The 70,402-nt window shown below is 46.0% G+C and overlaps 5 protein-coding genes and 1 pseudogene across 7 annotated transcripts; 2 read left to right on the forward strand and 4 right to left on the reverse strand.

The window, feature by feature from the left end:
- Positions 1 to 19,901: 19,901 nt before the first annotated feature.
- On the reverse strand, positions 19,902 to 22,500 carry LOC100280263 (uncharacterized). 2 transcript variants are annotated; one of them, NM_001153191.1, is given in 8 exon segments: positions 19,902 to 20,226; positions 20,366 to 20,452; positions 20,547 to 20,665; positions 20,744 to 20,982; positions 21,079 to 21,135; positions 21,268 to 21,354; positions 21,430 to 21,971; positions 22,075 to 22,323. In NM_001153191.1, coding segments are annotated over 8 exon segments (1,473 nt in total). In that variant the 5' UTR covers positions 22,297 to 22,323; the 3' UTR covers positions 19,902 to 20,106.
- Positions 22,501 to 24,646: 2,146 nt separating this feature from the next.
- Positions 24,647 to 26,369, forward strand: LOC100285907 (uncharacterized). Its single transcript, NM_001158796.1, is given in 2 exon segments — positions 24,647 to 25,095; positions 25,418 to 26,369. Coding segments are annotated over 2 exon segments (741 nt in total). The 5' UTR covers positions 24,647 to 25,048; the 3' UTR covers positions 26,112 to 26,369.
- A 4,068-nt stretch (positions 26,370 to 30,437) lies between these two features.
- Positions 30,438 to 34,200, forward strand: LOC100282894 (uncharacterized). The gene is made up of 3 exons (NM_001371886.1): positions 30,438 to 31,113; positions 31,828 to 32,015; positions 33,404 to 34,200. The coding sequence occupies exons 1-3, from the start codon at positions 30,534 to 30,536 to the stop codon at positions 33,842 to 33,844; spliced, it is 1,209 nt and encodes a 402-aa protein (NP_001358815.1). The 5' UTR covers positions 30,438 to 30,533; the 3' UTR covers positions 33,845 to 34,200.
- A 449-nt stretch (positions 34,201 to 34,649) lies between these two features.
- Positions 34,650 to 39,509, reverse strand: LOC103636615 (probable xyloglucan glycosyltransferase 1). The gene is made up of 5 exons (XM_008658972.4): positions 38,377 to 39,509; positions 37,219 to 37,527; positions 36,839 to 37,129; positions 36,629 to 36,742; positions 34,650 to 35,723 (listed from the first exon to the last, which is right to left on the reverse strand). The coding sequence occupies exons 1-5, from the start codon at positions 39,103 to 39,105 to the stop codon at positions 35,100 to 35,102; spliced, it is 2,067 nt and encodes a 688-aa protein (XP_008657194.1). The 5' UTR covers positions 39,106 to 39,509; the 3' UTR covers positions 34,650 to 35,099.
- A 3,466-nt stretch (positions 39,510 to 42,975) lies between these two features.
- On the reverse strand, positions 42,976 to 48,604 carry LOC108964934 (serine/threonine-protein phosphatase regulatory subunit pseudogene; annotated as a pseudogene). The gene is made up of 8 exons (NR_144511.1): positions 47,690 to 48,604; positions 47,517 to 47,617; positions 46,004 to 46,102; positions 45,797 to 45,913; positions 45,543 to 45,697; positions 45,014 to 45,091; positions 43,694 to 43,781; positions 42,976 to 43,300 (listed from the first exon to the last, which is right to left on the reverse strand). The product of NR_144511.1 is annotated as a serine/threonine-protein phosphatase regulatory subunit pseudogene (transcript).
- A 160-nt stretch (positions 48,605 to 48,764) lies between these two features.
- Positions 48,765 to 54,501, reverse strand: LOC100217003 (uncharacterized). Its single transcript, NM_001346842.1, has 10 exons — positions 54,052 to 54,501; positions 53,735 to 53,921; positions 53,294 to 53,421; positions 53,081 to 53,193; positions 52,878 to 53,001; positions 52,259 to 52,408; positions 52,001 to 52,156; positions 50,496 to 50,575; positions 50,363 to 50,412; positions 48,765 to 49,219 (listed from the first exon to the last, which is right to left on the reverse strand). Exons 1-10 carry the CDS (start codon positions 54,442 to 54,444, stop codon positions 49,053 to 49,055), a joined length of 1,548 nt encoding a protein of 515 aa, NP_001333771.1. The 5' UTR covers positions 54,445 to 54,501; the 3' UTR covers positions 48,765 to 49,052.
- Between the last annotated feature and the right edge of the window lie 15,901 nt (positions 54,502 to 70,402).

Consider the following 70,402-nt stretch of genomic DNA (forward strand, 5'->3'; position numbering starts at 1 on the left):
TGTGAAGAATATCCCCTATTGGAAAACCAGTGACTACTATGACTTTGTGGTCGTCAAAGTAGTGGCGCAGCTTGCGGGCAGTTAGAAGTACTGCATATAATAGCTTCTGAACTTGAAGATACTTTTTCTTTGATGGACCTAGAACCTCACTGATGAAGTAGACAGGATGTTGCACCGGATAGGCATGCCCTTCTTCCACTCGCTCGACTACCAACGCAGTGCTTACCACGTGAGTCGTGCAAGAGATGTACAACAGCAAATCTTCAGCCGGTTGAGTTGATGTAGCTCGCCGAGGTGGTTTCAGTACTGGTGGTGTTGTCAAGAATTTTTTCAATGCATCTAGAGCTTCTTGTGCTTCTGAAGTCCATTGAAACTTATCCACCTTCTTGAGTAGTTTGTAAAACGGCAAGCCTTTCTCCCCCAGCCTGGATATAAATCTGCTTAGAGCTGCCATACATCCGGTGAGTCGCTGAACCTTCTTCAGTGACCGAGGAGCTTCCATCTTCATGATAGCTTCAATCTTATCTGGATTAGCCTCAATTCCCCGGTGGCTGACGATAAATCCGAGCAACTTTCCTGCTGGTACCCCGAAAACGCATTTCTCAAGATTGAGCTTCCATCTATATCTTCTTAGGCTGTTGAAAACCAGCTGTAAATCTTCGATGAAGTTTTCCGAATTCTCAGTTTTGATCACCACGTCATCAACGTAAGCCTCCACACGCTTGCCCCAGTGATCGGCTAAGCATGTTTGAATGGCTCTCTGATAAGTCGCTCCAGCGTTTTTGAGGCCAAACGGCATGGAGGTATAACAGAAAGCACCAAACGGGGTGATGAACGCCGTTTTTTTCCTCGTCTTCTTTTGCCAGACTAATCTGATGATACCCGGAGTAGCAATCTAAGAAAGACAGCACAGAACATCCAGCGGTGGAATCCACCACCTGATCTATCCTCGGGAGCCCGAAGGGATCCTTCGGACAGTGTTTGTTGAGATCAGTATAGTCGACGCACATGCGCCAATCCACTTTATTCTTTTTGAGTACAAGAACAGGGTTGGCTAACCACTCGGGGTGTAATACTTCTCTAATAAATCCAGCCGCGACCAAGCGAGCTAACTCGGCACGAATGACCTCTCTCTTGTCTGGCGTGAAACGACGCAGCTTTTGCCGGATCGGCCTCGCCTGAGGATAGACTTTCAATTTGTGCTCGGCCAACTCCCTCGGGACTCCCGACATATCCGCAGGTTGCCATGCGAATACGTCTCGGTTATCTTGCAGGAACTGGACGAGCGCGCTTTCCTATTTGTCATTCAAACTGGAGCTGATGATGGCCGTCTTGCGCTCATCAGTAAACCCCAGGTTGATTCGCTTGGTTTCTTCAGTCGGCCGCATAGAGGTCGCGGCCTGAGCTTCGTTCGCCGGTACCGTGGGGTCCTCCTCAGGCTTAGAGTTCGCCGATGTAGAAGGAACCGTCGACGGCTTGGTGGTGAGGGCTGCTTGAATGGCCACTCGGAAACACTCTGCGGCGCCTTGGAAGTCGGCGCGCACAGTTATGATTCCTCGTGGTCCCGGCATCTTCAGTATCATGTATGTATAGTGCGGAATGGCCATGAATTTGGCCAGTCCCGGCCTCCCGATGATGGCGTTGTACCCGCAGTCGAAGTTCGCCACCTCGAACCTCAGGAACTCGGTTCTGTAGTTCTCCGGAGTTCCGAAGGTGACCGGCATGTAGATGTGGCCCAGCGGGTATTCCCCTTCTGTCGGCACGATGCCGAAGAAAGGAGTGTCCGACTCGTGGAGCTCTTTGAGGTGAACTCCCAAGCCTTGGAGCGTACGGGGGAAAGTGACGTTGATGCTGCTCCCCCCGTCCACTAGCACCTTCTTTACCCGGCTCTCTCGGATCACCGGATCGACGAGGAGCGGGTATTTGCCTGGATGGTCGAAGTTGAACCACTGATCCTCCCGAGTGAAAGTGATCGGGTGCTCCGACCACCGGTATGGGGCGGGAAGACCGGTGGTCGCCACCAGTATCTGGCGGTCATTGAGCTTTTGTTGTCTTTTGTTCTCCTGCGACCCATGTCCGCCGAAGATGACGTTGACCTCCCTGTCAACGCGCGGGAAAGCTCCTCCTCCCCCCTCCTCCGGCTGATGGGGCTGTCGTGGTTCACCTGGTCCTCCCCTCGGCGGAGGAGGCGGTAGGGGTTGGAAGGGTCGACCATGTCCGACGGAGTGCTTGAAGTCCCGGCAGTTACGTAGAGTATGGCGCATGTCCTTGTGGTACGGGCACTGGGCGTCGAGGATGTCGTCCAGTGTACGCTCGCCTCCACGAGGTCCTCCTCGGGCGCGAGAGGCGGGTGGTCCGGCGGCGTGTACTTCTTCGCGAGGCCTCTTCTCCCAGCGTTTGTCGGGTGGCTGGTTCGCGTCGCGTCGTGGTGCTGTCGGTGCGGGTTTTGCTCCTCCGATGAGGTCCTGGGCCCGCTCGTCGGCGGTGATGTAGAGGTCGGCTTCCCGGAACAGCTCCTCGGAAGTAGTCGGCGCCTTTTGTAGTATGGCTCGGACGAAAGCCGAGTCGTTAGATCCTCTGTAGAAGTCCTCGATCACGGCCGCCTCCGTGACCTCAGGGATGTGGTTTCTCATGGTCTGGAACCTTTTAAGGTATGACCGGAGAGTCTCATCCCCCCGGCGCTTGATGGATTTGAGGTCCCATGGTTGCGCTGGCTTGTCGGAGAGAGACTGGAAGTTGGCGGTGAAGCGTCGACTGAAGTCTCCCCAGTCGTCGATGCAGTGTCGAGGTAGATGTCGTAGCCACTGCAGCGCATCTTGCCCAAGGACGATGGGCAGATACGCGGTCATAACGTCTTCAGATGCTCCGGCAGCCCGAGCAGCGGTGGTGTAAACGGCTAACCAACCCCCTGGATCCTGCTTAGGTTCATATTTGTCGACATTGGATACCTTGAAGTTGGGAGGCCATTGGATGGCCCTAAGGCGCGGAGTAAGGGCGGATACTCCGCACGTGTCCTCCTGTCGTCGGGGATGTCGTCCGTCCCGGGGAGGGGAGTGGCGGTGGTGGTTCCTCGACCGTCCCCGGGTGGTTCCACCAGTTGAAGCTGTTGCCGACTCAGTTCGGGTGGCCTGGCTTTGAGTCGGGAAGCCATGATCTCGGTCATACTCCTCCCGACGGCGAATTTCGTTCTCATGCCGCCGTTCGCGCGAAGCATTGATAGAGCTTCGCGCGTCTCGACGACTGTTGATGGCGTGTCGCAAATCGTTCGGCGGGTGGGCGAGCGGTAGAAGATGGTTTGCTGCCTGAGTGAACAGGCGTCGGTATCCCTCGGCGTCGGGAGTCCGTGGAAGTCCGTCAGCTATCCGAGCTAGAACGCCTCCGACCTCACTCGGCGTGTTCATAGCTCGGGCGAAGTCGGGGTTCAGGTTGCGCCCGAAGAGCGGATTCCCCGGCGTTGCCTTGCATCTTGCTCGGCTTGCTCCTGAGTCCGTCGGCGATCACGTCGTCGGGAGTTCCTTCGTTCCCTGAAGACGCGTTCTTCCGGAGTTTCCCCTATCTCTGAGACCTCGTCTCGCGAGACAGGCTGCTCCGGATCCCGTTCTCCAACCGCGTGATGTCGTCGAACGTTCCTGCGTCGGTTCCTCCGTCGGCGGGATTCTCGTTGAGGTGGTTCTTCTCCGGGCGCGGTCGGTTCGTCATCAGAGACGGCGGGCGACTCTGCTCTCCCGATGAAGAGGACGTCGGGGTAGAACGGTACTGCTGTCGCGGCGATTTTCTTTCCGTTCTCCTTTGAGGCCGGAGGAACGGGAAGAACGACTTGCCTCTCCCTGGTCTCCTTCTTCCTCGCGATCCGTGTCCATTCCTTCGTCGGGGAAGTGGGCAGCGGAGTCTTCCGGGTCAGCGAGCTTCCAGCTCCAGCCTTCCCGGAGACAGTCTTTTTCCGAAGAGTCGGAGGTAGCGTCTTTCCGGCATTTTCGGAGTTTGTTGGAGGAGACTTCTTTTCCGGCAGATCCGCGAGGCGATGTAGAATCCCCTCTTCATCCGCTACAGATGAGATTGTCCCGAAGCAGAATACAGATCCGGGACGCATGGTGATCTTGCTGTGGAAGGTGACGGCCATTGAGCTAGCTTGGATCGTCGACACACCCCCTACCTGGCGCGCCAGCTGTCGGTGTTTTGGGTCCGACCGCACACCCGGGGTTGCCCCTCAAGGTGTTTTTAGGAGTAGGACGGTGTCAACGACTGTAGCAAAATGGTTCGTGCCGGTCGCACGAGGGACAATGGACAAGATTTGCAGGTTCAGGTCGCTTAGAAGTGCGTAACACCCTACGTCCTGGTGAGTATATGAGCGTAATTACAAGAGGGTTCTCTGGATAGAGGGCGCAGAGAGTTTATGTGGGTGGCTAAGTAGAACAGGGTCCATCCTTCTGAAGGGGTGCCCCCTAGGCCTTATATACTCGGCCGTGGAGCAGTACACGTGATATGATAACAACAAGTAGCTAAAAGATAGTGAACCTCTTGAGTTTATCCCTACGTAACCCTTGCCGACTTATCCTCGCATGGCTCTGTTGCATGGGGGCTTCAGCGCGGGAAAATCGGGTCTCTGTTGCGATTCATTCGTTCGACGTTGTGGGCCATCTGGGTTTGCACTAATCAGTCTCACGTCTTCTCTTCTTTGTTGGTTGTCTTTCCCTAGGCCCACGAAAGAATGACCTTACGAATTATTGGACCCTTGGGCCTTTCGTGAGGCCTTTTACTTCTTTAGTGGACCCAGGGGATATCTATCCCCCACAGTGACTCCTCTCTAGCCACTTGGCAATTATTGCGCTAACACTTAACAAGTTTTTGTGGCTATAAGTTTAAGTTTTCACAGGATCACCTATTCACCCCCCCTCTAGGTGCTCTCAATTGGTATCAGAGCCGTTCTCTTCAAGAAAGGGACTAACCGCCCGAAGAGATGGATCCTAAGGGGAAGGGAATCGTGATCAACGACAAGGAGAAGGAGTCCTTCGTCAACGAGCCCAAAGATGACAAGCCTACCGACTCCGGCTCGGGCCGTAGACGGAAGGAAGGAAGGAAAGAAGAAGACAAGGCGCATCAAGGAGATCGTCTACTACGACGACAGCAACGAATCTTCCTCTTCCCAAAAGGACAACGACGACAACGACTATGACAAACAAAAGACGGTTAACTCAAACTTTTCTTTTGATTATTCGCGCATTCCGCATAGCTCAAATGCTCATTTGCTCCCCATTCCATTTGGCAAGCCTCCTCACTTTGATGGAGAGGACTACGGATTTTGGAGTCACAAAATGCGTACTCACCTATTTTCTCTCCATCCAAGCATTTGGGAGATTGTGGAAAGTGGAATGAAATTTGATAGCTCGGATAGCCCTTCATTTATTAATGAACAGATCCATAAAAATGCACAAGCTACTACTGTGTTGCTAGCCTCTTTGTGCAGGGACGAGTATCACAAGGTGAGCGGCTTGGACAATGCCAAGCAGATTTGGGACACCCTCAAGATCTCTCATGAGGGGAATGATGTCACCTTACTCACCAAGATTGAGTTGGTGGAGGGCGAGCTCGGACGATTCGCGATGATAAGGGGTGAGGAGCCGACGCAAACATACAACCGGTTCAAGATCCTTATCAACAAAATAAGGAGCTACGGAAGCACGCGATGGACGGATCATGACGTCGTCCGCCTAATGCTAAGGTCATTTACCGTTCTTGATCCTCATCTCGTGAACAATATTCGTGAGAATCCCAGGTACACGAAGATGACGCCCGAGGAGGTACTCGGAAAATTCGTTAGCGGGCGAATGATGATCAAGGAGGCAAGATACGTGGACGACGCCTTGAATGGTCCGATCAACGAGCCGCAACCCCTTGCTCTCAAGGCAACGAGGAGCAAGGAGGCGCTACCGAGCAAGGTGGCGTAAGTTGAGGCGGCCGGGCTCAATAATGAGGAGATGGCCCTCATCATTAAGCGCTTCAAGACGGCGCTTAAAGGTCGCAAGGGACAGCCAAGCAAGACCAAGACAAAGGAGAAGCGCTCGTGCTTCAAATGTGGTAAGATTGGTCATTTCATTGCTAACTGTCCCGATAATGAAAGTGACCAGGAAAAGGGGAACAAAAGGGAGAAGAAGAAGCATTACAAGAAGGCCAAGGGCGAGGCACATATAGGAAAGGAGTGGGATTCGGATTGCTCCTCCTCCGACTCCGACAATGAAGGACTCGCCGCCACCGCCTTCAACAAGTCATCTCTCTTCCCCAACGAGCGTCACACATGCCTTATGGCAAGGGAGAAGAAGGTGAGTACTCGAGACTCCACTTATGCTTCCTCTAGTGATAATGAGTCTAGTGATGATGATGACATAGACTATTCATGCTTATTCAAAGGCTTAGATAGATCTAAGATAGATAAAATCAATGAATTGATTGATGCCTTGAATGAAAAGGATAGGCTTTTAGAAAAGCAAGAGGATTTGTTGTATGATGAACATGATAAGTTTGTAGAGGCACAAAAATCCTATGCTTTAGAAGTTAAAAGAAATGAAGTGCTTTCTAGTGAATTGTCTTCTTGTCATAAAACCATTTCTACTTTAGAAGGTGTCAACAATGATTTAAATGCTAAACTAAAAGTAGCAAATAAATCTAATTCTTGTGTAGAACATGTTGTAATTTGTACTAGGTGTAAAGATTTTGACATTGATGCTTGTAGTGAACACCTAGTCTCAATTTCTAATTTGAATGATGAAGTGGCTAGTCTTAATGCCCAACTTAAGACTAGCAAAAGCGAATTTGATAAATTAAAATTTGCAAGGGATGCCTATACGATTGGTAGACATCCCTCAATTAAGGATGGACTTGGCTACAAAAGGGAAGCCAAGAACTTGACAAGCCATAAGGCTTCCATCTCCGCCAAGGAGAAAGGGAAGGCCCCTATGGCTACGAGTGCTAAAAAGAACCATGCCTTTTTGTATCATGATAGGAGACAAACTAGAAATGCTTATAGGAGTTATAATGCTTATGATGATTTTGACTCTCATGCCATGTTTGCTTCTAGTTCTTCCTATATGCATGGTAGAAATATGTCTAGGAGAAATGCTACTCATCATGTGCCTAGAAAGAACTTTATTCATGCTCCTAGGAAAGTAGTAAATGGACCTTCTACAATTTATTGTGCTTTAAATGCTTCCTTTGCTATTTGTAGAAAGGATAAGAAAATAGTTGCTAGGAAGTTAGGGGCAAAATGCAAGGGAGACAAAACTTGCATTTGGGTCCCTAAGGATATTTGCACTAACCTTGTAGGACCCAACATGAGTTGGGTACCTAAAACCCAAGCCTAAATTTGCCTTGCAGGTTTATGCATCCGGGGGTTCAAGCTGGATTATTGATAGCGGATGCACAAACCATATGACGGGGGAGAAGAAGATGTTCACCTCCTACGTCAAGAATAAGGATTCCCAAGATTCAATTATATTCGGTGATGGGAATCAAGGCAAGGTAAAAGGGTTAGGCAAAATTGCAATTTCCAATGAGCACTCTATCTCTAATGTGTTTTTAGTAGAGTCTCTTGGATATAATTTGCTATCTGTTAGTCAATTATGCAACATGGGGTATAACTGTCTATTTACAAATGTAGATGTGTCTGTCTTTAGAAGAAGTGATGGTTCACTAGCTTTTAAAGGTGTATTAGACGGCAAGCTTTACCTAGTTGATTTTGCAAAAGAAGAGGCCGATCTAGATGCATGCTTAATGGCTAAGACTTGCATGGGCTGGCTGTGGCATCGCCGCTTAGCACATGTGGGGATGAAGAACCTCCACAAGCTTCTAAAGGGAGAACATGTGATAGGTCTAACCAACGTTCAATTCGAAAAAGATAGACCTTGTGCAGCTTGTCAAGTAGGTAAACAGGTGGGAGGAGCACATCACAGCAAGAATGTGATGACCACATCAAGGCCCCTGGAGCTGCTGCATATGGACCTCTTCGGACCCGTCGCCTATCTAAGTATAGGAGGAAGTAAGTATGGTCTAGTTATTGTTGATGACTTTTCCCGCTTCACTTGGGTGTTCTTTTTGCAGGATAAGTCTGAAACCCAAGGGACCCTCAAGCGCTTCCTCAGGAGAGCTCAAAATGAGTTTGAGCTCAAAGTGAAAAAGATAAGGAGCGACAACGGGTCCGAGTTCAAGAACCTTCAAGTGGAGGAGTTCCTTGAAGAGGAAGGGATCAAGCACGAGTTCTCCGCTCCCTACACACCACAGCAAAATGGTGTGGTAGAGAGGAAGAACAGGACGCTCATCGATATGGCGAGGACGATGCTAGGAGAGTTCAAGACCCCCGAGTGCTTTTGGACAGAAGCCGTGAACACGGCTTGCCACGCCATCAACAGGGTCTACCTTCATCGCCTCCTCAAGAAGACGTCGTATGAGCTACTAATCGGTAACAAACCCAATGTATCTTACTTTCGTGTTTTTGGGAGCAAGTGCTACATTCTAGTAAAGAAGGGTAGAAATTCTAAGTTTGCTCCCAAAGCTGTAGAAGGGTTTTTGTTAGGTTATGACTCAAATACAAAGGCGTATAGAGTCTTCAACAAATCATCGGGTTTGGTTGAAGTCTCTAGCGACGTTGTATTTGATGAGACTAATGGCTCTCCAAGAGAGCAAGTTTTTGATTGTGATGATGTAGATGAAGAAGATGTTCCGACGGCCGCTATACGAACCATGGCGATTGGAGAAGTGCGGCCACAGGAACAAGATGAACGAGATCAACCTTCTTCCTCAACAATGGTGCAACCCCCAACTCAAGACGATGAACAAGAGGCATGTGATCAAGGGGGAGCACAAGATGATCATGTGATGGAGGAAGAAGCGCAACCGGCACCTCCAACCCAAGTTCGAGCGGTGATTCAAAGGGATCATCCCGTCGACCAAATTCTGGGTGATATTAGCAAGGGAGTGACTACTCGGTCTCGATTAGTTAATTTTTGTGAACATTACTCTGTTGTCTCTTCTATTGAGCCTTTCAGGGCAGAAGAGGCCTTGCTAGATCCGGATTGGGTGTTGGCCATGCAGGAGGAACTTAACAACTTCAAGCGTAATGAAGTTTGGACGCTGGTGCCTCGTCCCAAGCAAAATGTTGTGGGAACCAAGTGGGTGTTTCGCAACAAACAAGACGAGCACAGAGTGGTGACAAGGAACAAGGCTCGACTTGTGGCAAAAGGTTATGCCCAAGTCGCAGGTTTGGACTTTGAGGAGACTTTTGCTCCTGTGGCTAGGCTAGAGTCCATTCGTATCTTGCTAGCATATGCCGCTCACCATTCTTTCAGGTTGTTCCAAATGGATGTGAAGAGCGCTTTCCTCAACGGGCCAATAAAGGAGGAGGTATACGTGGAGCAACCCCCTGGCTTCGAGGATGAACGGTACCCCGACCACGTGTGTAAGCTCTCTAAGGCGCTCTATGGACTTAAGCAAGCCCCAAGAGCATGGTATGAATGCCTTAGAGACTTTTTACTTGCTAATGCTTTCAAGGTTGGGAAAGCCGATCCAACTCTTTTCACTAAGACATGTGATGGTGATTTGTTTGTGTGCCAAATTTATGTCGATGACATAATATTTGGTTCTACTAACCAAAAGTCTTGTGAAGAGTTTAGCAGGGTAATGACGCAGAAATTCGAGATGTCGATGATGGGCGAGTTGAACTACTTCCTTGGGTTCCAAGTGAAGCAACTTAAGGACGGCACCTTCATCTCCCAAACGAAGTACACGCAAGATCTGCTAAAGCGGTTTGGGATGAAGGACGCCAAGCCCGCAAAGACTCCGATGGGAACTGACGGACACACCGACCTCAACAAAGGAGGTAAGTCCGTTGATCAAAAAGCATACCGGTCAATGATAGGGTCTTTACTTTATTTATGTGCTAGTAGACCGGATATTATGCTTAGTGTATGCATGTGTGCTAGATTTCAATCCGATCCTAAGGAGTGTCACTTAGTGGCGGTGAAGCGAATTCTTAGATATTTGGTTGCTACGCCTTGCTTCGGGCTCTGGTATCCAAAGGGGTCTACCTTTGACTTAGTTGGATACTCAGACTCCGACTATGCTGGATGTAAGGTCGATAGGAAGAGTACATCGGGGACGTGCCAATTCTTAGGAAGGTCCCTGGTGTCATGGAACTCTAAGAAACAAACCTCCGTTGCCCTATCCACCGCTGAGGCCGAGTATGTTGCCGCAGGACAGTGTTGCGCGCAACTACTTTGGATGAGGCAAACCCTCAGGGACTTTGGCTACAATCTGAGCAAAGTCCCACTCCTATGTGATAATGAGAGTGCTATCTGCATGGCGGAGAATCCTGTTGAGCACAGCCGCACAAAGCACATAGACATCCGGCATCACTTTCTGAGAGACCACCAGCAAAAGGGGGATATCGAAGTGTTTCATGTTAGCACCGAGAACCAGCTAGTCGATATCTTTACCAAGCCTCTAGATGAGAAGACCTTTTGCAGGCTGCGTAGTGAGCTAAATGTCTTAGATTCGTGGAACCTGGATTGAACTGTAGCATACATGTGTTTATGCCTTTGATCATGTTCCTTTCTGCATTTTGTTGCTTATTATGGTGCTCAAGTTGTACAAACACTCCCTGGACCTCACAAGTCCGTTGCAAAGTGATGCACATGTTTAGGGGGAGATGTGTTACAACTTGACCCTTTGAGACTAACCATGTGCTTGAGTTGATGATTTAGTCTCGAAGGAGGATTGAAAGGGAAAAGGTGGACTTGGACCATGAAAGACTTCCACTGCACTCCGATGAGAGGGTAACTTATTCCAAGTTCATCTTTAAACTCTTATTGCCTATTTGCTCTTAATTGAAGATTTTGGTGAGGCAATGGGGTTAAAGGGCCAAGATTGATCCCGTTTTGGTGCTTGATGCCAAAGGGGGAGAAAATAAAGGCCAAAGCAATAAATGGATCAGCTACCACTTGAGAAACTTTGAAAAAAACAGTAGAATAGAGCTTTTGGTTTGTCAAAACTCTTGCATTGTCTCTTTTGTCAAAAGTTGGCCTCTTGTGGGGAGAAGTGTTGTTGATTATGGGAAAAAGGGGGAGTTTTTGGAATCTTGAATCAATTTTCCTTGGAAAACCTCTCTTTATGTCTCTACAAGTGGATTTGACTTAGAGATAGGATTTTGAGTTTGATTTGCAAAAACAAACCAAGTGGTGGCAAAGGATGATCCATATATGCCAAATTGAATCAAAATTAATTTGAGTTTTTATTTGAAGTGATATTGCACTTGTTCTAGTTGCTTTATGTTGTGTTGGCATAAGTCACCAAAAAGGGGGAGATTGAAAGGGAAATGTGCCCTTGGGCCATTTCTAAGTATTTTGGTGATTGAGTGTCAACACAAGTGCTTAAATGTGAATCAATGCCCATGGATGAACAAAGTGCAAATCTAGAGCAAAGGTATGTTTCTAAGTCTTAGTACATTGGTTTTGTGTACTAATATACTTGTCTAAGTATCAGAAACAGGAAGAAGAAGAAAAGAGGAGAGTTGGTTGTGTACAGCCAAAAGGTTGTTTCGGTCTGGGGCACCGGACTGTCCGGTGGTGCACCGGACAGTGTCCGGTGGTGCACCGGACAGTGTCCGGTGCGCCAGGCTGCCTCGGGCGAACTGGCCGCTCTCGGGAGTTGACTGGCGACGTACGGCTAAAATTCACCGGACTGTCCGGTGTGCACCGGACTGTCCGGTGTGCACCGGACTGTCCGGTGAGCCAACGGTCGGCCGGGCCAACGGTCGGCCGCGCGATCTGCGCGGGACACGTGGCCAAGCCAACGGTCGGAAGGGGGCACCGGACTGTCCGGTGTGCACCGGACATGTCCGGTGCGCCAACGGCTCCCAGATCTCCAACGGTCGACTGCGCTGTTTAAGGAAGGAAATCGGGCACCGGACAGTGTCCGGTGTGCACCGGACTGTCCGGTGCGCCCGACGACAGAAGGCAAGGATGGCCTTCTGGATTTGTTCTCAACGGCTCCTAGCTGCCTTGGGGCTATAAAAGGGACCCCTAGGCGCATGGAGGAGAACACCAAGCATTCCTACAACATTCCTAAGCACCAAGACATCGATTCCGCGCATTTGATTCATTGTGATAGCATCTAGAGCTCTTGTTGAGTTGTGAACTCATTGAGTTGTGTTGCGAGCTCTTGTTGCGATTTGTGTGCGTGTTGTTGCTCTGATTTTGAGTCTTGTGTGCGTTGTTAGTCCCTTCCTTACTCCGTATTTCTTTGTGAATCTTAAGTGTAAGGGCGAGAGGCTCCAAGTTGTGGAGATTCCTCGCAAACGGGATATTGAAAGGCAAAGCAAAACACCGTGGTATTCAAGTTGGTCTTTGGACCACTTGAGAGGGGTTGATTGCAACCCTCGTCCATTGGGACGCCACAACGTGGAGTAGGCAAGCGTTGGTCTTGGCCGAACCACGGGATAAACCACTGTGTCATCTCTGTGTTTGATCTCTTGTGGTATTGTGTTTTGTTGTGACTCCTCTCTAGCCACTTGGCAATTATTGCGCTAACACTTAACAAGTTTTTGTGGCTATAAGTTTAAGTTTTCACAGGATCACCTATTCACCCCCCCCTCTAGGTGCTCTCACATACGGCCTTATTTAGTCTGAGCGAACCCGTCGCCGTGTGAGTGAAACCCTAACCCTAACGCTCTCTCACTCCCTCGTCCTCTCCTCTCCGTGCGGCGGCTCCCAGATCCGGCTCTCGGTCTCTGGCGGTGGCGTTCGTCTCCGTGCTCGGCAGCGGCGTTCCTCTCCCGCTCTCCGTGCTTGGCTGCCTCCGTTGCTCCTCCGATGCTCTTGGTCCCGTGCGCGTCCGGTGCTCTCGGTACGGTGCGCGGGCGCGCGGCTGCCTCGATCCGGTGCTCGGTGCTCCCACCTCCCTGCTCCGGTCCTCCATAGCTCCGGTGCTCGGTGCTCCCACCTCCCTGCTCCCTCCCACCGGCGCGGCGCACTCCGGTACTCCCTCCTCCATAGCTCCGGTGCTCGGTGCTCCCACCTCCCTCCTCCCTCCCACCGGTGCGGCGCACTCCGGTACTCCCTCCTCCATAGCTCCAGTGCTCGGTGCTCCCACCTCCCTGTTCCCTCCCACTGGCGCGGCGCATCCGGTGCTCACTCCTCGAGAGCTCCGGTGCTCCCAAGTCCAACCTCCCTGGTCCCTCCTACCGGCGCGGCGCATCCCGTGCTTCGACAGCTCCGGTGCTCCCACCTCCCTGCTACCTCCGACAACATCTGGTGCTCCCACCTCCCTGCTACCTTCGACAGCATCTGGTGCTCCCTTCTCCAGAGCTCAGGTACTATCAGTGAATACCTCAATGTATATTCAATGATCTAGATCTTCATTTAGTGAATATTTAGTGAATCTGTTTACTCAATATATGACTGCATATTAGAGTTGTGTTTGACTGCATATTTATTGAATCTGTTTACTCAATCTGTGACTGCATATGAGTTGTTTATATGGTCTGTTTGACCGCATATTTATTGAATCTGTTTGACTGCATATTTATTGAATCTATGACTGCATATGAGCTGTTTATATGGTCTCTTTATATGAACTCTTTACACTTTGACTGCGTATTAGGAATCTGTATATGAATATCTGTTTATATGGTCTCTTTATATGAACTCTTTACACTTTGACTGCATATTAGGAATCCGTATATGAATGATCTGTTTATAGTGTGTTTACACTTTGACTGCATATTAGGAATCTGTATATGAATATCTGTTTATATGGTCTCTTTATATGAACTCTTTACACTTTGACTGCATATTAGGAATCTGTATATGAATGATCTGTTTATAGTGTGTTTACACTTTGACTGCATATGATCTGTATTAATCTGCATATGATCTGTTTCCTTGTATTAATCTGCATATGATCTGCATATTAATCTGCATATGATCTGCATATTAATCTGCATATTAATCTGCATATGATCTCTTTCCTTGTATTAATCTGTTTATAACTTAATCTGCATATGATCTGAATAACCGGTGCAAATCTGTTTACATGATCTGTTCTGTCGCCAATCTGTTTACACTTTGACTGTTTATATGATCTGTTCTGTCGCCAATCTGTTTACACTTTGACTGTTTATATGATCTGTTTACACTCTGATCTGTTTATATGTCTGTGGTTTTCACATGTGTGCAAGGTCGTGAGGAACCGGTGCGTGCCACCTTGGCGACGGAACTGGTGCTCCGGCCTCTGATCTGTGATGGAGCAAGATGTTGGTGGTCAGAACAGTCATTCGCAGTTCATCAATAATGATCTGAGGATTGTGCCCGCTGATGAGGATGGGCCATCTCAGTCCATTAACAATGGTAGCAGTGCCGCACCTATTAACTTAGAGGAGGGTGCTGCTACCAACACTGGAGATGCAAATACTTCTGAAAATGTTGATGGTAAGAACCATAAAAGAATTTGCACATCTAAAGTGTGGCAGGATTTTGAACCAATATACAATACTGTAGACGGCAAGAGGATCAGGTATGGTGCTAAGTGTCACTGGTGCAGATGTACATTGACTGCTGTGTCTACTAGTGGTACTGGTCATTTGCTTAGGCATCAACGTGATTGCAAAGTTAAGCTTTCTAAGCAGGGCAAGCAGTCAGTCCTTAAGTTTAACCCTGATGGTTCTGTGCGTAACTGGGATTACTGTCCTGATCGTGCTAGAACTCAGATGTGTAGGTTGATTGCTAGGCTTGATCTTCCACTTAATTTTGCTGAGTCACCTGCTTTTGAGGAGTATATTAGACTATCTCATAATCCTGTCTTTAAGAAAGTATCTCATCAAACTATGAGAAGCTACTTTGCATGAAAGATTGGGAACTAGGAGAAGCTAGAGGCCAACACTGTACACAGGACGAAGACCTTGAACAAGCATTTGAAGGACTTTATCTTGATGACCCTTAGGGCCCTACACTTTGTAATCTCCTACTATTCTTCCTATTCCTACTTTATTATAGTGATCTGGACATCTGGTGATGTAAACTGTACTCTTAGACATGAACTTATTAAATCAGAGCTGGGCTGTACTCTTTTTTCCTTTCTAGGGTTTTCTCACGAGGAGTGAGTTTTTACCTAGAAAGGTTTTTAATGAGGCAGCCATTGCACAAACAGCTCTAATCCTTTATATTACTTATCTTTATATTTTTGTTTTGTGCATGTGTGCAAGTGTGATTGTGTGAATATGTATATAGTCTGTGATTTATGATTTTATGTCATTATGTGGATGGAAATGTAAACTGTGAAATGTGTTTGAATGTTTGAATGTGAACTGTGTTGGCGTGCTCGGGCTGGGCCGGGCTCCTTCGTGGGTCGGGCTTTCCGGGCCGGCCCGGCACGGATGGGCCTGTGTAGTGCCGTGCTCGGACAGAACAGTCAGCCCGTCGGGCGGCCCGGCCCGGCCCGGTTAATAGGACGGGCTCAAACGGGCCGGGCTCAAACGGGCTCGGGCTGGGCCGGGCCGTGCCGCCCGTTTGGACATCTATAGGCAGGACGCTGGAGCCGGGAGGAGGTGAAGCCTTTTAAATATTAAAATATTCTATAGAATGTTACCAGCTTCTGACATAATTCATTTCTTCTTATTATTAAAGCAGAAAGGATTTTCGCTCCCACGTGCGTCCACGTCAGCAAAAAATTCTTGGTCGTTCGATCGTTGATCATTGGTGGCATTTTCACCCGTGCGTCGTGTAGATGCTTCTAGGAGGCGTTTCTTCTCTCCTCTACCAGTTCATGCGTCTCTTTCATTCACATCTCGCACTCCCTCCTCCTCCCCCAAAACCCCACCCTCCCCCGCTCGCCTGCGTGCTCCGGCGACAGCTGCTTTTGGACACCAGTTCCCTCCACCGCTCCAAAGGTCCTGGTAAGCGCGCTCCCTCCACCGCCCTCCTCCACCCCACATCCGGTTCCCAATGTTAGGGTTCGTCGTGCTGGGGTTGGAGTAGACACGGCGCCGGCGCCAGCTCTTCCCCCTCCCTCCCTCATCCGATTTTTCTTGCTAGGCTTCCCCTTCCCACTCCGCATCATCATGCTGCCATTTAGGGTTCGCCGTCAGATTCATGTGCTTTCCTTTTTTTTCCCAAGTTCTTTGCTTCCACCAGATCCGGTGTCTTCCGTCAGCTGCCTTTGCTTGCGCTGCGCTGAAGAACAACAAGAGTCAATTAACCAATCAAAGGAGGTGAGAAGGAATCGATCCAATTTTTTCCACTCCCATCATCAGTGTAGTTCGGTTGCTGCTCCAAGCAAAAAGGGAGGGGGAAATAAAGGAAGAAAGAAACGTGAAAATGTGGACAGCACCTTGGACGGGAGAGCGACGCCTTGAGTAGCGTGAATTCGGAGGGGGATCTGGGTGAGGCCGGCGCCGACAGCGCCTGCAGCAACGGCACTCGGTAGTGCCTGGCGACCGCCAGCGCGGTGGGTGGCGTCACAGGGGCCAGGTCTGCTAGCTGCTGCAGCGGCCTGGTGCGGGAGTGGAGAACCGGCGTGGACGAGCTGGTTGCTGCTGCTGCTGCCGGTGGCCGTGCTCTTGACGGCGGAGAAGAAGTCGGCTGGGCTCGTCGCGTCGTGCTGCGGTTGGCGCTTCGTCGTCCCGCTGGACAGAGGGCCCTCTGCATCCCGTCCACATCCCAATACTCAAAGCGAGAGGCCAAGAGCCTTCTAGGCGCTGCAGTTTTCTTTCTACTTTTCATTTCTTTTTATTTAGCTGGGAACCTGCGTGTTCTAGGAGGCGGTTTTCCTGATGCATCTACCTTCCACTCGGCCTCCCTCCATCTCCTGCAGACTTTGTTTTTTTAGGATTTCATGATTTCTTTTTTGTTGTAAAATGTAAAACCTTGATGTATTTTCTTTGGCCTATGGATTCCGCTTCTATACGTCCCCGGTGTTCAATTTACAATGTGGAGGTCTTGTTTTTCCCTTTTTCCCTCTCTTCCCCTTGTTCTACGAGTCTAGTTGCATTTCATAATGAAATTGTATATATATGCATATGTGTGTACACGAGCCCCATACGTATATACACATGTACGTGCAGACTATCACAATTGTGCTAGCTAGGTATATCTCTCAGCATGTAGAGCATCAGCCTCACTGTTCTTGTCTACTGTAATTTTGTATTGTTTACTGTGGCTTAAAAATAGTATACTTATATTAATTGGTTTTTATTGCAAATCATCTACACAAGTGATATTTTCGTTAGTAATATGCTACAATATTTTGAAAATGTTGAAGCCTTCCTAGAAGTGCGTGTTTATGCAAGGAAGGCTTCATCACTTTTGGTCAATAGAGTTTTGTGTACATATAAATCTACTGTTGAAGTCTTTCTAGAACTATGTTTGTCTAAGCAAACTTTACATACCCCATATTGCTGGACACTGAAGTATACTATTTTAATGCTAAGTTTGTATTACTACTGCTATTGGTACCAAAAAATGTCATTGAAATTTCAGTTGTTCTTAGATACTTGCTATTTAAAATAAAATAAGCTTGTAAAAAAAAAAGATAACACGCGCGCAGGCGCGCGCTTAACGCACTAGTTCCAAGTAAGGCCCAAACAAAAATCGTCTCCAAAATAGATTTATGATATCTGATTTTAACAATTTTCAAGTGTCTCGAATTTACTTCGGGGGTGTTTGGTTACACCCCGCTAAAATTTAGCCACTGTCCCATCGAATGTTTGAACCTCCGTTCCAGGTATTAAATGTAGTCGGATTATAAAACTAATTTGTCAGCCGAAGATTAAAAGACGAGACGAATCTAGTCCAGTTGGTTGGGTCTATATTTCATACTCCTATTTAAAAGTCAAACGTTTGATGTGACCCGTGCTAAACTTTAGCAGGAGCAACCAAACACCCCCTTCGAATAAAGAGGGGTACTGTTTTTTTTCAAGGTATGTCACTTAACCACCTATTCTTCCGAAATCTCGCTTGTGATCTATTCCTAATTTCAAAGGTTTTGCTTAATCTAGGTTCATCTTCGTCAGTGCCGACAAAATAATATGAGTTCCACAGATTATGTAGTTCCTTTTTTTTGTCGTGTAAACTGTGAATTCCGATTCGAAGCCATCCACAGTTACTCGACTGATTCTTTCTTGGATCCATCCTCCAGTGACACCTGAAATAATGCCAGAAGCCTATTTGATATTTATTTATTAGAGTGGTATCAATTGTTTGTATAGCTTTGTTTCGAATATGAATTTAATTATTATAGAATAAAATATAAACTAGATAAAATAACTACTCTTAATAAAGTTTTGTCTCCGTAAAAGGCGATAGGCGAGACGAGAGCGGACATTCTATGCTTGTGTAGATATTTAATTTTATAACTATAAAATAGATAATTGTGCCAAAAAGTTTTATCTCCGTAAAATTTACTTCTTTTTATATAAAAAATATTAAGTACTAGCTTATTAAATACAAATAAAACTTTAACAAAAACTAGTCGATTAGTTATTAGCAACTAGTAATTGCAGTTACATACATGCACTAGCCCGTAGATGTGAGAGCCGAGCTTTTTTCGGACTAGTTTGATGATCAGAAATCAGGGAATCCATGAGAAGAAATTCCCTTGCAATTCAAAGAATAGAAGGGAATTTCTTCACATGAATTCCCTCATGATCCCTGGTCGCAAAATCAACTCTTACGATCCCCAACCCCACGATCTTCTAACTGTCCCAAATAGGTCATGCATCATATATACTTTTTTGTTCCACAATAAAGCAGACCTACTTCCACTTCTACCCCTACTTTGCACTTTTCCTACATCACAACACACTAGTTAGATATACTTGCATAACTACATTTCTATATACATTGCTTAAATTTAATAGTTATTCAAATATGGTCCAAATCTATGGAAGTCTAATATGTTAATACTATTATTAAGAAGCCACTTTAACAAGTACTATAATAACATGTTACTCTAACCAAAGAGGATCATTATTATATCTAGAATCTACTTGTACTCTATTAAGTTATAAAGATATCAGTTGTAACTAAATCATTAAGTTAATAGAGTAGTATTCTACATGTGGAAATAAAAAGTAATTTATTTGTTTTACTAAATTTACTGAATTTAGAAAAAGAAGTTTGTGAGGAAATTTCATCCCTCAAATCTGGATTGTACTATAATACTTTAAATCCATATCTCGTATTGCATAAAAATAACTTCTTATAATGCTGATCCATTCCAAACTTGATATCCAAATACGAATGATGAGAAAAAATATCATCGATCATGATTTGCACATAGCAAAATTTCCACAATCTTCAGATTTTTTATGCGCCGCGTGTGCTATTATAAACTGCTTGTGGTTGGATTCGAATTTGTATCCGCACCGTTCATATATTTTATGGTGTTAGTAGATGCATCTGCTAAATGGTATTGTGTGTACCTCTTATCAACGCGCCACCATGTTTTCGCTCAAATAATGTCTCAAGTTCAAAGCATATTATCTTGAACATCAAATTTAATCAATTCGAACGGCGCTTTCATTGACTATTGCATATTTGCATGATACTAGGAATTGTGGTTTAGCATTATGTGCCTTATATTAAATCATTAAGAAAGGGAACCGAACACATTGCGAGCATGGCCATGCAAGTGCTTAATGTATATTACCTCTGTACCAAATTAAAATTCGTTTTAATATTTTAATAGGTCCATACAATATTTAATATATGTGTTATATTTGTATAGATTTATTATCATTTATTTGAGTATAGATATAAAATTTAAAATGATTTTGAGACAGAAAGAGTATCTTTAAGGCTAGTTTGATACCTTATTATTTATGAGATTTTAATTTTCAAGAGAAATTAGTTCATTTTTCTCTTAGAAAAATAGAAATCCATTAGAAAATGAAAATTTCAAACTAGCCCTAAGAAGAGGCCATCGGTTTGACCCTGTCATGTCTCACTTTTTCCCATCTATTACAAGTACTCCCACTCCACACTTCACACATTAATCAAATGATTCTGGTGGCTGAAAATGGTCACAATGCTTTAGTAGTTTCCTATCAAACCGGTGTCACGATGTTTTTCACTTGGGCCCCTTTCTTGCGTCTGGCGCGGCAGTGCTTTCACTTGGCCCCGTTTCTTGAGTATGTGGCAGCTCGACATTTCCTCCCCACTCCCGTATCCTCTCTTCTGCTAGCATAGCCTGCACAGAATGTTCCAGAACATGGAAACAAGAGCAGAAAAAAAGAATATAAAAATAGTAGCATAAAAATCGTTTCAGAGTATAGGAACAAGAGCGCGCACACAAAAAAAACAAGAAGATGAGACACAGTGTACTGTACCTCTTTTTGCCACTTGGTTCTGCTGAGTATTACGAACAGAATCACAGTCTGTAATACCGTTCCGATCAACACTCCCACCCAAATCCCCTGCAGCCCATACAGGATCAGCAGATTGCCTTCGAGGAAGGAAGGCCATCAAATACGCAGCATTAGCATATCACATCTTACATGCTTGTCTTACCGTAGCATTGAGCTTCAGCTTGAAGCCAAACACGGCCGCGAGGGGCAGGCCAACGAGGTAGTAGCTGCCGACGTTGACGAACGCGACCAAGGACTGCCACCCGGCACCGATCGCCACGCCTGCGGCAAGCATATCAACGGCTCTGAGCATGGGCATGGACTTTCTCTGAAAGGCGTGGGATCACCAGGTTCTAGTACCTGACAGCACCGGCTGGACGCTGTTGAGGAATATGGTAGCGGCTAGGAGGTACCCTAGCTTGGCGGTCTCCCTGACGACCACGTCGTCGCCGGTGAAAAGCCGAGGCATCTGCTTCCTCGCCGCCAGAGCGACGGCCGTGAAGACCACCCCGACGGCGGCCGACGTGACGGTGGCGACGACCACGGAAAACCTGGCCGCCTTTGGGTGGTTGGCGCCGAGCTCGTTCGACACGCGAACACTGACGGGGGACGAAACGGAATGGAATGCCAACCATTCAGAGCTCAAAGATCCTTTTTTTAGAAATATATACAAGAAAGTTGCCGATGCACGTTACCTTACTGCAGCGTTGAAGCCAACAGCAACCATCAGTGTCCAAAGCTGGTAGTTCATGCTGTTTTACAGCAAAAAAAAAACAGACGAATTGTTACTGAAACAAATTGTTACTGAAAAAAAAACACATGCCTGCCGACGTGTTCTCAGTGAAATGCAGAGGCAGATGCTGTTAGAAACAAATGACACTGACCATATGGAAATCGCATCGACTTGAATCTCTGGGTTCTTCAGGCATCCCACCAGAATGAGCACTGCCGTATAATACCACATCTCTAGGCTGCAAGTGATGGATGTGCCATGTTATCATATATGTCAAGCTGGCACAAGAAGGAAACAGAAGACGGATACGAACCACAGCATGACGGCCGAGGCGACGGAGAGCCTGACGAAGCCGCCGAGGCTGTCGAACGCCTTGCGCGAGAACCCTGTCCATGCGTCGGGGAAGGAGCCGCCGACGAGGTAGACGAACTGCGCGACGTTGACGAGCCACCAGGAGACGTCGCCGACGACGGCGGCGCCGGCCAGGCCGCGCCCGAGCCTGGCCACGACGAGCCAGCTGAGCAGCGCGTGCACGGCGAGCGCGGCGCCCGAGATGGCCGTCATGGCCCACACCCTGCTCTGCGCCTGGTAGAACTTCTGGATGGGGAAGTTGACGGCGTACGCGAACAGCTGCGGCACGCACCAGCGCGCGTACCGCCCCGCCACCGCCGAGATGTCCGCGGACTGCCGGAGCATGCGGAGGAGAGGGGACGTGAAGACGTAGAGCGGGAGCAGGGCGAGGGAGGTGGCGAGGCAGATGATCCAGGAGCGTTGCATGTACACCCCCAGCATCTGGAGCTGCCCGGCGCCCACGGCCTGCCCGCACAGGGTCTCCAGCGCGCTCCCCATGCCAAGCTGAAGGCGATGGAGGAGGACACGTATCAGTCAGATAGGCGGCCTCGGCGGCACGCCCGTAAGGCTTCAGACGACGATGGCTGTTGATCCGTTATTATATTACCAGGAGGCCGAAGGCGAGGCCCTCGACGACGCCGTTGACGATGGAGACAGCAGCGAGCTCGACCTTGCCGATGTGGCCGACGAAGGCCGTGGTGACGAAGCCGAGCAGGAACTGGAAGATCCCGGTCAGGATCACCGGCCCCGCGACGCGCCACAGGTTCCTGCACTCGTCCGACCACTTCTTGTGCCTGCTGCTGGCCACCGTCCCCGCAGCCGGCGCCATCTGCTCGGACGCGTACGAGGAGGTGCGTGGTGGCGTGAGTCGATGCACAAGACGAGCTACCATAGCGCCACCTTTTGTAGGTACAGCGTACAGGCCAAGGTTGGAGTCCAAGTTCGCCGCTGAGTTGATCCAAGGGCTTTGCGGACAAGCAGAGAGCTAGAGCGAGAGCTGCTACCTTGCTGCGACGACAAAGTGACAAACTAGGCCGAAGGGGTTGGTGGCCGCAGCCATTGTGGATACAGGCCGCGAGGCTCCAAACTCGAGCCAGCTCTTATCCGATGACGTGTCAGGGGATGACATGCACACCCGAGGTACTACTACCGTACTAGCGGTGCGGTGGGTGTTGCTGTATCCCAGGTCAGGTGGGATTCAGGCGTACGGTCTGTGAGCGTGACGGTGCGAGTCAAAATGCGTCGGCGGAAGCAGAAAGTCTCGTCAGCTATCAAACCCCAAGGCAAATATTTGCTAGGATACCATTCATACGTAGTATATGCTGATACATACCACCAATCTAGAAGTATGTATATCATCGTTATGAAGTCGTATTTCTTTACCATTAGAAACAACCAATAAAATATTCTGTTTTAAGGCTGATTTGGTGATCCGGGATCCCGTGAGGATCGGAGGGGATTGAGGGGAAAATTAGTTCATTTCCCTCTCAATCCCCTCCAATCCTCCCGGGATCCCCTTGTCACCAAATTAACCCTTAGAGGGAGAAATAAAGTGAATAGGGGACTGTTTAGCCTAGGACTAATTTTTAACACTACACCAAAAACATAAATTTCCTACGGTTTTTAATTTTTTACAACTTTTATAACAAACCGTAGGAAATAACCTTCGCGGAGAAGCAACCTTGGCCAGATCGCCTCGCCAACCGACCGTATCACAGGAGCATTCAATACAAGGATCGTCTGACACCTTATCCTGACGCGCGCTCCTCAGTCGACAAGGCCGAAGTGACCGCAGTCACTTCGCCCCTCCACTGACTGACCTGACAGGAAAACGGCGCCGCCTGCCCTGCTCCGACTGCTGTGCCACCCGCAGGGTGAGGCTGACAGCAGCCAAGTCCAGCCTCGGACGCCATAGGAAGCTCCGCCTCGCCCGACCCAGGGCTCGGACTCCATCTCGACCTCGGAAGATGGTCTCCGCCTCGCCCGACCCCAGGGCTCGGACTCAACTTTGACCTCGGAGGACGGTCTCCGCCTCGCCCGACCCCAGGGCTCGGACTCAACCTCGACCTCGGAGGACGGTCTCCGCCTCGCCCGACCCCAGGGCTCGGACTCCACCTCGACCTCGGACGACGGTCTCCGCCTCGCCCGACCCCAGGGCTCGGACTCCACATCGACCTCGGAAGACGGTCTCCGTCTCGCCCGACCCCAGGGCTCGGACTCCACCTCGACCTCGGACGACGGTCTCCGCCTCGTCCGACCCCAGGGCTCGGACTCCACCTCGACCTCGGAAGACGGTCTCCGCCTCGTCCGACCTCAGGACTCGGACTCAGCCTCGACCTCGGAGGAGTCACCGCCTTGCCCGACCTTAGGCTCGGACCGACCACGTCGCAGGAGGGTACATCATTACCCTACCCCTAGCTAGCTCAGGCTACGGGGGACAAGACCGGCGTCCCATCTGGCTCGCCCGGGTAAAACAAGTAATGATGGCACCCCGCGTGCTCCATGACGATGGCGGTTCTCAGCCCCCTACGGAAGCAAGGAGACGTCAGCAAGGACCCGACAGCCCCGACAGCTGTGCTTCTACAGGGTTTAAGCGCTCCTCCGACGGCCACGACATCACATGAACAGGGCAGCAACACCTCTCCTACAGCCACGTCGGCGTGTACATAAGGCTCTAGCTACTCTCTGCTAGACACGTTAGCACATTGCTACACTCTCCATTGTACACCTGGACCCTCTCCTTACATCTATAAAAGGAAGGTCTAAGGCCCTCGTACGAGAAGGTGGCCGCGCGGGAGGACGGGCTGACGGACAGGCTCTCTCTCTCCCTCGCGAACGTTGGTAACCCCTACTTTAAGCGCATCCGCCCTGGGCGCATGACAACACGAGCCGCGGTTTCCCTTATTGTTTCCCCTTGTGTTCCGTCTCGCGCCGACTCATTTGGGCTGAGACACGCAACGACAATTTACTCGTCGGTTTAGGGACCCCGGGGTCGAAATGCCGACACCTATGTCTTATATTTAGAGTACCATGGTCTTAGGCTGTACATGCCCTAAAGAATGCGACCTTTGGATCGACATTTGGATGAACCAATCCTGCATTAGCCTGGGTGGAAGAAACTAGCAGTGCTGTCTGCTGTCACATAATAATGAATTCCACACGTTGCTGAAGCAAAACCCAAACCCAAACACGCTACGGAATCCACCGCCCCGAAGCCGGCAAGCGGCCAACCCCTCACGCGCATCCGTCCGTCCGGTTCCCGTCTCGATCGGACAAACCTGGAACCATTGGTCTTCGCCCCCCTTGCACCAGTCCACGCCCCACTCCCAGTCTCCCACTCGCTGCAGTCTGGCACTGTTCTCGGGAGAGGCGTATTGCTGTCCTCCCGCACCGCACCACACCGCACCGCACCGCACCACGTTAGCGGCTCGGGGTCGGGGGTTGGGCCAATCCCTTCCCCGGCAGACGGCAGTCGCATCGCATCCCCTCCGCCTCGTTCCTTGCTCGGCTCGCCCCAACTTCGCTGCCGGCCGCCGCCGCCGCATTCCCCTCGGCTACTCGCTCCTCGTCGCTCCCCGGTGATGTCTGGCGGTAACGCATGGTCGCCACTGCCTTCGCACGGATTTGGGTACGTTTCCTCAACTAATTGTTTGTGCGATGGTTTGTTCCATTGTCTGTTCGGATCCCTTTCGTCTATATGCTCTCCGTGATCCACGCATCGTGTATTGAACGAATCGTATCTAGAAATATCCTAGATTAGATGACTTTGGCGGATTTATTCAGCGTTGTTTGGCACAAACTGTACAATCGATTGAAATGCCGGATCGGAGTCGGGGCATGTTCCCCCGAAATAATATGATTCCTGATTGTGGCAGCGACGCCTCCTGCTTGTCCTATTTATTTTGCTCGTGTCGTCGGATCGTGGCTTGATTGGTCCCCGCATCCCGCAGATCCGAGTCTAGCGGCATGGCGAATCGCGCCGGCGAGCCTGTGGCGAGGACCAACAGCGATGGCGGCGGCGGCGGCAGCAAGGACTCGGGCAGCTTCGAGTGCAACATCTGCCTGGACCTGGCGCAGGACCCCGTGGTCACCCTATGCGGCCACCTCTTCTGCTGGCCCTGCCTCTACGAGTGGCTCCACGTTCACGCGCACTCTCAGGAGTGCCCCGTCTGCAAGGCCGTCGTCGAGGAGGGGAAACTCGTCCCCCTCTACGGCCGTGGTGGCAGCTCCGCCGTACCCCGTGCAAGGTCGGTGGCCGGTGTGGAAATCCCGAGCAGGCCGACCGGGCAGCGGCCCTCCACTGCCCCGCAGCCGGACCACAATAACCATTACCCGCACCAGAACCCCTGGTTCAATGGTGCTGGCGCCCCCCCTGTGGCTAATGGTAGGTGGGGGAGTTACACTTTCTCGGCCGCCATCGGAGGGCTGTTCCCGTTGCTGAGCTTCCAGGTGCACGGATTCCCGCAGGCGACTGCCTATGGGCCTGCTGCAGGGTTTCCTTATGGGTACGGCCATTCTTTCCATGGGTGGCATGGCCATGGCTTCCCGCGCCAGGCACCACAAGGCCAGCAGGTCGATGCGTACTTGAAGGTGCTGCTGCTGGCAGTTGGTGTGCTTGTAATTGCCAGCCTAATCGCATTTTAGATTATGTATGGCTGGCGATGTCGCTGATCCTTGTTGGTGTGTACCGTAGTTCTAGCATCATTGCATCTTAGATGGCTCCCAAAGTTTGATGTCAATGTGTAGAGTATTGTGGATGCTTCGGCTAGTAATAGTACTTGTGATAATTGGTGGCAGCTGTTATTCATTGTGTAAAGTTGCTATCGAAAATTATAGGTGCATCTGTTGTGTTCATGCCTTGAACTTTGGTCATGTTCATATTTCTTCAATGAAGTTTCCCTGGAATGTTCTGTTATCCATTGCTATTTACCGCTTGATGCATTGCCAGACGGCAGTCTGACCATTGTGATTTGTGAGAAGTATTTTTTTTCTGCATCGTCTTGTTCATGGAAGTACATCATTAAGTGTTCAGTTTACAGTTCAACCTGTTACTGAATTAAAAGATGGCAGCGACAAAAAGAAAACATAACTGCTATGCTTTTGGATTTGTCCATAATTCTGAATCGTATTATTTTTACTTTATCTATATCAGCTTATTTTGTCCTATATGAAGAGTGATATGAAGTCCAATATGAAAACACGAACCTCCAGACTCTGCCTGGTTCAGATTAGTATTGAATCCGGGAACCCTATTAGGTCCTATCGTTTTCTTTGATTTGGTTCCATATTTCAGAGATCTCTCATAGGAATTTAGATTTATATAATAGTCATATACTCCACTTTGGCCTGCTGCAATGTGTCTGAATGTGCAATGCTATTACTGAGCAAAGGACTTATTTGACAACCCCATTTTCTCAAGGTATTTTATTTTTCCAAGAAAAAATAGTTAATTTTTCATTAGAAAAATGGAAAATCCTTGAAAAAATGGAATTGCCAAACTAACCCTAAATAGATGAAAAAGCTTAGATTTCTATCGCCTGAACTTAAAATAATCAAATAAGGAAATTAGTTTATTTTTCCTTGGAAAATGAAAAACCCTTGAATTTTTTTTTGCCAAACTAACCCTAAATGGATGAAAAAGCTTAGATTTCTGTCGCCTGAACTTAAAATAATCAAATAATGGTTACGTAACATTTGCTCTAATAGTTCTAACATTATCTAATGGAGTGATTAGCATATACTCCCTCCGTTTCTTTTTATTAGTCGCTGGATAGTGCAAAATTGCACTATCCAGCGACTAATAAAAAGAAACGGAGGGAGTAGTAGAATTTACCTTTTGAGCTTGAAATGCTAAAAAATAAATGATTAATGAATTCCTAATGTGTACTTCATTATATGGTAAATTTTCTAATAGTGTGTATGTAGACATGTATGGCATTTGATGTTCGATCTATGTCATGAACTTGCCACGATGTTAACGCTAAAGTATAGTGATTACTGGATGAAAAACCATATATTCCTCTTGTGTCTTTCAGAATATATAACAGCTAGTTGACCAATGTCTATATCATTTTGCCGTGAACACAATGTGGGTCGGGTTGATGATGAGTGAGTAGCGTCGTTGAGTCGTGGACTAACCGATGCGTGCATTATGTATGCGCAATCATGTCGGTCGACTTGTGCTGTACAGGTGTGAAGCGAGAAATTTGTGATTTTGCCACTCTCAATTTTGGTTGTCTGTTATTATGTCATCCCGTGTCTATGACTGGTGGGACCATCTGTATCTATGATTTGTAGGCCCGATAGCATACTGGCGAAGCCCACAAAAGATAATGGCAAAATTGCCAATGGCTTCGTGTGGAGCACAGGTCGAGTGGTCAACAACAAAGATGAAGGTCATGCGGTTTCGTGTCGATGGACTGGGAGCGGTGAAGGACGAGTGTTGGGACTTGACCGAGGGACCAGAGTCACTAGGTGACTAGCCGTGGTGGCTAACACATGTGACACTTGCGCGAGGATGTGGCAGAGCGGGTCATGTTGCCGACGCGATCGAGGACTCGCGGGACACGTGTCCAGGACGTGGGACTAGGGCTGGAAAAAAAGCTCGAGGCTCGCGAGCCGGCTCGGGCTCGATCAGGCTCGGCTCGGCTCGCGAGCCTAAACGAGCCCGAGCCGAGCCTAATTCCATGGCTCGCTACACTAACGAGCCGAGCCGAGCCAGCTCGGTGAGGCTCGCGAGCCGGCTCGAGGCTCGGTCCAAACTATTACAGCTATCACTTGTCAGTTGTCAGTTTGTTTATTAGTGTCCAGTCATCTAGATCCAGTGACCAGTGTGTGGTTTTGGTCATAACTCACAAGGAACTAGAGTGCAGGGACATAATTTTTTATTATATGGAACATATTGTGCTTCAAATTTGAGCTAATGACCGTAATTAATGTTGTTGAGTACTTGAGTGTACAGGCTCGCGAGTCGAGCCGAGCCGGCTCACGAGCCTATATCGAGCCGAGCCGAGCCTCATCATCGAGCTCGTGAAGTGACCGAGCCGAGCCTGGCTCGGCTCGCTATTCCACCGAGCCTCACCGAGCCGAGCCGAGCCTGGCTCGGCTCGGCTCGTTTCCAGCCCTACGTGGGACGCACACGTGGTGCGATACTCATGGTGGTTTGGTGGTTAAACCTCGAAAACCCACCCAACTCAGGTGGAGAGTTCCAATGGGAAACAGAGGCGACACACGACGTCATCACGAATGGTGCATTAAGGCGAAGCAACTTCATATGGAGCGTGTGGTCGTTAGATCAAAACTCTAGGAGTTGGTCTATTTCGCCCCCGCCTAAGGGGATAGACTCTATGTATATAGGAGTAGTTTAGAAAGTAGTAATAACCCTCTATAAATAGATGAGTAGAGCTGTTGTTATAGCCATCTCTTTAGCTCAGGGTTTTAGCACATGTAGATTTTCATTCCCTAGACTGCTCTAGTTTTGTTGTCAAAGATATGCAACACTTTGAACCTCTACGTCTGTGATTTTACAATCTTCACTGTGTAATCCGGGGAAGGGTGACCGGTTCTGCCAGTAGGTTTCATTGATTCAAAATCTCAGTTTTGTTTCCAGCTATAGGGGCTCAAACTCATCTCTTCCTCTATACGCGAGAAACTGTTGCGCTCCGGGGAGCCCTCCTTGAGCCTAGGACTGGGCGTTCGGGTTTACCCGAAAATTCGGGTCGGGCTTTTCGGGTTTTTTAAATTTCGGGTTTTCAACAGTTGAACCCGTACTCGTACCCGAAATTTCGGGTACCCGCAATTTCGGGTACCCACAAATTCGGGTTTGGGTTTGTGTAAAATTCGGGTACCCGTTATTGCCTTTGACAAAATCACAAACTCAAATCACAAACTCCAATCACACTTGGTTGTTGCCTGTTGGTCCACTCGGGCAATGCATGTGCGTGACGGGCGCCTGGACGTTGGCCTGGACGGCGCCTTGGTGAGGCCGCGGCGCCTGGACGCTAGCGTCGCGTTGAGCGCTGGTGGCTGGCGTGCGACCGGCTGGACAGGTTGCAGTTGTAGCCTAGGCGATGGCCAATGGGGGGCGTGCCGCAGCCGCCGCTGGTGCCGCGCCAGGAACAGCCGCCGCTGGAACAGCCGCCGCTGGTGCCGCGCCAGGGACTCAGGACAGCCGGACAAGGAAGACAGGACTCAGGAGTTAGGGTTGGCTGGATTGGGAGGTTTCGATTTCGTAGTAGGCTGCCAACTGGGCCGTGGGCTGTGGAGCTTGCGCTCGGCCTGGCGCCTGGCGGCCTTCTAGTAGAATGGATATCGGGTAGAATGGGTACTTCGGGTACCGCGGGTTAGTACCCGATTAGGCCCGAACTTAGTTCGGGTATCCAGTTTCATTACCCGCTGGAGCTATTTGGGTAACGGGCTTCGGGCTAAACGGGTATGGGTTCGGGTATTTCGGGTATAGGGCTTCGGGCTCGGGTTTTATGCCCAGGCCTACTTGAGCCTATAAAAGGAGGAGCCCAGTGCTTTATTCGGAGAGTGCTTTATTCGAAGAGGAGAAGACTTCATGGTTTTTCACCTCCACGATTGATATTGGCACTTGCCTCAATCACTACCAGGAACTTGAGGACTTCTTTCGACCAGCTTGTATCCTCTACCACAAGCACTTAGACACAAGTAATATAAGTCTTATCTCCTTCTAATAGAAGTAGGGTTGTCTAAACCCGAACCAGGATAAATGTTTGTGTTGTATCACCATCTAGGTCCATGGACACACAGCAATAATTCACTTTAAAAACAAATACTAGTACGACACGATAGAAAATCGAAGGGAGTATAACTTAACAATGCAAATTAGGATCACATTTCCTGTATGGATTTTTTTACCCATATCCAATTTGCATCCGTGCCGAACACGCACTGATCCTCGTCTCCATCCCCACCTCCGCGGCTTAGCCACTCGCCACACTTGCCGTTCTCCGCTACTATTCTACTCCACTCTACCTACCGCCCCACGCTCCAGTGCTCGCCCGCCCTCCAGACCGCACGCACGCACGGCACGAGCTCGCCGCGATGTCATGGTTCGCTCGCTCCATCGCTGCCACACTTTCATCTGCCCACTCTGACGACGATGAATCCGAGCCCGCCTCCGGCGACAACAGCCCGCCGCGCGCCTCCGACCCCACCAGCGCCGAGACCGGTGAGTCCGATGAGCAGCCGGACACCCCGAGCCGCGGCGTTAAGGGCGACATCTCGGAGCTGACCGAGTCCCTCACCCGCCGGTTCTGGGGCGTTGCCTCCTTCCTCGCGCCACCGCCAACTGAAGGAGAGACTGAAGAGGAGGAGGAGGAGACAGCCGCCGCCGCGGAGGTGCCTCAGTCCCCACGGATCGACGGGATCCGGAGTGACCTGGCGGAGATCGGGGGCAGGGTGAAGACCGGCATCTCGATGCTGTCGAACGCCGGCGCGGTGGCGGAGATCTCCAGGTTCGCGTCATCGTTCCTGCCATTCGGTCCCGGGGATCAGGGGGAGGAGGAAGAGGGCGAGGCGGTCGGTGTGACCGAGGAGGTAGTGGTGTTCGTCGGTAACATCTCAAAGCATCCGAAGACATGGCTCGATTTCCCCTTGTTTGTTGATGACCGACACGCAGATGGTAAGAGCCAGTGTCATCAGATTGGAACGCTTGAACTGTTTATTTTGTTGCTTTAATTCATAGATGGTGGAACCTATTGTTTTGGTGCGATTGTGTGCTCATTTTGTTGCAGTAGACTAGTACTGGGTAAGGGAAGAATTTGAGGGTTGACTTTACTTGCTTATTAAGCTTGTTTGTCTACAATACGGTATTCTCTTGCTACTGAAATTACGGTTTCTAGAGTGTAACTAAATGGATTAATTATATACATGCCACTCAACTTTTGCAAAATTAGATAGCAAGTTCATTTTGATGTCATTGAGTGGCATCCAAATGAACCAACTACCTAATATTGCAAAAGTTGAGTGGCATATTTCTGATGAACACCCCTAAATGGATCTATTCATCTTAATTTAGCATCTGGACTCAAGTCATTATTAGCCATCATTGTTCATGTTGAAATTGAGTAGATTTTGCATATATTTACAAAGATTTCTGGGGAAGTGTTGTTTGCAACTGGTTGTAACCATACTTTTGCTCAAACTTGCAAGTGGGTCAGAGTTGTTTTTGGAGTTGACAACTATAGGTTCAACATCTGTGAGTCGAATGAGTTGGCACAATTTTGCATGTCATTCCTTCATGTATCATGTATGATGCATGTCCAATATTCTTTAGCATACCACGCTGATTTTCTCAGTTTCTTACCTACATTTGATATGCTTCTATGTTTTTTAGATTTTGAACTATCAGATGAACAGTATGGACATGCAGTTGCTATAGAGCGGCTTGTACCAAGCCTATCATACCTCAGGACTGAGCTTTGCTCTACCAATATGAGTGAAGCGTGCTTCTGGAAGATATATTTTGTGCTTCTCCATTCGAAACTCAGCAAGCAAGATGCTGAAATTCTTTCAACACCACAAGTATACTCTCTATCCTCTGTTCTGTTTTTCTCTAATTGTATTTTTTATCATGTTCGTTTGTTGCTGTTCATGCAGACTACAATTACCGAAACAAAAGCATCTGCTTATAGGCTTGATTTGGACAACTTACATAGATCTTGTCAGAAATAAAAAAAAACTTGTTTATGTGTTATGACCTGTGGTATTTTGAATGTGAGATATGCTATCTGGAAACCATTTTCTTACCCCACCCCAATAAACTGTCATTTTGTTTATTTGGCTTATTGTCTATCCTTTCTCTGAAGTATGAACCAGTCCATTTGTGACTTTATGAGTAGCGTGAGCTCAAGTTGACTAATACAAACCTGAGGCTGGGGTCAAAAAAAGGGGCAGCCCGGTGCATGTACTACTCCATTCAAAATTAGCCATGGGTCTTGTGGATCCATGTTATTGTACATTTGTACCAGTCACTTCATTCCAAATTATAAGATGCTTTGGCTTTTCTAGATACATTGCATTTACTATGTATCTAGACATAGCGTATATCTAAATGTATAGCAACAGTTATTTATCTATAAAAGCCAAAACTTCTTATAATTTGGAATGGAGGGAGTAATTGTTAAGGAATCATACATCCAGCATGTATCATGACAGTTACAAATTATCTTGCTTGAAGCTTAAGTTCTTCATCGCTAAGCTGATGGGAATATGTCAACAACAAAAGTTATAAGCAGACCCAAATTGATACCATTGTAAATGTTGTAAGCACAAAGCTTGATGATTACGCTCGATGCAAATGTCATCTTCATATGTAAAGTTCGTTGATCAATAACCATTTGTATGTCCATTTCCAAGTGAGATTCGTGGCATGCATGTCCATTATAGAACTATTTGTATGTCCATATTTCCAGGTTGTAGCTCTTGTCAGATAGAGTGAGGTTGAGGAGATGTATCACCAACATTGGCAGTTAATTGTTTTTTGGATATTTATGCTGTAGTGATGTTTTTGATTTCTGAAAACTGAAGCCTTCCAAAGTTAGACTCCAGTTTTTCAAATGAAGTACTGCCTAATTAGTAGTCTGGATAACCTTCATTAATTGCTCGTTTTGTCAACCAAACTAAACTTTCTAATTCATGTAGTTAAATTTTCATATCATACATGAGAACAAAGCGTTCCATTATATAATATAACTACTGCACATGCCAAGTCTATGAATCATATTTTCACATCACACTGCTCTTAGTACCATTACAATAAATATATAGAAGTCGTGAATCATACCTTTATTTTTTGTTATTAGTAACTTTGGATGGGAAGTTTGTTGGTGCACTTTTATTTCATTGGGAGCTTGAAGCGTGCATCTATCATTGTTGTATTTCCCATCCTAAAATCCTCCTGTTTCACACAGATCCTGGAAGCAAGAGAAGGACTACTGCAAAGTTCACCGACAAAGCACAAGCTGTTATCAGAAAGCAGGAATACTACAGAACCTGAAGAGAGTGAGTTGTCACCGGCAAGCATCCAAAACAAGCATGGAGTATCTGAAGCGCCGTCATTCCAAGAACTAACTTCTGACCCTGTGCCTAATGTTGAGGCTGACAAGCATCCTATCTCAAGTACTGAGGCAGAAATAGTTGACAAGTCTGTAATTCAAGAAGAGTTGGTGATGAAAACTGAGGCCAAGAGTTTACCCACTGAGGAATCTAACCCTGACCCTGCGGATGATGATGATGAAAAAGAAGTAGATGATTGGCTACAGGATGTCGACTCTGTGCCCAGCAAAACTGGCAACAATACTGCAGTTGGGGAGGAGGAAGATGTATCCTTCAGTGATCTAGAGGATGACTGAGGGGCTGTTATTGAGCCAACCAGCTATCAGTTTACTGTTAGACGGTAGCTTCATGAAGTGAAGAACACTTGCTCTGTGGCTTTACCACTTCACTGCCTGGTTCTTCCGATTGCAGTAGCAGAATCACGTAACAATGTCCCTCGGTGTGTCCCAATTCCATGTTGTATCTAAGCAGTCACCGTTTTCTCTGTACATAAAGTTCCAGATGCGGCTGTGCATTCATGCTATATCGTTGTCCTTACGAGCTGCTTTTTGAAACACGAGATTCTGAATGTAATATATTAGAATCATCTATAAGCTGTCGGATATCATGTATCTCTTACATGTTGATATCTTCAGAGTTCCATTTTTTTTCAGGGAACATGATACATCATCATACATGTAATCTCAAGGATGAACTCTGCATGCTAAAGCTTATGAGGCGTTGAGCAGGATCTGTTGCACTCACGCTCAACAGTAATTACAGTATCACTAGATGTAGTAGTAAACAAAGCGCTCATACGCGTTGCGGTGATGAAGCATTAGCAAATGTTCGAGTTCGTACGTTTTTTTCATAACGCTATAGAACCTGTTGCCTGCGTTACAGGAAATTTCATTTTCACAACGAAAAGAAAACACTGTTCCGAATAGGTAAGGCAAACGCTCTGTTTTTCCCCATGACAGCGCGATACAAGCCTTTAATCGTTGGTCCTTAAGCTCTGCTTTTCCCAATCACAGCTCGATACAAGCCAAACGCTTGAAACTCTGAATAATGCAGATGAGAAGGATAAAAACAGTACTTGTCCTCTAGCATTCACAAACCGTAGGCATTCGAAGTTTACTGCTGGTGCACTCATGCAATCCTTTTATCCACAAGTGAGAGTTCAAGAAAAGAACAAATCGGTCTCAGTAATTCAGTATCCATTCGTAGCAATTGCCCAAATCACATGGATCCCAACAGTATCCCCCTTTGAAGGTAAACTGTCAAGTAAGCAAAATAACCCATCTAACCACTGATGATTTTTCTTACAAAAGAATTAGAACCCCCAAGCCTTTTACAGCCCACAGTCCCAAGCCATATTATATCTACAATCCACAATTCCACATTTTCACCGTTTCAAGTATCCCCGATGAAACTATATAACCCTTCTTAATCCGGAATCAAATCTTCTTTGGATCATGTACCACGCTTGCCTTTACCTGAAGTGCCTCTTTTGGTCGCATTGCCCCCCACTCGCAGCAAAATAGATACCCAATTACTCTCCCTTGTACCGCATCACTCGACTTGCTCACCGATTAGATCGAGCCCAACAACCAAGAACGACACCCCTTGGAACAGAAGGAAGTAGAAATGTATCCCTTGCACCGATAGCAGGCTCCGAGCAGCGGCTGTTAGGAGAAGGAAGGAGAGTGCCAGCTCCTTCCTGTATATCCTATTGTGTTTCTTCCTTTTGGAGTCCCTTTTGAGACTGGAAGACTCCTTTGTAAGTGACTCAAGGTTGGGTGCAGACCCTACCCTTTGCTGTTTAGGCTGCTTCTCGACAAGGGCGATGAGGTCGCCCTCGGAAGAACGGCCTGATTTCTTGGTGACAACCCACTCGTAGGCGCTCCCGAGCTGGAACAGGCCAGAAACCATGGCGTTGAATTTGGTTACTGACATGGTATTCTCAAACAGGAGATAGGGGACAATGAACGGGAACGATTTGGGGGCTGGGAGGATGTTCAGCAAGGACATGGTTGCCGGAATGTAGCACACGACCCAGGCAGGGAGCTCGGCTTCAGGAATGAACATTGTCATGGGAAGAATGATACAGAAAAGGGTGAAGGAATAGAAGGGCAAAATAAGCTTGCGAAGGAGAAAGAAAAGGAATATGAGGTTGAACTTCTTCCAAAATCCAATCTGCAGAAAAAGGAAAGAAAGGTTAGCCTCAGCATAAAAAAAAGGTCCAAATTTTTTGAAACGAAAACATGTTAACCTATTGTTGAACATATAATCATACAGAGCAACTATATTTGTTTTTATACGAATGGTATAAAGGATATATAAAAATCGAGTTCCACGGAACAAACAAAACATAAACATCGGTAAGTGCTTGAAATATCACTAGTTAGCTTTGTATTTTGATATTATTTTCTTTGATACAAGTGTGTCGCCCAAGCGCACAGTTAGTTTGCACATTTTGTTCTACCCAAGCTTTAGACTGTCTAGCATGTTACACCCAAAACATTGTTTTGCACTGTAGACTGCATTGTTCGCAGAGTGAAGTTTGAAATAGAAAATAGAATGGGAGATATGATGGGTAATCTACTAGAGATAGTAGTTATAGCCTATAGGAAACATTTAACCAATAAAATCACTACTACATTAAAAATAAGAGCAGACAATACATAAGTAATGAGGCTCAAAAGAAGAGAGAGATGCCATAAATGATAAACCAGCATATGTCAAATTGCAATTTCATTTCTCAAAAAAGGCAACAAACTTAACTGGCACTGGCATGTGAAATAATGTACCCAATATGGCAACATAAACGTATTCAAGGTTTCAAGCAGGACTTCAAAATTGTGAGCAATCATAGTATGAATAGTAGAAGATTTGAAGACACATAACTACATAGGTAACATTCTGTCTCTAGAAATATATTTCACAGTCCGTCATGCTAAATTATCAAATTGAATGGGCAGCCAAATACATTCCCAACAGGAAGAAAAGGATGGATGGTCTTAAATCATGCACAAAAAGAGATCACAACAATTTGAAAATATTCAAATTTTGAAAATATGTATGCAAGGAAAGCTCCACACCTTCGATTTGATAATATCCACAAAGCATAGTCTAAATAACTGCATTGGACCAGAATGCCATCGGTGTTGCTGTTTTCGATATGCCTCATATGACTCTGGCAATTCACACTGGCACTGAAAGGATAATCATGCAACACAGCTTCATTTGTAATCAGAAGTCTCGACACAATATAATATAACGATAAAGTAAAATGTTATATATGCAAGTACCTCAACATCGTTAAGGAACAGAAACTTCCAGCCCTTGAGGTGTGCTCGGACAGCAATATCCATGTCCTCCACTGTTGTCCTCTCCATCCACCCACCTGAATCCTCAAGTGCCTTTATTCTCCACACTCCAGCCGTTCCGTTGAATCCAAAGAAATTGAGGAAGATCCCATTAACCTGCTGCTCCACCTCAAAGTGGAAGCACAGGTTTATGTTTTGCAGCCTAGTTAACAAGTTCTCATCCTTGTTCACAAAAGACCACCTTGCCTGAACTAGCCCAACATCCTCATTTCCCTAGAAACCCCTCGCACAATGAGTCAGACAATTGAATTCAGATGGTCTCATCACTAGATGAAAATGCAAGCAAAAGATGCGTGCCAAACCTTGAAATGGGGCACAGTTCGCTTCAGGAAGTCTGGCTGGGGTTGAAAATCAGCGTCAAAGATAACAACAAACTCATAATCTTTCACATAGCTGCAGTTCATGGCTGACTTGAGATTTCCAGCCTTGTAGCCATCACGAATTACCCGGTGTCGGTACAATATGCGAACGCCTTCACGTTGCCACCTCTCCACCTCCTCTTTAATAAGCGCTGAAGTGGCAGCATCATCAGAGTCGTCTAGCACCTGCACCAAGAAGTTGGGCCGTGGCCAGTCCAGACCGCAAACAGCACCAATAGATTGCTGGTACACCTGCACACATATAAACCAAAGGAATGAGACATTCTGTTAGAGTTCAAAATAAATGCACAATCCCCGCTTCAAGATTGTTAAAAAATTCTACACTTGGTCTTTCCTGAAGTAGTAATTTAGTAAAAAAGAACAAACCTAATGTTGGAGGGTTCCACATGAATGAGGTCTATCTAGGAAAAGAATAAACCGAAGCGAGTCTCCCCACAAATGCGTAGATGCTGTAATTTTGTAAGATGTAAAAAAGATGCTGACATCATAACTATTTGTTTCAGTGGTTTCCTCCAAACCTACGATCAGTTCATTGTATGGTGGTCCTCTTTATGCTCATGAGAATTTTCATGTGTTTGGGAGGCCAAGGTGCAAAACAAGAGAGACGAGTGTGTTCTAGAATTCCGTCCACCGTCCCCCAACCGGCGAGCAGCTTTATTTTTCTTTGACCAATGGCCACAGATTTCAATTTCAGAATCGATTTAACCCACCAACACTTTCAGAAGAAAAACCTCACCAAAATGTCGATAGTAACTACTACTAGTAAGTATTACTGGTGCTTTCCGGAGTTGTTGGCAGAAACTGAAACCGTCCCATACCCATTTGTATGCATCACTCCGATCCTCAGATGATACCTGAACTAGAGCCACCTTGTTTTTCCGCTAGTGGCACTACAGCCAAGGTTTCCCCCAATCTAAAACTACCCTATCGACCATCTGTTTCAGCTTGAAAACCGAATCTTTCGATCTCTGCAACCACCAATGCGGCTAGGGCACTCAAGGCCCAATCCCCAAATGCGACCTTGAACACATCCCAACAGAGGAATCGAAAACTTCGTTTGCCTTTTTGTTTCCAGCTCACCTCCTTCTCGTTGCACATCGGAATCTGCACGAGCACCATGGGGAACTCCCCGGTGCCGGCCTCGACGTCGTCTGGCCCTTTGCCAGCAGCATTGGGAACTGGCTTGATGCCCCTGAGCTTGATCCAGAGGCAGCCGAGGCAGAGGATAAGGCGGTCGGCGCTCTGGACCAAGAAGAGCAGGACGCACGCGTTCGCCAGGAACTGCAGCGCCGGCGCGAGGTACTGGAGGCGGACGCGCACCCAGGACGCGTACCCGGCGGCGAAGAGACCCTCGACGGCGAGCAGGTCGGGGACGTCGACGGCGAGGAGGTGCCAGCCCTGGAGGTGCGCGGCGACGTCGGCGGCGAGGAGGAGCATGGAGAGGACGAGAGAGGCGCGGAGGAAGCCGTAGAGCCTGGTGCGCAGTGCGGGGCTCTCCCCGTGCGGCGCGGCGCCGGCGCCGGCGCCGGCGTCGGCGTCGGCGTCGGTCCGCCCCGCCGCCACCCGCCTCCGCGCGGCCGCGGCGACGGACAGCGCGGCGGAGGCGGCGCCCGTGAGCTTCCCCGCGGCGCGGTGCGCCTTGAGCAGAAGCACCCACGTGATCTGGCGAGCGTTCTTGCCGCGGCCGGCCTTCCCCCTCGCCGCCTCTGGCTCCCGGACGGCCCAGTCCGGGCTCTCCATCTTCACCACCACCGACGTGCCGCCGCCGCCGCCGCCACCCCGCGCCTCCCGGCCCCACCACTGCGGCATTGGCACCTCGCCGCGGAACCCAAGCCTAGGCGGCGCCGCTTCTTGGCTTTGGCTTCCCCCTCCCCCGGAGCACAGCCCCTCCCTCAGCTCATCAACGAGACCACCCGTGAGCGCCGAGGCGAACGACGGAGACACGCTCACACAAGGAGGAGAAGGGGGGGGGGGGCCAAAGATTAATGCGAGCTGGGAGCCTGGGACAAGGGAGGGAAATGCTGGTGAGGTAGGAGGAGGAGGCCGTCCGGACAGGTCCCCACGGAAGCGGGAGCGCGCGCGCACGAGCAGAGGCCAGAGTTAGAGCGGCAGGTAGCAGAGCTAGGAAGAAGCTCACTGCTCAGTGCTCACCACGTCGCGGCGGCGATCCAATCCGCTCGGGCTCGGACTCGGACAAGTCCAACCTTTATGAGGCCCCATGATTACCGCGACCACCACACCACCTCCTAATAATAAACAGCTACTCCTAGAACATACTAGATAGGAGAGGCGGCCTTTACCGGCTTTACGCCGGTCGGCAGGGCTAATCAGCACGGTCAATTAACTAATCCGCCATAGAAGGAGATTAGATTAACCGTGCGAAAACGATGGTCTCCGGATCCGGCAAGTGTCAATTGGGAAGCGACGGGGCACGTGGGGTGCAGGCGACTGAATTATTCGTTGCGTGGAGCCGGGACGGGGGGTGTCGGTGGCGACCAAGCCCTGCCCCAGCCGGCCGGCAGCTGCTACTACTTTTGTAACTGACGACTGCGCGATGTTACGGCCGCGCGAAGCTGGGTGGGTCTAGGCGCCTGTCTGTCACCACTCACCAGCCGCCGTTTACCCGTCCAGGAAAGCGCGGGGCCCCTTGCTCCGCGGCCGCCGCTCTGCCGGTCGTGCTCGGCGTCCGTGGAGCAAGCAGAAGCTGTGCGCCTGGTCATGCCTGCGGTGCGAACTGCGGCTTCCGGCCTTTCTCTGAGCAGGCAGACGTGTCGCCACCAGTGTTGGAGTGGAACTTGGCACATCAGAAAAGATCTCAAAACCGTATCCGGAGACCGTAGACGATATATAAAGATATTTTTCCCACCGGCTTTCTCCATTTTAGAACTAATTTCACTTGAGAAATAAAAATCCCTTAAGTAAATAATGTTTTCAAACTAACCCTTAAAAAGATTGCAGTGACTCAAAAGCAATCAAATTTTACCACGAATGTTGGCTGATTTCGTTAATTCTTCCGGCAGAACTTTGTTGTCTTACCATTTGCCGTACACATACTGGCACACACCGCCGCCAGTGACTTGCTAATCTAGCTATCATGCATGCATGTCTGGATTCAGTTGATCAGCTGATCTGCTTTTTTTCTGATTGATAGAGGCCCTCTTTGGCACAGCTTATTTTCAACTTCTTCACAGCTAATCTAGGTAGTTTGGTGTGAGTACACACTTAAAGAATAGCAAGATCACGAGGAGATTCAATCGGGGAAACAAGGATCAGACATGGAATCCGTACGTGCAGGACGATGGTTTCAGGAAACGGATCAAAACAGCAGCAGCAGTATTATATCAGCGCATGTGCAAACTAGACACTATTGCACGGTACTCCAAGTATAAGGCACAACTACAACACAACATAATACAATAGTCATGTCTAAAACATGTGTCTTACTACATTCATTGTACTAATCAGAGCATTCAATAAATTAAAGTGACCAATCAGCTAGTCTCCTGTATCGAACATAGAGCTAAGACAATGTGTCTTCGCCAAGATACATGTCTTGAGTTTTTTTTTTTTACATTCACCTTTCTAGATACACTCTAAGATACAATTTAATATACTCATTGTATATACCCTTAGTAGTATATAATGATAAGTGCGCTACCCCGGCTTTTGCATGCTGATGGAACAGTTGGTTGAACCTGGACTAGACATGTTTCATGGCGATTGTTTTGGATGCAGAAGACGGCGGCCGGCCATCCTTGAAACGGGAGTAATCCTAGCTGTGATCCTGACTACTGCTTCCTTAGGCCCTGTTCGGTTTCACCGGAATAGACTAGGATTTATTACTGCTCATCAAAATCTATATAAATTAGAGAAGTAATCCGGCTAGAAATCAATCCGGGCCTCCAATCCCTAACAACCGAACAGGGCCTTAGTGAGTGATCTGTGAAAATCTCCGTCCTCCCAAGTGAAAGGAGAGTTATTAACAGCACGTCGTCGTCGTCGCTCTCTGATACTAGTATACTAACTATAAGTATACTAACTATAAGTACACACACGAAAGGAAAGGCATGCACCAGGTGAGGAGCTAGCTACAAGTATACTAACTATATGCTAGCTAGAAACAAGTCACACCGAGATTGGATCTTGCAGAATAATGCGGATGCTCCACTATAGCTGTGCGACAAACTCCCTCTTGGCCGGGTTGTCCATTGGTTGCGCCGCCTAGTAGATGTAGATCCATGGAACTGCAGGTTTTTTTTTTTTTTTTGCATGTGGTGCGTGCGTGCATCAAGCTGGACACTGTCAGGGGCAGGCAGAGGCGGAGGTCCCCGGACCGGACCGGACGGTGGTGTGGGCGCGTACTGGGCTGCAGGCCTGCCCATGTGTGCGTGCACCAGCTAGCGCCATGGAATGGAACTGGTGGGTACGGGGACATGCTGCCTGTGCCTGCCTGCCGCCATCATGCTCATGCCATGCAGTCATGCAGACCTGAAGACAGAGAGAGATCTGCGTGAACCTACCTTCGTCGTCCGATCCTCCCCTGGCGCCCAGCTATAGCCAATGCAACAAGTGAAACAACAAATTGTTCAGGGCCGCGGGTCTTTTTTGGAGCCTCGTCACCAATGGCGCAAATAATGACTCATTATGCTGCCACGTCACACATATGCACGCCGACGGATGGTGTCACGATCGTATGCACACCCATTTCGAAGCCTTTTTCCCAGCACCATTTTCCAGCTGATGACCAAATAACAGTTCATCTGAATAGGCAGCAGCAGCTAATTAAGCTAGAGCCATTGACATTTGCATTGCCAACTTTGCAGGTACCAATCTATCGTTGTGTTGTGGGGATCATCAGCGCTCTTCTCTGCACAGCCTTTGAATATCACCTGAGCACATTTTCTAATAACACCCAGGAAAATTGGTGTGGATCGCAGGAGACGGTTCCAATCTCTTCACAGTAGTGTGCTTTGCATTTGCGTTTTTATACATCCTCTCGTCAGGAGACATGTGAACACCGTTCTCTTTCAGGTTTTCCACGCCACCTTTATTTCTTTAAGTTCTCACATTGTGTCAAAGACAGTTAGTTGCCCGTTCTCAGATTCAATTTTCAGCTCTTCTAACCCAGTAAGCTGCTGGATTTGCTGTCAGATTGGTTCTCGGTCTGAATGAAGCAGCTTTCTTTGCTCTTGCAACTTCTCGCGTTGCTCATTAAGAGCATCTACAATGTTCTTTATTTCATACAGCTCCTGGTCTGTCCCCGTTGTCAATTGTCATCCCTACTCGTATTCGAAGGTGGCTGACAATTGACGACTCCAACAGGGCCGCAGGAGACCCGTCGCGTACTACTCGAGTGCGACACCAGACGCACACAGCACACTGGCAGCATATGTACAGACTAGGTTAATGCCCGTGCGTTGCGACGGCACAATCGATCGCGAGAAGCATGAAAGAGAAATATACCTACATTGCACGTACGTGACACACGAAACTCGTGATTTAAAGAAGTATTTATAACATTCTTGTCATGTAAAAACTTCGTTTGGTGGCCAAATAAAAAATAGAAGGGATCGAACTCAAAAAACACATATGGTAATTCTTGATTTAGAAGCACGAGTTGATCGTTCAAAGTTCTAGTGACAGTCTAAAGGAAATGTGAGCAACTTACATTTGTTACTAAAACAAGCTAGATCAGTATATAGCTCCAGAACCAAATTATTGGGATGACAAGTTTCTCAGAAAAGCGTACAATAGTAACCATGGACTCTGTATCTTAAAACAACAATATTTCTAATAAAATTGAGCTGGCTAAGATGCCTTCCTGAGATCAAAGACAGCGATGAATGGCATCAGACGGACCCTATCCAAGGATGTCAATGGGTTCTCTTGCCCGATATCTTCCTCCTCTCCTTCCTCTCCCCCTCAGCACGTCCGGATTCTCTTGCCCAGGTCTCTTGTCGTGGAAAGATGTCAATGGGCGTAACACTTCTTAGCTGCTTGAAGTCTGCAATGGATTAACATTCAATAAATTCAACTTGAGAATGTTTTGAGAGATTCTGTAGTGGTTTCGTTCATCATGACTTGCATACATGCAAGCTAACAAGGGGACCAGTCCTAGGTGTAGAGTAGATGTGTAGTTAGTGGTGTGCCACTAATTTGAAATGGGGAAAAGAAGATTCAAGCGCCTAATAATTAGTGCAAATGATTGATTACTCATGATGCATGCATGATTATGCACTGAGGCATATATTTGTTTAAGTGCCTGGCTAGAATGTCGTATGGGACATCGATTCTACTTATCATAAAGTATTGACTGATAATGACATTTGATTAGTATGTTCTTTTTTGTCTTGACTGAATAAAAGGGCAAGCAATGTCAGCGCAGGGTGAGAATCACCTGCAGGGGCCGAAGAATTATGTCTTGACTATGCAGTTGTGCTCATAGAGCCTGCTGATAAATCATCTTCTCCCTTCAATTCAGCCATCTAAAGGTTTAAAAAGGTACACTGCCATTAGTTAAAGAACTATGTCATGCGGTGTAATACATGAAAGAAAAAACTTCATGCACATACAATTCAATAAGTTAATAGAATTAAGAAGTCTAATGCATACATATATTGAACAATTATAGTTGTGGGATGGCAGAGCCTCTTCTCTTTCTGACAGCCCCCTCATTGCCAACAGGTTTTGGACGCCTTGTTCTCTTTTTGACTAATCCCTCTTCACTAACAGCCACAGAGTCTGTTATTCTATTTTTCAGTGTGTAGTAACCCTCAACACATATGCAGTCATCAGGGATATATCACACATCTTCTTCTTTGGGGTCATTTTCTTAATAAAATAAAAACTTTAGTCTTGCATGGTGATGTAGTCAGTTATTCAAGATCTTCAGTTACAGGTTGTGATGAAGTAGCCCTCAAGTCCTTTGGAACCCAATTCTACATGTTGTTCTTTCATCCATTGTGGCACCTGAGATTTTGACAACACCGAAAACAACTAACAAAGAAGATAGATGTCTCAGGCATCTTAAAGCATCAGTGTATTAGCATGGAATTACCAAATATGTATTTACTGACCTCATGAAGCATTATATTTTGCAGCATTTTGCCTCTTTGAATTGCTAGCTACTTTGGCCCTGTTTTCAACATGGTATTTCATTTCACTTTCTAATTTCCCATGAGCTTTGTTTGTAGGGGCCTTGATAGTCTTGATCGTCATTAGTCTTATGATCAATCCTCATTTTAGCACAGGAAATCTAATGGTTCATTCTTGAACATTCTAATCAGTAGCTCAGTATGACTATAGGACTGAGCTACAACAATTTATATTATGTTGATTATTAGGTCAGATTTTTTGTTTGGAATTCATCATGAGTACTTCATTTTTTAATAATAACTCCATGCCTCTTGTAGTTGAGCTAGTAAATTTGCAGTGTTGTTGATTTTATTTTATATTTTCAAACATCTGCGTGCATGTGGGGACTGTGGGAGTGTAGCACTGATGAAAGCTAAAAAAGGAGAGGTTGCACTGATGAAAGATCTTACAATCAGTTGCTCACCCTTCTCTTTCATTTTCAGTTCATATTCCTGGAGAAGATCATGATTAAGTTATGAAGTTCTATGTCCGAATAAGAATTAAAATTTATGGCACCTCTAAATAAACAACAAAGAACCAAAATCAAAACAATTATCAAGTATTTGTTTCGAGAGTATGGCACCTCGGTGAACTCGGTGAAGGAATCAAGGAGAGTAACGACTCCTCTGCTGGAACCTGGCGTCGATGCGACCGTCCAATTCTGCGACAATGAGCCAAAACTTGTAGTTAAAGGACTCGTATAATTAAATACAGAACTTGCCCACCAATTTGATTAATGGAGATGTCTTCGACAATGTTTTGCGTCAAGCATTTCACAAAATTATAGTTTAAAGTAATTGATTTGTGTCTAATGTGAGAGAAACATGTATCAAGAAGACCACAAAATCAAATGATGACTCATGCAGTGAAGTGTCAATGACTACCATAAATTAGGTGTGAAAAGTGACTGCATCTACGAACACACTCCACACACAGTTCATCCCATATTTTCTAAAATATATACTCGTATTAAGGGAGAAGGGAGGCGTCCACACATTACCTCTTAAGACAATGTATGCTGCAAGAAAATATAAATGAACAAACAAATATAAAAATATTAAGGTAAACCGCAATGAAACAATACACATAGTAAGCCAATTTGACTTAACTACCTGACGATAGAGCAGAGTTCTTCTCTGCTTCCAAAATTCTTGTAACAAGTTTACACTCATCAAGGACATGGCCCATCAGTTGATCATTATTACTCTCCAGACATGACCCAATGATATTCTCGACATGGTGGTGCAAAAAGTTGTTAAACTGGCACCTGATGATGAAATGTGTCAGAATTTCAATAGTTCTCATATGCAAATTCTGAAATTTAACTTACTCAAAAAAATAGATCTATAGCGTCATCCCACCTCACCTGGACAACATGAAACCACATCACAATAATGTTCACATAACAAGCCAATGATAACCGCCTCACCCAAAAAAACATAGCCTCCCTTTTTAGCTCCACATCAACCTCATTTATTCCATGCTGCATAAAAAATGACCAGCTCAAGTACAACAAAAAGAAGTACTCAAATTTGGTCTTTAAGATGTACCAGGGCATAAAAAACCCACTTACACATTAGCTTTTTTTTAGATTTTGAATCTCCACTTCTTTAGCTTTGATTTTAAGATCTTTCTTTGTTCTGTCCTTTCTCAGCTCGGTGCATTTATTCCGCTGCAAACAAGATTACAAGGAATCATCACTTGCTAATCACAAAAGTTATCTAAAAACAATCCCCACAGACCGATAAAAGAAAATTCATCAGCAGCAACAATTTTAATAGATCAGGCCTCATCTCAATTTAGATAGATCTGCTTTGAGTACAATTCTAATGTTAGTTATGCAGTACATCATCTGTGCTAGATCTGCTTCAATCACATGCCCATGAGCTGAGCAGCAACAACAGAAGAAAAAATCTAGCTGCATTAGTGGCCACCTGTTCATCATTACTCATACTTGCCACATCAGCAACAATACACATGTTGTTGTGCGACTCTTAGTTTGAGGGAGAATTATATTCAGTGTCAGCTTTGGCTAATGCACAACTATCATCAATGTAGTTAAACTGCTACTAAGGTGACAGTGTGACAGATAAAATGGAAAGAGTTTTATTTTTTTATGACAAAACTATAAGAAACATTTTAGCAAATCAATAGTTAAGACTGTAATTTACACAAGAAGAAGTGCAATAGGGAATTCATTGTAGTATTATTGACATTAAACTGTAATAATTGTAAAAGCTGCTCTGTAAACTAAAAGATGGAGAAAATGGAATGCAGAAAAAAAGCACATCAAGCAACCTATATTATTATTAGTGCTATTAAACTGGACTCATTGTAAAAACTGCTTTACAAACTAAATACTGGAGAAAATAGAAGTTGTAGTTATAGGTCTAAAACTGGACTCATTGTAAAAACTGCTTTACAAACTAAATACTGGAGAAAATAGAAGTTGTAGTTATAAGTCTAATGTAGGAAAATCTATTTATAGATTTTGGCTAAAATATAATGATTATGATTTAGTAGAGGCTACTTCTTAATGGTATTATGATTTAGTAGATTTCTCAGTGCTCTGTCGTGATGGTGTAGCATAGGCTTGAAAGTTCTTAAGTTTATGTTACAATGTTTGTTACAGGGAGAGAACACACCACTTTGCTAAAATGGTTGTTACAGGGAGAGAATGTTTTAGGCTGTTCTTAAGCTTTCTTGTCCAAATCACATTAACAGGAATATTATTACACGCTAATGGGTCAAAATTTGAGAGATCAGATAATCCCATTATACGAATAGACTATAGTCATGAAAATTATGCCAACTGTATCACACTCAAAATCCTTTGATCTGTAGATGGCTAGAGAGAAGTGTTTTCTACAAATTTATAAAACCAGAGAAAACATGTATTATAATGGATCTAGTATTAGAAGCATCAACCATCAATCCAGAGTTGCATATCTCTTCTACACCATCACGACAGAATATGAACTGTGGCCTAACCTAGAACAGAGCAAAGCATTCATAAATCCATATTGCGAGCCTGTACGCCATCTACATCCTAAATAAAATCCACGATTGAACTCTAGACTCATCACCTGCCGAAGAACGAGAATATGTCACCTTTCTTCTAGGGCCTCTCCTACTCTTCGACCATGATCGCCGTCATCAGATCTCTTTCCACCAATCGCCAGGTAGCCTGCTCGAGAGCGATTACAATAATAAAATATGAATTTGACATAGGAACATGTGAATGTGAGGACATACAAACCTTAGCTGCACTTCAAAGTCCCAATGTACGTCCAATTCCTGTTGTCGCGGCAGATCTCGGGCGAGTGGGGCGGCGCCGAGGACAAGTTGCAAGGGCAGGGGTTTTGGGTGTGCCTAGGCAGGGGCTAGACCACGGGGGTTGCTGGCCGCGCCTAGCAGGGGCTCACCGGGGCAGGGCCACCAGCCAGCTAGTTGCGCCTTGCTGTGGGTTATAGGCCACCGCGCTGGGCTGCACAGGGGTTGGGGCGAGAGGAGTAGAAGGGGTGTGCTTGCCATGGTGCAGGGGCGGGCTAGGGCACGATGGTCGCCATGGCCGCACTTAGGAAGGGAGGCGCTGGTCACTGGGGCTGGGGAAGGGGCCACGGTGGGGAGGAGAGTCGAGGGTTGAGGGGGCACCAGTCACGCGAGCGGAAGAGGGCTCAGTGTCTGTCGGGGTGGGGGCGTCGGGGCCGTTGTGGCCATCGAAGACACTGACGATGGTGCCGAGGGGTAGAGGCGGGATCCGGGTCTCGAGCGGCCTGGGCGCTGCGGGAAGGCGAGCCAGGCGAGGACGAGGAGGTAGGGGGGAGGAGCACCGCGAAGGCAGTCTCCGAGAGCGGGACCGTGGTGGAGAAGGCGAGCACGGCCGCCGCGCCCAGCGTGTTGAGCTGCTTGATGGAGAAGAGGTAGTGGTGGTGGTGCGGGCGCGCCGTGGGAGAGGTGGGCGTCGGGTGCAGCGGCGGCGGGGGCGCGCCCATGGATGGCAGCGTGATGCCTCCCCCCGCCGTCGGGCCAACGCCGCCTGACCTAAGGCGCTCGGAGCGGGAGCAGGAGCGGCGTGCGGCTCACGGGCTTGGCTGGATGCTGGAAGCGGCGGGATCCGCATCTAGCGGCGGACGGGGGTGGGGGCAATGCGGATGGGGCGGTCGGGCGACATCGGTGGCATAACTTGCGTGATTGACGGAGCGCGTGGGCGAGAGGACGTTGGAGGCAGAACACGGTGCACGGGGTGTGCACGCCTACACTACAGGCTTATAGAGTAGTAGAGATGTACACGTACATAGAGCATTATGTTATTTACAGCGGCACATGCACGTGATATCAAGCCTCTAGAGCACCTGCTGACCGCCACCACCACTGCGAAAGAGTCGTTACGTTATCCAGTGTTTTCCTCACCTCATCAGCCAAGTACATGTCCCATTTGATACACAGACCAAATGCTACTGATATGGCACATGATGCAGGAGCGGACCCGATCATCAACATGAAGATCTTCCTTCTCCATGACGCAGCACTGCAGCAGCATTAACGGTGGTTGGCACTTGCAGCAGGGCCCTCTTATTTCTGAGACCAAGCATTTGAGTTATTAGCCAGGGTGCGGTTCCTCAGTATGAAGAGGAGCCCTTCACAGCTACAGGCTGGAAGAGTGCTCCTCCAGCCCCGTAGTAATCCCATAGCCAGCCAGATATGATCTCCAGCTCTGATTCTCTCAGGGCCACCAGCCAATCCGGGTCATCTGGAGTTGCCGGGCGCAGATCGATGTGATGTGCTCCTGCGTGCAAGTCAAAACCAAGCTTTCAAACAAAAACATACTTAAGGTACAACTATTCCGGTGCGGCTCAACATTTGCCTCACAAAAACATGGCCGGTTATGACATACTCCCTCGGTGAAGAAAGCAATTTTAAATCTAACTAAACCTAGAAAAAAAAAGCAATTAATTATGGAATGCATTCCATAGTAAACCTACCAGTAGATGTAAATTTTGATATTGTTTTCTGTAAACATTTGTTTTATGTAAACATAGTGGAACATAAGAAAAACTTTGACTTGTTCCAAACCTATGATGCATCCTTTTAGGATGAAGTAAATATTTACACCACAAAATTCAAGCGTAACAAAATGTTGTATATTGAAGGAACCACTATTTTACTCTACAATCAATTTACTCTTTCTTTTCCTGGTAAAAAAAGGTGGATTGAGCACCCCAAGAGTACTCATGATCTATTCAAACTTAGAGCATCTCGCTCTATTTTAAAATATAGGGCTCAACTCATGAAAAACAGCTCTAACAGTGTCTTATTTTACATTTTTTATAAAAAACATAGAGCATGCCATGAAGTGACCCAAACATACTACACATCATATTAGTGTCCTATCCTTGTTTTCTACACCATTCTCAATATTTTCTTTCCTAATGATATAGTTTACTTCCTAAAATACATGATTTATGGCTTAACTGTTGGAGCTTAGATTGTTTTTAGTACCCTAAACATATTAAATATGTAGTATTTTTATTTTTGGGGCACAATTTTGAGGAACTTTGTTGGAGATGTGTGTACAAGTTTACCTACAAACTATCTACAAGGTGCCGTTTGATTTATAAAATGCAACGTAAATGGTAATGGTACTGATTCACGCTCAAGTACCAACGGTAATAAGTTTGAATATACCGGTATCACTTTCTAGTGTGGTATTCAATTAAGGTTGGATTTAAACAAACATGATTTAACGTTATCAGTTATCCATTACGTTACAAATATGCGAACCAAAGAGCACCTTAGTCCTAAAATTAAAGTAGGAAAAACTAACAGATTGCATAAGTATGGATTTAATGTAGACATAATGGTGACTGAAAATGGACACAATATGGAATGCATAAACAGTACTGAGGCTATAATGGAGACAGCACAATACCTAATGGAGCCACAATAGCAACGACACTCTCAGATATATTCTTCAGGACACTGCATTGTTCGTATGGAAGTAAAATCAAGGCAATGGAATGGCTGAGATCAGATAAATTAGAAGACAAAAGTAATGTTTTCACCCTCCGCCACTCCATGGGTCAAGAAGTCCGTTGAAGAATATGATGTTACTACCAAAATTTTCCAGGACCTTAGTGATATTCTGGAGGAAAAAACAATCAATTAGACAAAGTCATTCAACTCTCCAACAAATTATGTTCAACCAAAATAATAAAATAACTCGGCAGGCATTTGCACAACAGAACCAGCGTAGCAAAATTATAGCAATATCATAGCATGTCTATAAGGTTCATGTGTCAGCTCAAGTCAAAAGCCACAGGAGACGAATTAAATAAGGTAAAAAGAGGGAATGTATATTGTATGCTAAATAAGGCACTTAAACAAAGCCATGTTCTCTTCTTAAACAAATAACACACAACTCTGCTGCGTCGTTCGAAAAAACAAGGCCCCGTTTAGCACGGCTCCTAATGGCTCTTGCTCTATGCTACAGTATCAGATGAGTAAGAACTGGCAACAACAACAACACAACCTTTTGTCCCAAGCAAGTTGGGATAGACTAGAGTGAAACCCATAAAAAACAAGGATAGGAAAAAAGAAACAACACCGAAAGGGTAAAAGAAAGACGGTAGAGTTAAGGATAAACAAAAAAAAGAGACAAAAGATCATAGTTTAGGCACATTGATTGCTAGTCTCCAAGCACACCTATCCTTAGCTAATTTCTTGGAGATATTCCACTCCTTAAGATCTCTCTTAGCCACCCTGTCCCAAGTCATTTTAGGTCGATCCCTACCTCTTTGTACATTATCGACCCACTCTAAATCCCCTCTACACATTGGTGCCTCATAAGGTCTCTTTTGGACATGTCCAAACCATCTCAACCGATATAAGAGTCGGCGAAGAAAAAATATGACTTCATCAACTCCTAGTTTATTTTGAGGAGATAAAAACAACTTCCTGCTACATGACATGGAGGAGCTGGAGCTGAAGCTGCACCAAATAGGACATAAATTTTTTCAATACCAAGAACAAGAACGCCATAAGGCCATCTCCAGCGGAGCGTGGATATGAGCGTGCAAAACATTGTTTTGCACTGTAGATTACACTGTTTACATAATGGAGTTTAAAATAGGGAGTGGGATAGAGGGTAGAATAGGGAGACTGCTAGAGATAGCCTAAGAAGGTGACTAAAATATTTTCATTGAAGACATTAGCAGTATTTGTCCAAGTTTAGAGTTTAATGTCTAGGGTAATAGGATAAACATCACTAACATGTTCTCATCTAAACAAGATTCATATATGTGTACATGTGTGTGTATGCATGTGTATACATATGTTATTTGTATAATTACTAAAGATCACTCAATAATTAGTGTGAAATGATTGGGCGATCTTCAATAATTATACTTTGGTGACGCTTTACCTAAGGTGACGAATAGTGCTACCCTATGTATATATTTCTCATTCAAGAAAGACGTTATTAAAGAAACAAGCTGGGAAGAAAATCAAAAGAGCCTGTTTGCTCAATGATATCATAATACTGGAACCCCTGAACGTGACAATAGCTTACATGCCCACCAAATTCTGTTGTAATCCACTTAGGCCTTGGCCTGACACCATAGCTTTTGATGCAATCCTCAGCATAGGAAGCGTAGTCAAATTTATAAGGTGGATACATGCTCCTTTGTTCACTGTAAGACATTGGCATTACCATCTCGGTACAAGCCTGTTTTAAGCAAGAATGAACCATAAGCCACACAATATAGTAGCACACCCTATCAAAGGAAACCATTGCATAGCAACATATTAAAAACTGTTGTTTCAGGACCTGCCAGTCCCATCCACCCATTCCATGGGGGTCATCATTTAGATCAAAGCAGTCAACAGTGCCAGTATAATTGTAGTATACATTTACTCCTGCATATATACGTTCCAGAGTACCAGTACCCTTAGGTTGACTGTCGATATTTCTGCATACCTGAAACAGAGAAAGGACAATCTAGTAAGCAGTGGTAGTATTAATAAAACACATGATGCCTACAGAATGTAAAAGGCAGCTCACAATAACACGGTTCTCATGATTGCAATGTTGACATGTCACGATTATTGGCCTATTGGGACAGGATGTTGTGAACAATGCAATGGAATAGTAACATATTCAGGAATGTTACTGAAAGTTACTTATTTATTATTGTTTTCAGCAGAAACATGAAGGACAGGTCTGACACAGTGGTGAGAAACCTTTTCACTGAGCCAAAGGTTTTGTGTTCAATGCAGCCTCTCTGCAAAAATGCAGGGATAAGACTTGCCTCACTTAATCGGTTATTCTTTCCCCATACCCCAGTGATGTGGGAGCTGCCAGCACTGGGTCCGTCCTTTTTCTTTGAGAAGAAGCATACACAGAAATGTGCAGTACGATGTATGGAAATTGATGTTTAAGGACTAACTTCTTTAATAGGATTGGCTGGCAAAGGCATGAGAAATTCTGATGGAAGTGGGTAATCCACCATGGCCAGATAACTGTACGCTGAGCTCAACCAATCTGAAAGGTCTCCACTTGTTTTCAGGGTCCTGCCAAAAAATGCAAACTACTATTAAGAAGAGCTCAGTGTAAAAGGCAAAGAATGAATAGTTTATGGAGATGACTCACTGGCAAAGGTGGAACGTTTTACTTAGTTTCAGAAGACCATCTTGCTCGTTTGCTTGGTCATCTAATTCTTTCCAGGAGTCTTTTATTGTAAGAAAACAACTTAAACTTTCCCTCTAAACACAAACACACAGAAAAAAATGTGTCAGATTAGTCGAATGGTTGATAAAGAATGATAGAAACAACAAAAAAGGCACAAGGCAGTAAAATACATACCCTAAAATCATCAGATACGAGATCATAGAATATAGTAGAAGGAACAATGTCCTCAAACTGCAGGATCGGAGCTGATGATGCGAGAGCCCCAATAGCAATATGGGGATATTTGAGTCTCATCCAAGCAGCTAGCACTACACAATCAATGACATTAGTAGCAGCACATGATTCAAATTTCAATCACAATGAGTGTTAAGCCACTATCATATCAGAACCAAGAAAATAAAATTGGAATGCAGGTTGGCATTGAAATAAGGAACAATTGGATCTATACCATTAAAAGATCCAAACTTTAGATATATACCATGGACCTCACATGTCATTGACTCATGTGGACTCACATGTAAGTGAGATAGTAATGGTATGGATCCAAAGTGGTGATCTTTTAATGGTATGGATCCAAATTTCCCTTGAAATAATGGAGTCGAAGACGGCTCTTACTTCCACCGTATGAGCCCCCAAAGAGCACAACGGGGCTGCCCTCTGCCGATAGGTTCCTCTTGAGGTCAGTGAGCAGCACAGCAAAGTCAGCAAGCGCCTGCTCGGCCGTGAGATACGCCAGGGACTTGGAGTCGCTGTACGCCTTGGCTTTGCTACCGAAAGGCATGGACTCTCCGTAGTAGCGATGCTGCAGCACACAAGCGAGCGGCCACCGCTCGCACCATAAACAATACAGCGTTTCAAACGGAAAGTTTTTAAAACGAAGAAGAGACACGAGTACGACTACGAGACGAGTGAGGCCGCGGAAGAACGATTGCCTCGGCGAAGACGACGAGGGCGGCGAAGCGTGGGGCGGCCTCCCAGACGAGGCCGGAGTTGGCGGCGAACCAGGCGATGTCGCCCTCGTTGCCGCAGTAGAAGAAGATGGGGCCGCCGGGTCCAGCCCACCCACCGCCGCGGCCCACCAGGTACCGCTGCTGGAAGAACGCAGCCGCCTCGTCCTCGTCCTCGTCCCCGACCCCTGGAAAGCTGAAGTGGTCCAGCCGCTGCCGGAAGTATCGCGTCTCGTACTCGTAGTCTCCCACCCCATTAGCTCCCGGCCGCGAGCGGGGTTGGGGCCTCGGGAAGCGGGGTGGTGCCAAGGACCACGCGGCCGCGGGGAGGAGGCCGACGAGTAAGAGAGCGAGGATGCGGCGGAGCGGATGCATCATCGAGGTGAGGTGTTGCCTGTGCAGGAGTCGACAGTCGTCGAGTCGTTCGTCGGACGGTCTGAGTGGGGGACCGGTGGGTTGGGGGGCTTCTGACGTGGTGCGTGACGTGTACGCACGCTCGCTGCCGCGCACGTCGACATACGCAATGGGCCTTGATCTGTGTCACGGGCGTCATGTTATTTGGGCTCAGCATGGATCGGAGGACACGGGTTGGGATATCGCTCCGATCAGCATAAACTCAAAGTCCAGCTGACAATACGTTTGGATCCGTAATTTTACGACGTGTTTGGATTGCAGCATCATGTAGCCCAGAGTCAAATCATCCGTCATGGGTTGGAGATCAGAAAGACGAGGTCATCCGATATTTTTTCAAGGAACCAGCTTGACCGTCAACTTACGCCTGCGGAGAAGGCTACGAAGGATGGCTTGACGACGGATGGATTTACCTCATGACACAAACCAAACAGAACATCCAGATTCGGACTTAGGTTCGGATGATTCCGTATGAGTTCATTCGTCAATCCAAACGTGTCGTTAGTAGCTCATACAAACATATTATAAACTTTTAGCGACACGAGACAGACAAATTTTTATGATTTATGGATCTAAAAGGTTAGTTTCGAGTCAAATAAATGCATACAAATCACCATTTACCTAAAAAAAGGCCGCAAACACTTTATAGGTCTACATATTTTATCATCTGAAGGAACAGTGTGAATCTACCAAATTGATTTCATATAAATCTCTACTAACTATTAAGGGGGCAGTGTAGACTGCCCCCGCCTGCGAATCCCACCCGCCACTCCGCCTCCCCCGCGGCGAATCCCGCGCCTCCCCCACCGTAGAACCCGCCTCCACCCGCGAATCGCCCGCCGCGCCTTCACCCGCGAATCACTCGCCGCTGCTCCATCTCCGTGAACCGCCCAAGCGAAATGCCCGCTGCCATCTGCGAAACGCCCGCCGCGATTCGCCCGCCAGCCATGCGGTGAAGATGTCGGGGCGCGGCAAGGGCGGGAAGGGCCTGGGCAAGGGCGGCGCGCTGCGCCACCGGAAGGTGCTCCGCGATAACATCCAGGGGATCACGAATCCGGCAATCCAGCGGCTGGCGCGCAGGGGCGGCGTGAAGCGCATCTCCGGGCTCATCTACGAGGAGACCCGCGGCGTCCTCAAGATCTTCCTGGAGCAAGGCTGTTGGTTTAGGGGTTCTTCGCGCGCGCATCCGGCCAGGCCTCCAAGGTCGGTGGCCATGGCTCAGTGTCGCCATCACCTCCTCCTCATGGTTATTGCTGCTCCGGTAAGACCTTACTTTCTTCTTGATTGTTTCCTCTTTCCCTTTCGATGTGTCTTCACCTGCCCCTGAAAGTGATGCCCATCTCTCGTGTCGTGTCCCGTCTCAGCGGCAGGCGAGAGCCATGGGGAAGCCTTTGCTGTCCCCATGGATGTCGTGTTGCCCCACTACCTGCGAGTCCAGCAAGCCGACCACCAGGTTGTGTACCAAATATCCTCATACAAGCTCTATTTAGTAGGGAAAGAGGAACCAACGAATCTGCTTAGATTTGTTTTAGCATTGAACGTCATGCTTGGAAGATCATTGCATAACCATGACAAATGCACTCTAGGGTTCGGCCCAGTCCACACCACTGGACCAATAATATTCTTCTCGTGGAATTCTTGTACCCTATATAGTATTGAAAGGGAATTAGGCTTACACCTACTTCCTAATTGATTTTGGTGGTTGAATTGCCCAACACAAATAATTGGACTAACTAGTTTGCTTTAGTCTATAAGTTCTACGGGTACCAAAGGTTCACAATAAGTCAATAAAAAGACCAAAGTTGGGTTCAAAGATAGTGAGCAAAAGGCATCCCGAAAGGCCCCATGGTCTGGCGCACCGGACTGTCCGGTGTGCCACCGGACAGTGTCCGGTGCACCACCGGTCAGTGTCCGGTGCACCAGGGGACTTCAAGCTGAACTCTTCACCTTCGGGAAAATCTAGAGGCGCTCCGCTATAATTCATCGGACTGTCCGGTGTACACCGGACAGTGTCCGGTGCTCCAAGGAAGAGCGACTCTGAACTCGCCAGCTTCGGGAATTCGCTCCGCTATAATTCACCGGACTGTCCGGTGTACACCGGACTGTCCGGTGTGCCAGCGGAGCAACGGCTACCTCGCGCCAACGGTCACCTGCAGACGCATTAAATGCGCGCCAGAAGCGCGCAGAAGTCAGGCACGCGCGAAGTTGCGCACCGGACACTCTACTGTTCATGTCCGGTGCACCAACGGACATCCAGGCGGGCCCAGCAGTCAGAGCTCCAACGGTCGGAACCCAACGGTTTGGTGACGTGGCTGGCGCACCGGACACTGTCCGGTGTACACCGGACTGTCCGGTGCACCATACGACAGACAGCCTCCACCAAACGGCTAGTTTGGTGGTTGGGGCTATAAATACCCCCAACCACCCCACATTCAAATCATCCAAGTTTTCCACCTTCCAACTACTTACAAGAGCTCTAGCATTCAATTCTAGACACACCCAAGTGATCAAATCCTCTCCCAATTCCACAAAAGCTTTAGTGACTAGTGAGAGTGATTTGTCGTGTTCATTTGAGCTCTTGCGCTTGGATTGCTTTCTCTCTTTCATTCTTTCTTGTGATCAATACTCAATTGTAACCGAGGCAAGAGACACCAATTGTGTGGTGGTTCTTGCGGGGAAGTTTTGTTCCCGGTTGATTTGAGAAGAGAAAGCTCACTCGGTCCGAGGGACCGTTTGAGAGAGGGAAGGGGTTGAAAAAGACCCGGCCTTTGTGGCCTCCTCAACGGGGAGTAGGTTTGCGAGAACCGAACCTCGGTAAAACAAATCCTTGTGTCTCACTTCATTATTCGCTTGCGATTTGTTTTCACGCCCTCTCGCGGACTCGATTATATTTCTAACGCTAACCCGGCTTGTAGTTGTGATTAACTCTGTAAATTTCAGTTTCGCCCTATTCACCCCCCCCCCCTCTAGGCGACTTTCAATTGGTATCGGAGTCCGGTGCTTCATTAGAGCCTAACCGCTCGAAGTGATGTCGGGAGATCACACCAAGAGGGAGATGGAGACCGGCGACAAGCCCACTACGAGTCACGGGAGCACTTCATCGGAAGAGTCCCGCACCAAGAGGAAGGAGAAGAAGAAGGACTCCTCCAACAAAGGAAAGGGGAAGGAGAAGAAATCTTCTTCCCACAAGTCGCATCGGAGAGGCGACAAGCACAAGAGGATGAGGAAAGTGGTCTACTACGAGACCGACTCTTCATCACCATCGACCTCCGACTCCGATGCGCCGTCCGTAACTTCTAAGCGCCAAGAGCGTAAGAAGTATAGTAAGATCCCCCTACGCTACCCTCGCATTCCTAAACATACACCTTTACTCTCCGTCCCATTAGGCAAACCACCAACTTTTGATGGTGAAGATTATGCTAGGTGGAGTGATTTAATGCGATTTCATCTAACCTCACTCCACAAAAGTATATGGGATGTTGTTGAGTTTGGTGTACAGGTACCATCCGTAGGGGATGAAGACTATAATGTGGATGAAGTGGCCCAAATCGAGCACTTCAACTCCCAAGCCACAACCATACTCCTCGCCTCTCTAAGTAGGGAGGAGTACAACAAGGTGCAAGGATTGAAGAGCGCCAAGGAAGTTTGGGACGTGCTCAAGACCGCGCACGAGGGTGATGAACTCACCAAGATCACCAAGCGGGAAACGGTCGAGGGGGAGCTCGGTCGCTTCCGTCTTTGCCAAGGGGAGGAGCCACAAGATATGTACAACCGGCTCAAAACCTTGGTGAATCAAGTGTGCAACCTGGGGAGCAAAAAGTGGGATGACCACGAGGTGGTTAAGGTTATTTTTAGATCACTTATTTTCCTTAACCCTACTCAAGTTCAATTAATTCGTGGTAATCCTAGATATACACTAATGACTCCCGAGGAAGTAATCGGGAATTTTGTGAGTTTTGAATTTATGATCAAGGGCTCACGGAAGATCAACGAGCTTGACGGTCCTTCTACATCCGAAGCTCAACCAGTCGCATTCAAAGCGACGGAGGAGAAGAAGGAGGAGTCTACACCGAGTAGAACACCCATCGACGCCTCCAAGCTCGACAACGAGGAAATGGCGCTTGTCATCAAAAGCTTTTGCCAAATCCTCAAGCAAAGGAGGGGGAAAGATTACAAGCCCCGCTCCAAGAAGGTTTGCTACAAGTGTGGTAAGCCCGGTCACTTTATTGCAAACTGTCCTATATCTAGTGACAGTGACAGGGGCGACGACAAGAAGGGGAGAAGAAAGGAGAAGAAGAGGTACTACAAGAAGAAGGGCGGCGATGCCCATGTTTGTCGCGAGTGGGACTCCGACGAAAGCTCTAGCGACTCCTCCGACGACGAGGACGCCGCCAACATCGCCGTCACCAAGGGACTTCTCTTCCCCAACGTCGTCCACAAGTGCCTCATGGCAAAGGACGGCAAAAGAAAGAAGGTTAAATCCAAATCCTCCTCTAAATATGAGTCCTCTAGTGATGATAATGCTAGTGATGAGGAAGATAACTTGCGTACCCTCTTTGCCGACCTCAACATGCAACAAAAGAAAAAACTAAATGAGCTAATTAGTGCCATCCATGAGAAGGATGATCTCTTGGACTCCCAAGAGGACTTCCTTATTAAGGAAAACAAAAAGCATGTTAAGGTTAAAAATGCTTATGCTCTACAAGTTGAAAAATATGAAAATTTGTCTAGTGAGCTAAGCACTTGCCATGAGACCATTGACAACCTTAGAAATGAGAATGCTAATTTGTTAGCTAAGGTTGATTCACATGTTTGTAATATTTCAACTCCCAATTCTAGAGATGATAATGTTGATTTACTTGCTAGGATTGATGAGTTGAATGTTTCTCTTGCTAGCCTTAAAAATAAGAATGAAAAATTGATTGCTAAGGCTAAAGATTTTGATGTTTGCAATGTTACAATTTCCGATCTTAGAGATAAAAATGATATATTACGTGCTAAGATTGTTAAACTTAATTCTTGCAAACCCTCTACATCTACCATTGAGCATGTCACTATTTGTACTAGATGTAGAGATATTGATGTTGATGCTATTCATGATCACATGGCTTTAATTAAACAACAAAATGATCATATAGCAATATTAGATGCTAAAATTGCCGAGCATAACTTAGAAAATGAAAAATTTAAATTTGCTAGAAGTATACTCTATAATGGGAGACGCCCTGGCATTAAGGATGGCATTGGCTTCCAAAGGGGAGACAATGTCAAACTCAGTGCCCCTCTTAAAAGATTGTCTAATTTTGTTAAGGGCAAGACTCCCATGCCTCAGGATAACGAGGGTTACATTTTGTACCCTGCCGGTTATCCCGAGAGCAAGATTAGGAGAATTCATTCTAGGAAGTCTCACTCTGGCCTTAACCATGCTTTTATGTATAAGGGTGAGGCATCTAGTTCTAGGCAACCAACCCGTGCTAAGTTGCCTAAGAAGAGAACTCCTAATGCATCAAATGATCATGACATTTCATTCAAAACTTTTGATGCATCATATGTGCTTACTAACAAATTCGGCAAGGTAGTTGCCAAGTTTGTTGGGGGCAAACACAAGGGATCAAAGACTTGTGTTTGGGTACCCAAAGTTCTTGTTTCTAATGCCAAAGGACCCAAAACCGTTTGGGTACCTAAAGTCAAGAACTAAACTTGTTTTGTAGGTTTATGCATCCGGGGGCTCAAGTTGGATCATCGACAGCGGGTGCACAAACCACGTGACAGGAGAGAAGAGGATGTTCTCCTCATATGAGAAAAACCAAGATCCCCAACGAGCTATCACATTCGGGGATGGAAATCAAGGTTTGGTCAAAGGTTTGGGTAAAATTGCTATTTCTCCTGACCATTCCATTTCCAATGTTTTTCTTGTTGATTCATTAGATTACAATTTGCTTTCCGTTTCGCAATTATGTCAAATGGGTTACAACTGTCTATTTACTGATGTAGGTGTCACTGTCTTTAGAAGAAGTGATGATTCAATAGCATTTAAGGGAGTGTTAGAGGGTCAGCTATACTTGGTAGATTTTGATAGAGCTGAACTCGACACTTGCTTAATTGCTAAGACTAACTTGGGTTGGCTCTGGCACCGCCGACTAGCCCATGTTGAAATGAAGAACCTTCACAAGCTTCTAAAGGGTGAACACATTTTAGGACTAACAAATGTTCATTTTGAGAAAGACAGGGTTTGTAGCGCATGCCAAGCAGGGAAGCAAGTTGGTGTCCACCATCCACACAAGAACATCATGACGACTGACAGGCCACTGGAGCTCCTACACATGGATCTATTCGGCCCGATTGCTTACATAAGCATCGGCGGGAGTAAGTACTGTCTAGTTATTGTGGATGATTATTCTCGCTTCACTTGGGTATTCTTTTTGCAGGAAAAATCTCAAACCCAAGATACCTTAAAGGGATTCTTGAGACAGGCTCAAAATGAGTTCGGCTTAAGGATCAAGAAAATTAGAAGCGACAACGGAACGGAGTTTAAGAACTCACAAATCGAAGGCTTCCTTGAGGAGGAGGGCATCAAGCATGAGTTCTCTTCTCCCTACATGCCACAACAAAATGGTGTAGTGGAGAGGAAAAATAGAACTCTATTGGACATGGCAAGGACCATGCTTGATGAATACAAGACTTCGGATCGGTTTTGGGCCGAGGCGGTCAACACCGCCTGCTACGCCATCAACCGGCTGTATCTACACCGAATCCTCAAGAAGACATCATATGAACTCCTAACCGGTAAAAAGCCCAATATTTCATATTTTAGAGTCTTTGGTAGCAAATGCTTTATACTTGTTAAAAGAGGTAGAAAATCTAAATTTGCTCCTAAGACTGTAGAAGGCTTTTTACTAGGATATGATTCAAACACAAGGGCATATAGAGTCTTTAACAAGTCCTCGGGACTAGTTTAAGTTTCTTGTGACGTTGTGTTTGATGAGACTAACGGCTCTCAAGTAGAGCAAGTTGATCTTGATGAGATAGGTGAAGAAGAGGCTCCGTGCATCGCACTAAGGAACATGTCCATTGGGGATGTGTGTCCTAAGGAATCCGAAGAGCCTCCAAATGCACAAGATCAACCATCCTCCTCCACGCAAGCATCTCCACTAACTCAAAATGAGGATGAGGCTCAAAATGATGAAGGAGAAGTTCAAGAAAATGAGCCACCTCAAGATGACGGCAATGATCAAGGGGGAGATGCAAATAATCAAGACAAGGAGGATGAAGAACCAAGACCGCCACACCCAAGAGTCCACCAAGCAATCCAACGAGATCACCCTGTCGACACCATTCTCGGCGACATTCATAAGGGGGTAACCACTAGATCTCGTGTTGCACATTTTTGTGAGCATTACTCTTTTGTTTCCTCTATTGAGCCACACAAGGTAGAGGAAGCACTTCAAGATTCGGATTGGGTGGTGGCGATGCAAGAAGAGCTCAACAACTTCACGAGGAACGAGGTATGGCATTTAGTTCCACGTCCTAACCAAAATGTTGTAGGAACCAAATGGGTCTTCCGCAACAAGCAAGATGAGCATGGTGTGGTGACAAGGAACAAAGCTCGACTTGTGGCCAAGGGATACTCCCAAGTCGAAGGTTTGGATTTCGGTGAAACCTATGCACCCGTAGCTAGGCTTGAGTCAATTCGTATATTATTAGCCTATGCTACTTACCATGGCTTCAAGCTTTATCAAATGGACGTGAAGAGTGCCTTCCTCAATGGACCAATCAAGGAAGAGGTCTATGTTGAGCAACCTCCCGGTTTTGAAGATCGTGAGTACCCTAACCATGTCTATAAACTCTCTAAGGCGCTTTATGGGCTCAAGCAAGCCCCAAGAGCATGGTATGAATGCCTAAGAGATTTTCTTATAGCTAATGGCTTCAAAGTCGGAAAGGCCGATCCTACTTTATTTACTAAAACTCTTGACAAAGATTTGTTTGTATGCCAAATTTATGTTGATGATATCATATTTGGGTCTACTAACGAATCTACATGTGAGGAATTTAGTAGGATCATGACATAAAAATTCGAGATGTCTATGATGGGGGAGTTGAAGTACTTCTTAGGATTTCAAGTGAAGCAACTCCAAGAGGGCACCTTCATTAGCCAAACGAAGTATACTCAAGACATTTTAAGCAAGTTTGGGATGAAGGATGCCAAGCCCATCAAGACACCCATGGGAACCAATGGGCATCTCGACCTCGACACGGGAGGTAAATCCGTCGATCAAAAGGTATACCGGTCGATGATTGGGTCTTTACTCTACTTATGTGCATCTCGACCGGACATTATGCTTTCCGTATGCATGCGTGCAAGATTCCAAGCCGACCCTAAGGAAGCTCACCTTACGGCCGTAAAACGAATCTTGAGATATTTGGCTTATACTCCTAAGTTTGGGCTTTGGTATCCACGGGGATCCACATTCGATTTAATTGGTTATTCCGATGCAGATTGGGCGGGGTGTAAGATTTATAGAAAGAGCACATCGGGGACTTGCCAGTTTTTGGGAAGATCCTTGGTGTCTTGGGCTTCAAAGAAGCAAAATTCCGTAGCTCTTTCTACCGCCGAAGCCGAGTATATTGCCGCAGGCCATTATTGCACGCAATTACTTTGGATGAGGCAAACCCTGCGGGACTATGGTTACAAATTAACCAAAGTTCCTTTGCTATGTGATAATGAGAGTGCAATCCGCATGGCGGATAATCCCGTTGAACATAGCCGCACTAAACACATAGCCATTCGGTATCATTTTCTTAGGGATCACCAACAAAAGGGAGATATCGAGATCGAGATTGCATATATTAACACTAAAGATCAATTAGCCGATATCTTTACCAAGCCACTAGATGAACAAACTTTTAACAAACTTAGGCATGAGCTAAATATTCTTGATTCGCGCAATTTCTTTTGCTAATTTGCACACATAGCTCATAAGTATACCTTTGATCGTATCTCTTTTATATGCTATGACTAATGTGTTTTCAAGTATATTTCAAACCAAGTCATAGGTGTATTGAAAGGGAATTGGAGTCTTCGGCAAAGACAAAGGCTTCCACTCCACTCCATAACTCATCCTTCGCCGTCACTCCGAGCAACTCTCCGCCTTTGGTATAATCTTCACTCATTTATTTATGGCCAAAGGAGGAGACAGTAATTCAAAGGGCTCTAATGACTCCGTTTTTGGCGATTCATGCCAAAGGGGGAGAAAATGCTAGCCCAAAGCAAAAAGACCGCACCACCACCAATTTCAAAATTTTAGTCTTTCAATTTGATTTTAAAAGAAGTATTTTCAAAATTGGTATTTTACTTGTGATATAATTTCAAATTGGTATACCCTCTTCAAAAATTAATAGCAAAACCCTCTTGAACACTAAGAGGAGAATTTCATTAAGGGGGAGTTTTGTTTAGTCAAAGGAAAAGCATTTGAAACAGAGGGAGTAAATCTCAAATCTAGTAAATGCTTCTCAAAATTCTTATTCATTTACCTTTGACTATTTGCAAAAGACTTTGAAAAGATTTTCCAAAACATTTGCAAAAACAAAACATGTGGTGCAAGCGTGGTCCAATATATTGAGAATATAAAGAAACAATCCATGCATATCATATAAAGTTTTATTGACTCAATTCTAAGTAACCTTTGCACTTACAAATTTGCAAACTAGTTCAATTCTGCACTTTTATATTTGCTTTGGTTTGTATTGGCATCAATCACCAAAAAGGGGGAGATTGAAAGGGAATTAGGCTTACACCTATTTCCTAATTGATTTTGGTGGTTGAATTGCCCAACACAAATAATTGGACTAACTAGTTTGCTCTAGTCTATAAGTTCTACAGGTACCAAAGGTTCACAATAAGTCAATAAAAAGACCAAAGTTGGGTTCAAAGATAGTGAGCTAAAGGTATCCCGAAAGGCCCCCTGGTCTGGCGCACCGGACTGTCCGGTGTGCCATCGGATAGTGTCGGTGCACCGCCGGTCAGTGTCTGGTGCACCAGGGGACTTCAAGCTGAACTCTTCATCTTCGAGAAAATCTAGAGGCGCTCCGCTATAATTCACCGGACTGTCCGGTGTACACCGGACAGTGTCCGGTGCTCCAAGGAAGAGCGACTCTGAACTCGCCAGCTTCAGGAATTCGCTCCGCTATAATTCACTGGACTGTCCGTTGTACACCGGACTGTCCGGTGTGCCAGCGGAGCAATGGCTACCTCGCGGCAACGGTCACCTGCAGACGCATTAAATGCGCGCCAGAAGCACGCAGAAGTCAGGCACGCGCGAAGTGGCACACCGGACACTCTACTGTTCATGTCCGGTGCGCCAACGGACATCCAGACGGGCCCAGCAGTCAGAGCTCCAACGGTCGGAACCCAATGGTTTGGTGACGTGGCTGGCGCACCGGACACTGTCCGGTGTACACCGGACTGTCCGGTGCACCATACGACAGACAGCCTCCACCAAACGGCTAGTTTGGTGGTTGGGGCTATAAATACCCCCAACCACCCCACATTCAAATCATCCAAGTTTTCCACCTTCCAACTACTTACAAGAGCCCTAGCATTCAATTCTAGACACACCCAAGTGATCAAATCCTCTCCCAATTCCACAAAAGCTTTAGTGACTAGTGAGAGTGATTTGCCGTGTTCATTTGAGCTCTTGCGCTTGGATTGCTTTCTCTCTTTCATTCTTTCTTGTGATCAATACTCAATTGTAACCGAGGCAAGAGACACCAATTGTGTGGTGGTCCTTGCGGGGAAGTTTTGTTCCCGGTTGATTTGAGAAGAGAAAGCTCACTCGGTCCGAGGGACCGTTTGAGAGAGGGAAGGGGTTGAAAAAGACCCGGCCTTTGTGGCCTCCTCAACGGGGAGTAGGTTTGCGAGAACCGAACCTCGGTAAAACAAATCCTTGTGTCTCACTTCATTATTCGCTTGCGATTTGTTTTCACGCCCTCTCGCGGACTCGATTATATTTCTAACGCTAACCCGGCTTGTAGTTGTGATTAACTCTGTAAATTTCAGTTTCGCCCTATTCACCCCCCCTCTAGGCGACTTTCAAGTATCCACTGTTTTACATGTGTTCACGGGGCTGATTATGATTCCAGCTTCTGTTGACCCAACCCAGGAAAATGCTATAGCTGCACTGCAAATACTATAGTCTTGTGGTATGTATTGTGTTTCTTACCATGTCCGTACTTTGACATAATGCATTGTCTTTACTATGCCAATTTGGTTATAGAACTGTCATTTTATGTTTTTAGGAACACTATCGATAGAGCCTAAGCCACAAAAACCAACAGACCAACACACACAAGTAAGCTACTTACATAGGAATGAATTAGCAAAATACCCTAAAGGATTCAGAAACACTTAGACTTGTTTCTCTAGCAGGCATGACTAGGATGTTGCAATTACGTTTGCTTTTCTACAGAAGTATGGTTTTACAAGTAATATAATTTTTCAAATGTGCATACATTGTCAACAATTTTCTGTGAGTGAAGTTTATGAGTTTAACAGTTTTTTCTAAAATTATCTTTTTCTCGTATCAAATTACATAAGAGAATTCAAGATTAATGTTGAGTGCAACCATGCTACTCTATCTAGACACTGGTAAGGTCTTCTTTTGCCTACCTAACTTCAGTTGTATAATAGCTTAAAGAACTGCATGTTAAACTTGCAGCTGTCACCATGAACTAGAAAATGCATGGATTAATAGGCTGCTTGTAAATATTGATGCAAACACTGTGGATGATATACAGAATAGGCAGATTTTTTATGCTACACAAACTCCAGAGGTTAGTAGATCTATTATGCTGTTTGTAAAATTTTTCATTCATGATTTCTGTAAATTGCTCTTCTTATGCATTGACATATCACCTTTTTTACTGATAGGATTTGTTTACATGGTTTCAGCATCTGGCGGTAAAGTTGTTTATTATTTTCATACCTACAATCTGAATGACCTTATTGTGCCTGTGTATTTGTTGCTACCGCAACATTGACTGTGCCTAGATTTCATTCCCTGTGCATTTAAGTGTCTTATTGGAATGCTTTTGATATTTGACTGTTGTAGTATCTTTGCTACCATGCGTGCCAGTTTTTCAAGTTGAAACTTCATCGTGCTAACAATTTATTTGCGATATTTTGTTTACTGCTGCCTATACTCCCTCTGTTCCAAATCAGAAGACATTTAAACTTTTTTGCAGAGTCAAAGCATCTCAAGTTCGACAAAAATATAGAGAGTTGCATAGATTTATTACATCGGATAGATACACTATGAAAAGAATCTAATGATACTTATTTGTATCATAAATTTTATTATTTTATTATTTAAATCTGGTCAAAACTAAGATGATTTGACTCTCTAAAAAATTTGGAACAACTTATACAAAAGAGGGAGGCAACTAAGGAAATAGGAGTGTGCCTTCTATTTTGTTCATCTTCATCCTTCAACAACTTAGTACATTAGTTTATATTGTTTTTTGGTGATTAGCAGTTTAGCTCTCTTGATGTGTTGCTACCTGATATTTTATGATGCCAGGTTCCAAAGCCCCCCTGGTGCTTTGCCATCATTGCTGCTTGGATATGAGGCACGGACAGGTTCCCTAGATGATTCTGGATTTGAAGATTATCTTCACAGTAAGACATGCTATCGTTTGTTATTGATAGGTCATTTTCCTTCTCTATCACATGTATGATAATTTTTTCACTTGTTATTATATTTTTTTAATCAATAAGAGAAAGATCGTGATGGGATACAGTGATCATACATGCACTCAACATATCATGATCTTCTTTTATTACAAATTAAAGCATGTCACCATCTTCCATTTCAGGACTGAACCAAGATTGTGAGCACATTGTGTTGCTAAGACAATTCTGCGGACAAACAACTGCCTCTGATTAAGACCAGATATTAGTATTACTACTTGGCGCTAGCATCTTCCATGCAAATCAAATTTCATGGCAATGTTAGCTACTAGCCTATTGCAAGTTGGTTTGGAATATTTATTTATACATGAATAATGTCTCAGGGGAGTTATACTTACTGTTTTAATATCCTATTTACAGCTGCTGCTGCTGCTACTAGCCTATTGTAGCAGTTGTGATTCTTTTAGATATCATAACTTGTTGCATTCTTAATTTGTTCCCACATGTATGAGTTTTAGGCAAAGAAGGAAATGGTTATTTGAAGCTTCCCGTTTTGCCTTAAAAATGCTCTCTTTTCATTTCCTAAAATTGAACCATCTCTTTTATTAAAACTCCATGGCGTTTTAGCCTCTCTCCAATATTTAACTCATTCATAATCCAGATGGTGAGTTAACTTGTGAAATGTCATAAGTGCCATAGGAATGGAGTGATGCACAGGGATCTCAAACCAGAAAAATTCTTGTTTGCAAACAAGGAAGAATCAGCTGCAATTAAGGTCATTGATTTTGGCCTGCCTGTAGTTTTCAATCCAAGTGCAGTTTATTTTCCTTTGTCTATTCGTCATTTTCCTTTGTTAGTCATTGCCAATAATGTCATCTTGTTGACAGTATGAATCATGAAGCAGCTGCGCCAGGTGAGAATTAAGACCACTCTTCCTCTTGGTCCTGATGTATTTGTTCGTTCCCAAGCTTCATACCTTTTTTTTATTCTGGGGACTTCCCATCTTAAAAATAAAAAAAAATGTTTGGGAGCATCATGTGACATTGGGCGTGGTTGGTGGATCCAATATGGTGAAGATTAGTGACCAGCTCGACAAAATAGGTGACAAATATAGGCGCTCAAATTTGGACTTGCTATGAGTTTGTTGCTCTATCACTATGAGTGGCCCATCTTTGCACTGATGGAGATGAACTCTGCTTTGTCAGAAGTAATTGGTTTTCCCTTCTTCTTTTTTCGTTTTTGCAGTTATTACTTATTATGACTACGTCTTCTCCGGAAACGGCCCGGTTGCACACAAAAATGGGCAACTAATTAGAACCCAAGTAAGTCTTTGGGCAACTTACATAGTTACATATACTATCTTAACATTGAATACCAGGTACAGAGCCAATTGCCTCACTTAAAATTGACTCACAGTTACAACATGTTTTGTAAAATGAGTTTTTGTTGGAGCTCAGGTTGTGGGTTTAGATGCATCAAATCTGATTGTATTCACTTTGGGAAGGGCACATGGATTTAGTGATGAACACATCCTTATGAAGTCCCAAGTCTTAATAGATGTTTTTGCTCAATGGCTTCAGGTGAGTACCAATGTTTACAACAAACTTTTGGTGATTATTCACCTTTCACGTATCAATTCTTAGTTTCAACAGATTATTCACCTTTTGCCATTACAACGAAACACTAGAAATGTAATTTAAAATACATTTTTGGCTAATGTACATGTTAATGGAAACTGTGAAATAAACATTGAAGAGACTACTGTCCTCCCATCTTTGAAAAAAATAGAGGAACATATTCTTCACAGGTATAAGCATGCCAACTCTAAACTATTTGAATCCTTTTTATATTCTCAATTTTAAGTATTCCTCTGTTTCTGCTATTTTTGTATTGTGTATTTCCAACTTCTTTATCAGACTAATGATCCCATATTCAGTACGTTGCAAGTGATTTGACATATGTGGTTTATCCTTTGTGTATGTCTCATGTTGTGACTTCATTGCTTTTGTAAAGTTGACGTCATTGTTGGTTAAAATAGACTTTTACTGCTCTATATTGTTCTACTATTTTTGGCTTGCACAACTAGGCTGATTGGTTTTCTGCATCAATCAATCCTTTTCAGGACACAAGATAATTCTTGTATGCTACACTTCCCAAATTGCAATTGATTCAGAAGCTTACCTTCTTTCATTCAATTATTAGTTCTCAGGAACACTAAATGGATATGAATCAGTCATGCCAATAGATGTTCATCTGGTTATTCCAAACAATCAGACATCACATCACTTTTTGCAAGTGATATGAAGAAAACCTGAAATGCTATCACCATTTAAAACATTGGCTCCTAGAAGTTCAGGTGATTAGCAAAGCTCCTTCATCTACATCTGACATTGGCATGTATGGTAGAGTCCAACAACTCATGTGACTGACGACTGACGTTGCTCTGGTGCCCTCGGCACCATTTTGGTACATGAAGAAACATTTGATTTGTTTTTTAGACGAGTGTAATCTGCAAACATCGAAGGTGAAATGATTTTGCATGTCTACGCACATACATAATTATGTAATTATGTTATATAATTTTACAATAAGTGTTATGAAACATATTTCAATTCAGATATACTAACAGTAGATGCAAAATAATGACGGGTGGAGGAACAAGAGGCTCAAAGCGCATGAACAAATTATAAGAGGGTTCCATTACCTTGTTATTCTTGGAGCCTGGTTAATTTGGAAGCATAGAAATCAATGTGTTTTTCGAGGCAAATCTCCTAATATTGTTGTTGTGCTTGTAGCTATTTTATACGAGGTTTCGGTGTGGTCTTCAGCCAGGGCTAAGGACTTATCCTTCCTCTAAATCTCTGGTCCCTCGGCTAACTGGTTTATAGGTGTTGTACTGTGTGAGTGGGGTGTTGCTTTAATGGGGTTCTTCCCCTTCTTTTCTTCTTATTATATAATAATGATACACAGTTCTTGTGCGTGTTCGAGAAAAAACAGTAGACACAAACTATAGGAGGTAAAGCATTTTTTACTCTGATGAATGATTTGTAATGATCTTTGTTAACCCTGTAGCAACGCAGACACCTAAATTATTTTTATTCTTCACTACATGTTACCTTCTCTGTGGTACGGGAGTAATATATAGTGACGCTAAAGTATGAGAGTTTTGAGTTCCTTATTAATGTAGCACCCCATTTTTGTTGGAGCTCCTTATTATCATAAAAATTATTTATTTCTTGA

The sequence above is a fragment of the Zea mays genome, chromosome 8 (assembly GCF_902167145.1).
Source record: "Zea mays cultivar B73 chromosome 8, Zm-B73-REFERENCE-NAM-5.0, whole genome shotgun sequence".
Taxonomy (NCBI): domain Eukaryota; kingdom Viridiplantae; phylum Streptophyta; class Magnoliopsida; order Poales; family Poaceae; genus Zea; species Zea mays.

Bases quoted from the DNA above. Each gene is read 5' to 3' on its own strand.
- LOC100217003 (NM_001346842.1), bottom strand. From the start codon at position 54,444: ATGATGCATCCGCTCCGCCGCATCCTCGCTCTCTTACTCGTCGGCCTC. The intron at 53,002-53,080 runs GTGAGTCATCTC...ATTTTTTGGCAG, and splicing joins AAAACGTTCCACCTTTGCCA to GACCCTGAAAACAAGTGGAG. The intron at 50,576-52,000 runs GTAAGCTATTGT...TTTTTCCTCCAG, and splicing joins CAACAGAATTTGGTGGGCAT to AATATCACTAAGGTCCTGGA.
- LOC100280263 (XM_008656640.3), bottom strand. From the start codon at position 22,359: ATGGTAGCTCGTCTTGTGCATCGACTCACGCCACCACGCACCTCCTCG. The intron at 20,983-21,078 runs GTAACGTGCATC...GTCCCCCGTCAG, and splicing joins GGCTTCAACGCTGCAGTAAG to TGTTCGCGTGTCGAACGAGC. The intron at 20,227-20,365 runs GTACAGTACACT...CATTCTGTGCAG, and splicing joins GAACCAAGTGGCAAAAAGAG to GCTATGCTAGCAGAAGAGAG.
- LOC103636615 (XM_008658972.4), bottom strand. From the start codon at position 39,105: ATGCCGCAGTGGTGGGGCCGGGAGGCGCGGGGTGGCGGCGGCGGCGGC. The intron at 37,528-38,376 runs GTGAGCTGGAAA...ATATGTGTGCAG, and splicing joins CGATGTGCAACGAGAAGGAG to GTGTACCAGCAATCTATTGG. The intron at 37,130-37,218 runs GTTTGGCACGCA...AGGGGTTTCTAG, and splicing joins GAACTGTGCCCCATTTCAAG to GGAAATGAGGATGTTGGGCT.
- LOC100282894 (NM_001371886.1), top strand. From the start codon at position 30,534: ATGTCATGGTTCGCTCGCTCCATCGCTGCCACACTTTCATCTGCCCAC. The intron at 31,114-31,827 runs GTAAGAGCCAGT...TATGTTTTTTAG, and splicing joins TGATGACCGACACGCAGATG to ATTTTGAACTATCAGATGAA. The intron at 32,016-33,403 runs GTATACTCTCTA...TGTTTCACACAG, and splicing joins AAATTCTTTCAACACCACAA to ATCCTGGAAGCAAGAGAAGG.